At 33.2% G+C, this 72089-nt stretch overlaps 1 protein-coding gene across 3 annotated transcripts; it reads left to right on the top strand.

The window, feature by feature from the left end:
* The first annotated feature begins 42533 nt into the window (after positions 1-42533).
* On the top strand, positions 42534-47741 carry LOC110633967 (organelle RRM domain-containing protein 6, chloroplastic). Of its 3 annotated transcripts, none has more exons than XM_021782827.2 (5): positions 42534-42918; positions 44923-44991; positions 45112-45218; positions 46487-46611; positions 47383-47741. In XM_021782827.2, exons 1-4 carry the CDS (start codon positions 42648-42650, stop codon positions 46514-46516), a joined length of 477 nt encoding a protein of 158 aa, XP_021638519.2. In that variant the 5' UTR covers positions 42534-42647; the 3' UTR covers positions 46517-46611; positions 47383-47741. The 3 variants fall into 3 exon arrangements, with proteins under 3 accessions (XP_021638519.2, XP_057993911.1, XP_021638518.2); XM_021782826.2 differs by having other exon boundaries at positions 42542-42918; positions 46473-46611; XM_058137928.1 differs by lacking the exon at positions 46487-46611.
* The last annotated feature ends 24348 nt before the right edge of the window (positions 47742-72089 follow it).

Raw genomic sequence — 72089 nt, 5'->3', positions numbered from 1 at the left:
AACATGAAAGCAGTAATTTGTATTGAAAATTAAAAAAATTGCTTACAAGAATTGAAATATGTGCAAGGAAAATGAAAATGATCACTTAAACTGAAACTAAAAGACTGATTGCTTGGTTGGAAAAATAAAAGATTGCTTGAAATAAAAAGATTGCTGAACTAGAGATAATTCGAGTTAAGACATTGTATCTGTCAAGTTTTGATTGATTGGTTGTGTCTTCTTGCTTCTGCCCAACATGTCAATTTATATAGAGGCTTTACTTGATAGCCAAGCTAGGTGGTTACCACTTTTTCCACCACTAACCACCTTTTTCTCCCTCTAGCCCGCAACTTGGATAACTTCTATAACCACCAAGTAACTCCCATAACTACTCGCTGCACCACTTATTCACTTGCCCACTATTCCACTACCATTTTTATTTTTAGTAGATATTTTTAAACACTGAATAAATAATACCCACTTGTACGAATAATTATTTAATTGGTCTGGCTCTATGCAATTAATATCCATTGACTATTGGTTTTAAGCCACCTTGAGCTATGAGCTTGATAACATTAAATTGGCAATTTAATTTAATATTTCAGACTCATTAATTAAATAGGGTCCAAAAATATTAAAATTAAATTATGATGTAAATAGATGCTCCCCATGTACATAGCTTGAGGATGTAAGTTATACACGTGCAAAGAAGAAATTGAACATCATCTCGATGGTCACTTGATTGTCTTGAACTTGACTTAGAATTCTGTAGTTTCTGTACTACTCTTGTTGTCTTGCTTCCATGGAGAAATTCTTGAAGAATTTAATCCATTGAATAAAAATTGGCAATATTAATAGAGCCAAAATTTTACTCAATAAATTAAATAAGAGAATATTTTAATTCTATTAAATAAATTCAACCAGTGATATCCCAGCTAAAATTTATTTAATAAAATTTTTCCTATGACTAAGCTCATATTTTTCTCTCAACTTTTTATTTCTTTTTTTTTTCCTTTATACACACCACTTTTTTTTTTTTTTTTTTTATCTCACTACCCATGGATCAATTTTCTTATAATCCAAATAGAGCTTGAAAATTAAAACAATATGGTATTTTCTCTCAACTTTTTATTTCTTTTTTTTTCTTTATACACACAACTTTTTTTTTTCGATCTCACTACCCATGGATCAATTTTCTTACAATCCAAATAGAGCTTGAAAATTAAAATAACATGGTATTTTAATTCCTAGAGGTCCGCTCACAATTATTTTTCTCTCACCCAATAACAATGGACCCATCAATTCTCTTACCCATGGATGATAACTCAGTTTCACAATTTCATTAACAATGACTTTCATAAACCCATTAACCCTTTAATAATATCAAGCCCATTCTCTTAATTATGTTATCCACACATATTGGAAAATAATTTTCAAATAGACTGGACCCAATCTCACATCACTCTCACTAATGAGCTTAAAATCTCAATCTTAGCTCACCTAAACATAGGCCCATTAGCTCACATAAGCACCCAAACCTCACAAAAAACCCAAATTGTCAGAAGATCTAGTCTCTCACACACCCTCTCTCTCTCTCTTGGTTGATCTCTCTCTCGGTCGATCTCTCTCTCACTCTTACTACCTCTTGCCATATCTCTCTCTCCCATTGTCTAGTTTCTCTCTTTCACACCTAATCTCATGCCGTCTCTCTCACTCTCCATCAATCTTCTCTCTTTCACTCTCCCAATCTCACAATTTTTCTCTTAATTCTCATCCCAATCACATGCCATTCACACTTTTCTTATAACTTCCCAATGAAAACCACTAAAACCTCTCAATCCTCACAAACCCATATAATTTGAAATTCAAAATTGGCAAACAAGGAGAGGGAAAATCCATTGCCACCACCCACCACCCAAAAGGAGCAAAGGAGGATCAAACGATGGCTAAAGGACCCAACGTGACACGGTGCAAAGGAGGATCAAACGATGGCCAAAGGAGGACCCAACGTGACACGGTGCAAAGGAGAAGGGAAAGGAGTGGCAGCTCCAAGGAGAAAAGGAAGAAAAGGAAAGAAAAGAAAAGAAAAGAAAAAGAAGGAAGAAAAAGGAAGAGAAAGGAAAAGGAAGAGGAAAAAAACACAAAGAAAAGGTATGTTTTCTTGAAATTTCTGATGATTTTGATGTATTAGAAATTTTTCGATAACAAGAAATTACTTAATTTGATGAGAATGATGTGTAATTGCATGATTTTGATTACCAAAAAATTGATGATTGATGAATTGTTGATGAATTTGATAAGATTGTATAAATTATTTTGGGTATCAGAACTTTCAGGTAACAATTAGGCTTAACGCAACTAGCGAATGTAGGTATCAGAATTTTTTGGGTAACGAAAATTGATAGAAATTGATAAACTAAGATACTAAAATTTTTTTTGGGAACAATTTGATGGAAAAGATGAACTTTGACTATAAAAAAAGGGGGTAGCATACGTTTGAATAAACTGATGAATTTTGAGTATTAAAATATTTTTAGGTAACACACCTTTGATAAAACTGATATTGTGCTGCATGGTTCTTGCTTGTACCATATACTTGATGGATGATACTTGCAATTTGAGCTTCTGTGAATTTTTCTAGACCTCTAGATGTTGAGAAAACCTTGATCAATTGTGAACTGTGTGATCTAAAAACTTGCAGACCTTGAATAACATCTTGCTTTGTAATTTATGTCTTGATTGTGACCCTTTACAGTGTTTGAAAAATTTTAGCATAACACTATTATAGAGGAAATGCAATCATATTTCTGTAAAACCCAAATCCACCTTATAACACTAATATTTTTGCCTAGCGCAAACTACATAAATTAACACTTTGCTGTTTCTTTTTGATAAACCCTAAATCAAACTACTTACAACTTGACTTGTGGCACTACTATCAATTTTACTGCTTGCCCAATATGGACAAATTATAAAAAATTTTTGGTACGGCTGTACCAACTTGACTTTCACTTCACATACCATAAATGTCTTTCATTATTTCCCAAATTAACTTGCACCAAATTTTGCACCAACTTAGCATCAAATTTGCACACACTTTAAGCATACTCCATGGCACTAAAATTTAGCCCATCAACATAAATCTCTTACTCCAAACTAGGAATCAAACCACAGTGTAACACCAATTATGCATTCCAGAAGAACCCTCTCTAAAATCCAAGGTTATCCCCAAGAATATTTTAGCAAGGTAACCTCAAGTCACATTACAATTCAACTTAAACTACCCAAATGCACTTCTAGTCATTCAACTTCAACACATAAAGCACACATACTTCAACTAAGAACTCACTCTTAGCATAGCCAAAATTTTTAAATAATGAAACTCTTAGGCAATGAGAAATACCTTTCAAGCTCCATTGATGACTGTGTTTTTCTTCTCACAGCTAGAATTGGGTTGGCATCCCACTCGAAACCTTGACAAACTTCTCTCTACCTAGTGTTGCCAATATGGACAGGCCTTCTTCCACCAAACCCTGTGAATATCATTGTCCATTTTCCACATACCATCCACTCTACTTATCTCTATTGTGTTAACTTTTTCCATGAATATTTAGGTCCCTCTAGCACAGCTATGGGAATGCTGATGTCACCCATCACCACAACTATAAATCTAGGTACCTCCTCAAACTTTCTCCATTTGTAATGAACTTGTTGTGAATTGATTTTGTTTGCAGTGACTCCTTTGTCTACTTTTGCATCTTCTGCTCCAGCTAGGAGGACTTCTTCATTTTTTCAGGTATGACATAAATCTTTTTTTTTTTTTACACAACTAAACTTGTTTATAGGTAGCATATGGTACCAGCTTTTATTCTTAGCACTGCCTACTATTACATCTTCAGTAAGTCCTTTAAGATCATGACTTACTTCTTGCATGCTTTCCTTTTGAACTAACCATTGCTTTTACAGATCACCACGGTGAAACATCCACAGGCTCCTCTAACAATCAAACTAATCCACCATTGGCTATTACTATCATTCCAGACAATCCAGGGTAAGTTTAGTATTTCCACCATCAACCTTTTTTTCCATGCTTAAACTGTAACTTGCTCTTATCTTATTTAAATAGGGTTATCATTGTTACTTCCTTTAATCCCTCTGGTTCTTATCTCGACCCAGTTGCCACTTTTAAAGAAATTACTCTAAGTGTCCTACCCTACCCACTGTCTAATTCATATGAAATCCTTCTAGGAATACAGATTACTTTATGGGGCCTTGGTTTCATGAAATCTTGGCCCCAGCTACATGATGGCTGGATGGAATGGTTTGAACATCTTCGCCCCAAATATGAGCAAACTTAGCAATATATATGCCTAATGAAGCTGATATACTTGAGCTTGATTGATATTATCTATGATGAACCGCTATTGACTGCTATGTTATCATTCTTGTCTCAACACTGCTACTGTTTCATACTCCCACTAGGACCTATGTCTGTCACTTTGAGAGATGTAGCGGCTCTTAATGGTCTACCCATCCATGGAGAAGCTTTACCAGCTCTAGCTGTTGATATGGCATCCACTCAGCCAACTGGAAAATTTGGGACATCCTTTATCAACTTCATCTCACTTAATGCTGGGAAAGATGATATCATCGATGAAGAACATGTCCTTTTTCTATGGGGTCTCATTAGCAAATTCATCTTTTGCCCATCTTTAAGTACACCATCCTTGGAGTTGTTACCTATAGCCAAGGCATTGGCTGATGGCATACCTTTAAATCTTGGTGAGATGTTGTTGGGCCATCTGTACTCCTCTCTGGGCTCACTGATTAGAGATAATGCTACTTCTGGTGATGGACATTGCATTTTGTGGCTACTCTAGCTCTAGGCTTTCTACTACTTTCCAAATATCTAGCCATCCTTTCACACTATCTTGCCACACTACTCCTCATATAGTATGGCCATAGCTAACTATTGGACCACACTTACACCTTCAGACTTGATTCACTTCTTCCAGTCCCTTGACTTAAATTGTTTAGCATATCAGTTTTACCTTTCATGAATCACCTTGACTAGGTTCTATATTATTTGGATATTGATGTCATGAGAGTTATTTATGGCTTAGTTGTTGACACTATTGCTGAGGTATGGGCCAGATTTGTTGTTAGCTAGTAGCTGCATGCTTGAGTTTCTATCAGCCGGCCTCATAATTCTCCTTGGACTATGAGCTGTATTTTCCCTACTTGTTTGCATGTCAGCTAGGGTATGTTCAAGCTATACCTTACCTTCCCATTTTGCTGCCTGGTGGGCTAGCTTTTGCTGAAAGGATGAGATGGATTTCAGCAGATGACATCCGTCATACAACTAATGAGATCCAGAGAGCACTTAAGCATTTTTCTGCTCGTGATATGCCTGCTGGGGCTCTTAGTTGTACTTCTAAGTTCTCTGAATGATGGAAGATTTGAGCAAAGACTTTCCTCACTCCTTGATCAGACATAGCTGAAAACTTTCTATTTTTGGCTTGTTTTCTATTATTGTGTGCTAACCATCTCCTTGCAAGTCAGGCCTCGAACTCTCCACCTTTGAAAAAAGCAAAGCTAATTGTTACTCCATTCGGGGTTAAAATCCACATGCCACAGAGTTTTGCCAAAGTTACCATACCTCCCCAACGATATCTTCGCATTACATGGCATCCACCTCTAGAACTACGTAGCTTATCAGAGACTATAGACATTACTGGCTGTGACAGTCTAGAATACACTACTCAGGCTCCATCAGATATCTCAGTTGTGAAGCCACCAATTGCAACTACTTCTTCTGACTTCGGCCTCTCACAAGCCAGGATAACAGTGTAACAACCCTCGACCAGGAGCGTTACCTATAATTTCCATAACCTGTAATAAGAATTATATCTCAATTTCATATAAATATTCCATCATATATCAAACAAACAAAATACAAACTTTACATATCATATCATTCACTAAGATATAAATTTTTCATCATTAGTTATTTATACAACTTATACAAAATGAATCATTTACAAATAAAGAAAACTAACCCTAATCAATCACTTGACAAAATATTGCTCCTCTAATGTAGACTTTAATGATCTACTCTTTATGAACCCTCAGCTTTAGTATCCACACGAGGTAAAAACCCATCGTGCTAAGCATATAGCTTAGTGGTGCAAGTCTAGCCTAAGATGGCTAATTAATAGTCGTCTGCAACTATATATACTGTAAGCATTTAACAACTAATTAAAATAATTTCAAACAAGTAATAATTTATAACAGCTTTGCAAAAATGTATAAAGCAATTCATTGTAACTATTTAACTGAGATCAACTGATTTTGGTCATGAAATATGTATATGAAAATAAGTTATTTATTAAACAAGGTAAGGTTTAAATTTACAAACCAATGAGCAACTCATTTGACATAAATATTGGTCATTTTATTATTTTCATTTAATAGCCCAATTCCTTCCTAGCATAACTTTCCTTATACTGGATACTGAGATTTTAATGTAACACCTTCTTTCAGATATTGTCTTATATTTCCTCTCTACTACTGCAACATCTTCCTTCGGATGTTGTCTTATATATCCTTTTCACCACTGCAACACTCTCTCAGGTGTCATCTTATGTGCCCTTTTTAGAATCAATACGTACTTTACGACACCATCTTTCATATGCCATCTTTAAATCATCAAAGATATAGGTTTAATTCATTTTGCAGATCTACTAACTTACTTCCCTATTTGGCATGCCAAACTATCCGATTTTAAACTTTAAGCTAGGTGAAATTTTGGGCCTTAATATTCTTATAACATGATCTTAGATAATTCAACCATTCTTACATACATGAAGGATTGTCATTCATCAATTTTAACATCATTTGTCATCATCACATAATTGTGTACATATTTAGAATAAGGACATAATCATGTAACATGTCATTTCATTTAAGCAAAGTAGTGACGCTCACAATATCAATTCTTATCATCATATAATCATTTGCATATTCCCAATAAGAACATAATTATATAACTTATCATTTTATTTGGCAAAGTAGTAGCATCTTATTCTAAAGCATTTAGAATCAATCACATCACTCTCCAATAAGGCAGATTTCCCAACTCATTTTGCAATTACAATTAAACCTAGAGAAAGGCATTTTCAAGATCAGTTTCTTTCATAAAATATGTCAATTTATGTCTTAACTTTCATTAGGAATCAATTTGATCAGCATTTAGACATGTAGAAATTCATTTATAACTCTTTATTCATAAAGTGTTCAAAAGGTAAGTTATCATTTTAGGAGAGAAACCTATTTGGTACCCTGTTTTCTATTAATTTTTTAGGCATCCTAAAGACAGAATTTACTCCTATGGTCTTCGTACAATTTGTAGCCTGGTGTCTTACCTTTCATTTAAATCAAGAATCGCCCCATTTCAAGGTCTAGATCTCAAGTTAAGCTCATTTTTCTACATACTATCTAGTTTCTACCTGACCAGGTCTGGCTACAATCAGAATTCATAGTTCCTATTCATAGGCAAATTTGACCATTTTAAAGACAGATTCCATCAAAGTAGTCTTTATGAGAAATATTCCTACATATTTTAAGTTTCCAATGGTTCAAAAATCACCTAATTTGGAGGCTTATATCATGAGTTATATCTAAATTACCAACTACTATTCACTGATACATTGTCCTAGAAATTCAGGTTTTTAGATTTCCAATTCAGATTTATAGTCAATATTTAAGTACTTTACACCTAGAATTTGTGCAGGATCTTTAAAGTAAAATTTTAGGCCTATGTCTTAGGTTTTCAAAGCATTTTGTATCACCTCAATTGGAGTAGCACGGAGGGAATTATGCCCTCTTTACTACACAAAGGTCACAGGACTAGTTTGCTGGAATTCCAGGAATTCCAATTTTGCAATTTCAAATTTCTCTAAAATTTCAACCACTTTGCCCTAAGAATTAGGTCCAAGTCAAAACATAGAAATTATAGGTCTATGTCTTAAGAAAATTTTTGTTTAGGTTACATCTCAATTAGAGCTCTATAACTCAACTTATAGCCAAATTAGCATAGATTGCTCACTGGATTCACTAATCCTAGCAGTCACAATTCAAGGATGCATAAAGTAATAATTTTGCTAATAAGCTTAGACAAGCACTTACCTCAACTTAGTTCCAGTAATTTACACCCAATTGTAACCACTTTTCATAAAAAATCCCAAACCAAATTAGTGCTTGATCTTAGTTTTTCATACCAATAAATTCTGCCTCTTGAAATCAGCTCGTCAACTCTTGATTCTTCCTTCCCTTTCACTTTGATTTCAAGTGTTGATCATCAATTCCTTCAATTAAAATACAAAACATCATCTTAGATTGTTGAATTAGGGTTTGTATTTGAGATTGGATAAAAAAAAAATGGAGAGCAAGTGAGGGAGATGGGTCGGTTGAAGATGGGAAAGAAGAAGACACCTTTATTTTTATTTTTATATGCCTAGATATTTATCCTTTATTAACATGTGTTGCTTTGTCATTGGTCCCCTTTAATTAGTGATTAATTAAACTCAATTAGATAGTAAGTTAAAAAATTTTAATTTTCCCCTCCAAACTTCATTAATTTTGCAACAAAGTCCATAGGCAGCTTTTTTCAAAATTTTAATTTAACCACTCATTTAATCTAATTTACATACCATATTCAATATTTGATTTCTTCATAAAATATACTAAATATGGTCTATAAATTTAGGGCATTACAATTCTCTCCCTTTTAGGATATTTCGTCCTCGATATTAGAGATTGTACCTTAATTGAATAGTTGGGGATATTGTTGTTTCATCACTTCCTCGCTTTCCCAATTAGCTTTTTTAATTGCATGATTCTTCCGTAGCACTTTAACCAATGGAACTTGCTTGTTCGTCAATGCCTTCACTTCACGAGCTAAAATTGCCATTGGTTCCTCTCCATAAGTTAAATCTAGTTGCACTTCAATTGTCTCTATAGGGATGACATGGGTTGGGTCGGATCTGTATTTACTTAACATTGAAACGTGGAAAACATTGTGAATCTTTGATAGTTCTGGTGGTAAGGCTAGTCTATAAGCTACCGAACCCACACGTTCAGTTATTTCATAAGGACTAATAAACCTAGGACTTAACTTGCCCTTCTTGCCAAATCTCAAAATCTTCTTCCACGGTGAGACCTTTAAGAAGACTTTATCACCCACTTCATATTCTATATCCCTTCTCTTTAAATCAGCAAAAGATTTCTATCTATCCATTGCTACTTTCAGTCTATCCTTTATCATTTTTACTTTATCCTCTGTCTGTTTCACAAGTTTTGGTCCCACTAACTTCTTTTCACCCAATTATGTCTAGCATAAAGGAGTTCTACACTTCCTACCATATAAGGCTTCATAAGGTGCTATATGGATGCTAGACTGATGACTATTATTGTAAGTAAATTCTATCAGTGGGAGGTCTTTATCCCAACTTCCTTCAAATTTAATAATGTAGCTTCTCAACATATCCTTTAGCACTTGTATAACTTTTTTGGATTATCCATCTTTTTGAGGATGAAAGGCTATACTAAAGTGGAGTCGAGTGCCCAAGGCCTTATGCAAACTTTCCCAAAATCTTGATGTAAACCATGGGTCTCTATCTGATATGATAGACATAGGTACTCTATGCAATCTGACTATCTCACTGATGTATAATTCAACAAGCTGATCTAGTGAATTGTCTTGTCTAATAGGAAGAAAATGGGTTGACTTGGTTAATATATCCATAATGACCCATATTAAATCATGCTTTCTCTGTGTATGAGGAAGTCCGATAATAAAGTCCATAGTAATCCTTTCCCATTTCTACTCTGGTATAAGGATTGGTTGTAGTAAACTAGATGGTACTTGATGTTCAACCTTCACTTGCTGACATGTTAGGCATTTAGACACATACTCTGCTATGTCTTTCTTCACACCAGGCCACCAGTAATGTAGCTTCAGATCCTGGTACATCTTGTTACTGTTGGGATGCATAGCATAAGCAGAAGTGTATGTTCTCTAAGGATGCTCTGCTTTAAATTACTTACATTTGGCACACAGAGTCCGTCTTTATAATACAAATAACCATATCTTTTTACCACATATTCACCTTTCTTCTTATTTGACAATTTACTAACTATTGCCATGAACTTCTCATCTGTTTTCTGTGCATTTTGCACTTGCTGAATCAAACTGGATTTAATCCTCAGTTCAGCTATAATCACACCATTAATTGTCAACCTCAGATAAGCATTCATTGCCTTTAAAACTGCCAATGACTTCTAGCTGAGGGCATCAGCTACTATATTGGCTTTTCCTGAATGGTAATCTATAATGCAATCATAATCTTTAAGCAATTCCATCCGCCTCATTTGTCTTAGGTTTAGTTCTTTTTGTGAAGGCAGGTACTTCAGACTTTTATGATTTGTATAAATATAGCATTTTTTTCCCCATATAAGTAATGCCTCCATATTTTCAAAGCAAAAACGATGGCTGCTAGCTCCAGATCATGAGTAGGATAATTTCTTTCATGTGGCTTCAATTGTCTAGAAGCATAAGCTATCACCTTTTCTTCTTGTATTAACACACAGCTAAGTCCATTTAATGAAGCATCACTATAGATCACAAAATCCTTTCCCGATGTAGGCTGTGTTAACATAGGAGCTTCTGTAAGCATAGCTTTTAATTGATCAAAGCTAGCCTGACACTTATTTGTCCATTCAAACTTGATACCTTTATGTAGTAATTAAGTCATTGGTGAAGCTATCATGGAAAACCCCTTTACAAATCTTCAATAGTATCCAACTAATCCTATAAAACTTCTAATGTCTGTCACATTCTTAGGTGGCTTCCATTTGAAAATAGCTTCTATCTTTTTAGGGTCTACTCTTATGCCTTTTGATGATATAATGTGGCCCAGGAAGGAAACTTCATTCAACCAAAATTCACACTTACTTAATTGGCATACAACTGCTTGTTCTTCAGAATCTGTAATGCAATTTTAAGGTGCTGAGCATGTTTTTCTCTTGTCTTGGAATAGACCAATATGTTATCAATGAAAATAACTACAAACTGGCCTAAATAGGGTCTGAAAATTTGGTTCATTAAGTCCATGAAAGTAGCTGAGGCATTGTTTAACCCAAATGGCATCACTAGAAATTCATAGTGGCTATATCTGGTTCTGAATGCAGTTTTAGGAACATTAGGTTCCTTAACCTTTAATTGGTAATACCCAGATCTCAAATCAATTTTGGAGAAAACCCCGACCCCTTTTAACTGATCAAACAAATCATCAATCTAGGGTAAGGGATATTTATTCTTGACTATCACCTTATTCAACTGTCTGTAGTCAATGCACAGCCTAAGAGTGCCATCTTTCTTTTTGACAAACAGTACTGGCACTCCCTAAGGTTACACACTAGGGCGTATAAATCCCTTTTCAAGTAAGTCTTGTAGCTGCAATTTTAACTCCTTCAACTTAGTGGGAGCCACTTTATAGGGTGCTATTGATATTGGTGCAGTACCAGGGAGCACATCAATTGAGAATTCTACCTCCCTGTCCAGTGGTAGCCTAGGTAATTCTTCAGGAAATATATCCTAAAATTCATTGACTATAAGAATATCCTGAATATTCAAACCTTCTTTTCTAGTGTCTTATGACATGTGCTAAAAGTGCCTCACACCTTTTTATAATTAGCTTCCTGACTGTAATAGTCGAGATCATATTTGATAATAAATTCTGTCTCTCACTATAAATAGCCACATCAGAATTATCAGAAGCTTTCAACACAGCCCTTTTCAATTTGTAATCAACCACAGCCTGAAGTTTAGCTAATCAATCCATACTCAGGATAACAACAAATTCATGGAATGACAATTCTATCAAATCAGCAGGAAATTCCCTATCATGCACCCTAACTGTGCAGTCTCTAAACACCTTATTTATAATCACACTATGTCCTATAGGATTAGTTACTAATATATCATGTGACAATAATTCAGCATGTAAACCCTTCTCATTTGGTGTAGTGTGCAGATATAAGAATGTGTCGATCCCGGATTAATCAATGCATACACAACGGTATCAAATAATAGAAATTTACCAACTATCACATCAGGAGCATCTTGTTACTCTCTAGCTTTCATTGCATATGCTCTGGTTGGGGCTCTATTGTCTTGGGGTCTGTTAATTATCTCTGATACCCCTCTCTGACTGGTCCCAGTTGGCTCTAATCTACTTGGCTTCCTGCCTCTATGAGTACCAAGCGTGGATGTCTGTGTCTGAGTCTGTGTTGCATTAGTACCCTTCAACTGTAACACCCCTATGTTCGGTAGTTCGTTTTACTATTTCAATGACCAATGTTTGTTCAGACAGCTAGGATGCCTAGAACTACACTCAAATATTAGTGAGGAGATATGAAATAATGAAATACAATAGGGGGAAATACAAGAAAAATAAAGGAAAAATAATAGCAATGAAATGTAACTAAGTTAAACGAGCCGAAAACCGTAGCGATGGGTGACCGCACGGGGAAGTTATGGCGCAAGAAATAGCCAACCCCAGGACTGCAGGGAACCCTCGAAATTTAGTTTCGAGACATAATTAAAGACTTATTGAAGTATAAATATCATTAGAAATATTAAAGAAAAATTAATTTATTAGTACAAGGAAAAACGAGAAATCGAAAAACCGACAAAACTCGATGTTACCGAAAAATCAGGAAAACAATCTGAATAGGGGCATTGTGGTCAATTGACACCTAGAGTTGCCTTTTGACCTAAATTTTCATTAAAAATAAATGATATTAAACTTTGAAAATGTCATGAAAATTAAAAGAGTGGTACCAAATGTAAATAGTGAAAGAATTGTGTCCTAATTGCAAACAAAGGAAATTGGAAATTAATTAATCATTAAGCTAACTTAGTGCTCCACTAATTTTGTATTAAGTGGCCATATATAATGCCTTAGTGGACAGCTCAACATCATCTTCTTCCTCACAAATTCACTTTGGTTGAATTCAAGCTCCATTCCAAATCACCATTGCCGGCCATGGAAGGACCTCCATGCAACCTTGATCAAGTCACCTTTTTCACAAGGTTCCTTCCCTAAACCTTACCTACACACCTTGGGCAGCAACAAGGGAGCAAGAAAGATAAGTTTTGGTGAGTTTTAAAGAAGCTTCAAAAGAGGTAAGTGGTTATTTTCAATTCTTGTTTCATTAAAAGTGTAACTAAGGTTGTGGTTGTTTGATTTATGAAAGAATTTTTGAGGTTTGATGAATTATTGGTGATGGAGCATTTTGGCAGCCATGGAACTTCATCATGTACAGCTTGTCTTTGCATCTAAATAATTGTTTGAGATGTTAAATTAAGTGTTTAAATGTATTGGAGTTGGTTTTCATGTATAAAGTTTGATTTGTAAGCTTGAAAAGTGAAAATAGAAGTTGATGTGTATGTGTAATTTTTAGATAGCCTCAAAATGGAAATTGGTAATGTTCAAATTCATGAAATGTTGTTGAAGTATTGTACAAAAAAATGGCAGCCTATGTGTGTGGAATAGTAGTGATAGGTATGTAATTTGATAATAGAAGTTTGTGTGATCGCATTTTGTCACACCCTACCCCTCTGTAAGGCATAACATGATCCCGTAGTATACCTAATGAATTACCAACTCCGTCTATTAATAATCCATTAAATACACTACAAGGGATTTTAAAAACTTTTCTTACTTCTTTTATAGTGGTGAGCACTATTTACAGGTGTTAAAAACCTTTTTGAACTGAAGTGATAGAACTAACACATTTGAATTATTTGGAGTTTCTGTAAAAATTTTGGCAGAGTGCCATCTGTATTTTGGATAAAACAGTTCTTCAGAAAACCTGTAAAAAAGCACTTCAATAGATTTCCAAATCTCAACTCCAACATTTTTCTCAACACCACACATTTCTCAACTCAAATCCACAGTGATTTTTCAAAGACTGAGATAAAAGAAATATAATACAATTTTTACAAGCCAAAATAACTCATAATTATTTTACAACTTCAATGTACAATTTTTATTTACAACTGCTCAAAACCAAAAACAATATGTTCATACAGTGGTCATACATTACAGTATAAAATGCAAAATGTTGATATACTCATTATACCCGGTAATCTCTCGCTAGAGGTACTAGCAGCCTAGTCTGCTGCCCTGTCTGTCTGTCTACCTGTGACAGCAATAAAAAGCTATCGCTGAGACAATGTCTCAGTGGTGCACAACATTAATCAAATACAATTTAAATCACAATTCATAAGTCATGTAAATAGTGGATACTTAAAACTGTAGTTAAATCAAGACAATAATGTCATAAGGAATTTAACACAATATTACAATAAATCTCAGTAATCAAAACATAGCTAAATTCAAAAGACAGTGAATGTCAATAAGAATTTAAACTCATTTTACAATCTTACAATATGCATCAATAAATCACACACAGCTTTAATCATGTTCCCAAGTTCAATTCATCCCAAAAGCCGATGGCTAATGAGGTATTCAATTCATCCCAAAAGTCAATGACTAATGAGGAATAACATAGCTAGCTAGCAAAAATATGAGTACTCATTCTATTCGTCCTCAACAGGCACACACCTCAACACTTCAGCCAGAGAGGGAATTCAATTCACCCCACTAGACAAGCTAGCGAGGAATACAATCAATGTACATGATAGCTGTGGTTTCAAACCACCATGCTGCTTTTCAATCAATAAGTATCCATCAAATATCATTCAAACCATTTTTCACAATTTCACAACTTAAAACAATAATATGCAAATAGTCATAATTTATTTCAATTGAAAATAATTCAAAAGAAATAGTTGTTGTGCACAAACCTTTGATAACTGTCTCTCGGTCTGGACTCAGTGTTTTCTTCCCTTTTCCTGAGTCTTTGGTAACTGAGAAACACAATTTGAAGTGTTTCAGTACTAAATTAAACTGTCTCTAACGATAATGTTCGATAAGTAATTCACTGAAGGCTATTATTTGCTCAATCACCTAATATACCGACCCTCGATGCGTTTTAGGTAAATTAGGTTTTAGTGTCATTAATATGTCACATTCGATAGGGTTTTAGGGTTGGTACGTTTTACCAAACTCATTTCCTTGTTTAGTGCATTTTAATGCAACTTGCTGGATTCCGAGATACTAGTTTGACCTAGCCGGACGACCTAGTTCCCTCAGTTTTCGGGTTTCGGTTAAAACTACAAACTTGTAGATCTATATCTTATGGAATGCAGGGCAAAATTTTAGGTCATTCTGAGTTAAGTAGACCAAGTTATGGTCATTATACTATTGCTGGTCAAATGGCATCAAATTAGGTTAATTTTAGGTCAATTTGGTCAACTCTGGTTCGGCCAGTTTTTGGACTCGAGCTTGTGCAAGCTTTTTGACTTGCTTCTGGTCATTTCTGGGCTTTGGTGTCTTCATAAGACTTGTAGGTATGGGTCTTAACTATTCATGGTTAAAATTTCAGGTCAATTGGACCTGTTTTGAGTGAGTTATGGCCTAAACACTAACTTCTGCCCAAATGGTCAATTTTCAGGCTTCACTTGCACTTAATCCGAATTGGTCATTTTTCATATCACCTTGTAAGCAGAATTTTGGTATGTTTTCTCAATGAAAGTTGGCACATTTTGTGCCTAGTTTCACCTTCAATTGGTCTCATACCAATTGAGGTTACACATTTAAAGTTATAGGCTAAAATGCATACTGCCCTTAATTACCTTGCTTAAACATACATCAATGACACATTCACCTTACTATATGTCCACTTTCCTTACCAATTCTGTTTTGGTACATTACCAAAACCATATACCACTTCACTTTAAAGTCACTTTGGGCAGATTACACACATCCTCAATACACCAAATAAACTCAAATTTACAAAGTCTAAGTACAATCACATATACACCTAAACATTACTCATTCTTACATACACTTTACACAACCAATCTATATACATATCCATCAATCCTCAATGTTAATATTCTGCCAATACCTTCATGAACTCATACATTTATCAAACTGTCCCAAGGCTGCCGAAATGTTCTACAATGCCAAAGTGTCCCACAATTCGTCAATCTCTAATTTAAGTGCACAATCACCACATTTTCATGGAAATAACTTACTAGGATATTAAATCCCTCTACTCAACATGAATTTACATCAAATATATGTAATAATAAATCATTAAATACATAACTCCATGGCTGTCCAAAATGGACATATCAATAACTCCTCAAACTTGAAAATTTTCTTCACAAATCCAACAGCCATAACATGTACACAAAGTTTAACAAAGCAATATTCAAAAATGTAAACTTACCTATGGTTGGAACTTGCTAAACCTTGATTAAACTTCTTGATTTTGGTATCAAGCTCTTCCTTATGATGTGTAGACAATCTTTAATGAAGAGCCCTAAATGATTGGAAGTGAAATGAGGAGGTTAGGTGAGCTTGAGAGAAAACGGCAATGGAGGTCTTTTAATTCTTCATTTCGGCAAGGTTTGGTGATTTGGAGAAGATGAAGTTTCTGATGGTGTAATGGAATTACAGCTGCCCCATTTTGCTTTTAGTTTATTCATTAGTGGCCCACTCACACAATTTAATCATTTAATAAGTTAAATTCCCACTTATTCCACATTAAACCCTTAATTCTTGCTATTCACTTTAGGTACCACCAAATTAATTTTTTCATTTTATTTTCTAAGTGTAATATTATTTATTTTTAATGGACATTTAGGTAAAAGGACAATTCGGGATGTCAATTGACCATAATGCCCCTGTTCGGGTTGCATTCCCGATTTTTCGGTAATTCCGGGTTTTGTCTGTTTTTCGATTTCTCACTTTTCCTTGTACTAATAATTTAATTTTTCTTTGATATTTCTAATGATATTCCTACTTCAATTGATGTCTCTTTAAGTCCTAAAAATATTTTCCAGGGTTCCCCGCGGTCCAGGGCTAGTCAACGGTCCACGCCGTGACTTCCCGGTGCGGTCACCCATCGCTAGGGTTCTCGACTTGCTTAACTTGGTTACATTTCTTTGCTATTATTTTTCCTTTGTTTTTCTTGTGTTTTCTTTTCTTGTATTTCATTATTTTATGTCTCCTCGCTCATATCGAAGTGTAGTTCTAGGCATCCTAGCTGTCCGGATAACACTGGTCACCGGAACAGTAGAACGCACTACTGAACATAGGGGTGTTACACATTTGGTGTATTTTGAAGTGGTTATATTCTGTCCAAGTTGACCTATAATGTAGAGAATTGAATAGTTTTGGTTAGTGCCTAATGCAGAGTGTTGTGGGGAAGTGAAGATGTAATTGGTAAAAATGTGTTTGGTTTGGTGTTTGAAAAGCATGTAGAGGGCAGTATGCAAATGGGCCTATAACTCTAAGTGTGTGACTCCAATTGGTATCAATTGGAAGTAAAACTAGGCACAAAATATGCCAACTTTCATGAAGAAAGCCTACCTAAATTCTATCCAGAAAGTGACTTGAAAAGTGACCGAATCCGGATTAGTGACTTGAAAACCTGAAAATTGACCATTTGGGCAGTAGTTAGTGTTTTGGCCATAACTCACTCAAAATAGGTCCAAATGACTTGAAAGTTTTACCATGAATAGATTAGACCTAGAGCTACAACTCTTATGAAGACACCAAAACCCAGAAATGACCATAAGCAAGTCAAATAGCTTGCACAAATTCGGGTATAAAAACTGCCAGAACCAGAAATGACCTAAAAATGACCTAAAGTTGCCATTTTAGTGCAATCTCTTCAGCTTTAGTAAATTAACCATATCTTGGTCTATACAACTCAGAATGACCTGAAATTTTGCCCTAAGTGCAATAAGACATAAAGCTACAATTTTGAATCTTTGACCAGAAACTAAAAACCAAGATAAATAGGACTTTAAGCTAGACCAATTTAGCATACAAAAATTGAGAACTTGACATTTACATACAATGATACTTGAAATAATTTGGCAATGAATGCCAACTTATAAAAATGGTAAGTTGCACTATATTGGTAGCATACTAAAATGCAAAATGTGATATATTGGTAACATTAAACCTAATTCACTTAGAGTGTATCGAGGGTCAACATTTTAGGTTGACTAAGGAAAACAATAGAATTAAATAAATTAATTATTGAACCTTATTGTCAGAGACAGTTTAAATGAGCACTAAACACTTTAAATTGTGTGTTTCAGTTAGCAAGGACTCAGGGAAGGGGAAGGAAACACTGAGTCAGGGCCAAGAGGTTACACTTCAGAGGTTTGTGCACAACAGTTATTTCTTTTGAATTTTCAATTGAAATGAATTATGACAATTTGTCTGTTATTCTTTAAATTGTGAAAATTTGTTTGAATGATATTTGATAGATACTTATTGCTTGAAAAACATTGTAAATGGTTTGAAACCACAGCAATCATGTATATTTGATTGAATTCCTCGCTAGCTTGTCTAGTGGGATGAATTGACTTTGAATTCCCTCTCTGGCTAAAGTGTTGAGGTGTGTGCCTGTTGAGGACGAATAGGATGAGTACTCATATTATTGCTAGCTAGATATGTTATTCCTCACTAGCCATCGGCTTTTGGGATGAATTGGACTATGAGATCATGATTAAGCTGTGTGTATGATTTATTGACATTTATTGTGATATTATGAAATGGAATTTAATTCTTTATAACATTCACTGTCTTTTGAATTCAACTATGATTTTAAGTATCCACTGTTCATATGATTTATGGTTTATGGTTTTAAATTGTATTTTCTTAATGTTGTGCACCACTGAGACATTGGCTCAGTGATAGCTTTTTCATTCTTTGTCGCAGTAGACAGAGACGGACAAAGCAGCATAGTAGGCTGCTTGTGCTACATTTTGAGATTTTACCGGGTATATTGAGTATACCATATTTTGTAGTTTTTGTTGTAATGTATGTGCACTGTATGTATATATTGTACTTGGTCTTGAGCAGTTGTAAACTAAAATTGTAAATTATTTTGGCTTGTAAAAATATTGTGATATAAGTATCTTGTTTCAGCTTTTGGAAACACTGAAAAATTGATTGTTGAACTGAGTTGATAAATATTGAGAAATTTATTGTGTTGAACAAATTTATTAGAGTTTGGGATTGAACAAATTATTAGAAGTGCTTTTTATAGGTTTTTGAAGAACTGTTTTATTCAAAATACAGATGGCACTCTGCCAAAATTTTTACAGAAATTTTTTAATACTTTAAATTTGTTATTTGGTTTCACTTCAGTAAAAGAAAATTTTTAACACCTGTCAATAGTGCTCGCCACTATAAAAAGAAGTAAAAAAATGTTTAAAATCCCTTGTAGTGTATTTAATGGGTTATCAGCAGACGATGTTTGATAATTCATTAGGTATACTACAGGATCATGTTATGCCTTATAGAGGGGTAGGGTGTGACATGTTTAAGTGGTATCAGAGCTAGTTTTTAAATTCTGTTTTGACTTATAATTTGAATATTCTTTCTTCATAGTACAACTGCTCAATGTCATTGTTTGATACATACAGTACATTACATTATAAATATGCACTAACAGGAGGAAATCTCCTTGTGTTATTTATTCAGGAGGTCTAAGATCCTCAAATTGACTATGGAAGAAGGGGATCGTTCAGTTGATCAATCAATAGAGGCTGAGGTACAAGGGGATGCCCTAGCCTTACACAATGTCAGTGGATCAACCGCATCAGCCCCTTTAGTACCGCAGTTCCCTGCTCAGTTCGCTCAGTAGATGGCTGCAATGTTCGAACAGATGGCTGGTAACATGCCTACTCAAGTCCCACTATAAACACTAATGGTACAACCACAGTCTTCAGCTAGGCAGCATGACAAGCCGATTAAATATGGGGCTACTGAGTTCAAGGGGACAGTAGATCCTCTAGAGGCAGAACAATGGTTAGAGAGAATGGATAGGGTGTTCAAGAAACAACATTGTACAGAGGAGCTCAGATTTGAGTATTCAGTGTCACTACTACAGGGAGAGGCATATGACGAGTGGAAAACCATTCCTCATAGTTTGGTGGAACCCCCAGTACTAACCTGGGATGACTTTCTGCGAGAGTTCAGACAAAAATATATCCCAAATGCCTATGTGGACCAGAAGCTATAGGAGTTCTTAAGTCTGAAACAGGGAAGTAGGTCAGTGGTAGAATATGAAAGGGAATTTTCCCGCCTGAGCCACTATGCAAGAAGTCTCCTTGCTACCAGCAGGGAAAGGTGTAAAAGGTTTGAAACTTGCTTGAAGCCCAGTCTCAGACTACAAGTGGTCGGATTTAAACATACTAACTTCTCTGAGCTTATTTCTCAAGCACTGAAATTAGAAAGAATTGAGTTAGAAGTGGCCCCAGAGAAAAAGAAATCTGAGAAGACAGAAAAAGAGAAAGAGGAAAAATCAGTAGATCAGAGTTCCAGTGTTCCTACTGGGAAGAGGAAGAACTTTGGGGGACACAACAACGGTGGTAAGAAGTCCGATAGGGGAAGATTTTCAGGACAGAGACCTTCTCCATCTGGTCAGCAAACTACCAAAAGTTCCTACCCCGCCAATGTGAAACTTGTGGTAGAAACCATGGTGGGGTATGCTATAAGGCCACAGGAGCCTGTTATAACTGTAGAGGCACAGGACACTTTGCTAAGGACTACACCAGTGCCCATAGAGTTGAGCCACCTCCTACTACTGCTGAAGGGTCAGTTCAGAATCCTGTCACCAGAGGTTCACAACCACCTAGCAGAGGTAGAGGCAGGGGTAGAGATAGTCCAGCATGCAGCCAAGGCACAGTGAATTAATCAGAGCAAGGCAGTGCTCCAGTCAGAGTGTACTCAATAAGACAGAGAGAAGAGGCTGAGACATCTGACATTGTGGCTGGTACCTTCTCAACTTTTAATCAAGATGTGTTTGTATTATTTGATCCGGGTTCTACCCATTCCTATGTGAGTACTAGCATCATTGATTGCATTGTTGTTCCGTGTGTGAAAATGGACTTTGAGGTGCTAGTAACAAGTCTGCTAGGACAAGAGGTCAAGGTCAATATAATGTATAGGGATTGTCCTTTGGTGATCCAAGGACACACTTTTCTGTATGATCTCATTGAAATGCCCTTCAGAGATTATGATATCATCTTGGGCATGGATTGGTTAGCCAGGCATTACGCCATGATTGACTGTAGATTGAAGACAGTCACTTTTGGTCTCCCTCAGTACAGTGATGTGGTAATACATGGGGAGAGGCAGCTATTGCCATCAAACATCATTTCGGCTACACTAGGCAGTAAAATGATCAGAAAGGGGTGTGAAGCATACTTGGCACATGTGGTAGACACCCAAGTGGGGAGTTCAGCATTGAGGGACATCCCTACAGTATATGAATTTCCAGATGTGTTTCCTGATGAATTGCTAGGATTACCACCAGAAAGAAAAGTGCAGTTTGAGATTAATGTTATGCCTGGTGTGAATCTAATCTCCATAAGACCGTACAGAATGGCACCAGCAGAGTTGAAGGAGTTGAAGGTACAGTTGCAAGAACTATTTGAAAAGGGCTTCATCCGCCCTAGTGTATCACCTTGGAGAGCACTAGTGTTATTTGTTAAGAAGAAAGATGGCACTTTCCGATTATGTGTTGACTACAGGCAATTGAATAAGGTGACAATAAAGAACAGATATTCATTACCTCGCATTGATGATCTGTTTGATCAGTTGAAGGGTGCAGCTGTGTTCTCCAAAATTGATTTGCGATCTGGTTATTATCAATTAAAAGTGTAAGAGCAGAGTATTCCAAAAACTACTTTCAGAACTCGATATGGCCACTATAAGTTTCTAGTAAGGCCATTCGGGTTAACTAATGCTCCAACTGCTTTTATGGATTTGATGAACACTATCTTCAAACCATATCTCGACCAGTTTGTGCTAGTATTTATTGATGATATTTTGATATATTCGAGGAATGCAAAGGAGCATGACAGACATCTGCAGATTGTACTGCAGACTTTAAGGGAGAAACAGCTATATGCCAAATTATCGAAATGTGAATTTTGGCTGAAAGAAATCTCTTTCTTGGAACATGTTGTGTCGGCTGAAGGGATCAAGGTAGATTCCAGCAAGTTAGAAGCTATCCTTAATTGGAAACCACCCAGGAATATCACAGAAATTCGCAGTTTTCTAGGTTTAGCTAGATATTACCGCCAGTTTGTGAAAGGGTTTTCTATGTTAGCTTCTCCACTGACCAAGCTGCTTCGGAAAGATGTAAAATTTCAGTGGATTGATAAATGCCAGTAGAGTTTTGATGAGTTAAAGATGTGTTTGACTGAAACTCCAGTGCTTACTTTACCTACCCCGGGTAAAGAATACATAGTTTATAGTGATTCTTCTCACAATGGGTTAGGCTGTGTACTGATGCAATATCAGAATGTCATTACTTATGCATCACGTCAGCTGAAACCGCATGAGAGGAACTACCCAACACATGATTTGGAGTTTGCAGCTATTGTTTTTGCTCTGAAGATCTGGAGACACTATTTGTATGGGGAGAAATGCTACATTTACACAAATCACAAGAGCTTGAAGTACTTGGGCACCCAGAAGGAATTGAACTTGAGGCAGAGGAGATGGTTAGAACTGATTAAAGACTATGATTGCTTAATAGACTATCAGCCAGGGAAAGCAAATGTGGTGGTTGACGCCTTAAGTCGCAAGACTATGGCAAGTCTTAGAGTTTCTCCTTTGTCCATGGTACATGAATTGAAAGCACAGCATGCCAGTTTAGAGATTGATGATGAGGGACAGATAATAGTTGCATGGCATATACAGCTAGTGTTGATTGATCAGATCAGAATGGCTACTCAGAATGATGAAAAATATCAGAAGCTACTGAAAGAAGTCTAGCAGGGCAAGAAGCCTGAATTTTCTGTGAGAGATGATAGTTTACTACTATATCAGGGCAGAATGTGCATTCCTAATGATGTGGAATTGAGACAGATCATTATGAAGGAAGCACATGTCACCTTTTGCTATGCACCCTAGTGGAACTAAAATGTATAGAGCGCTGAAAGAGCATTACTGGTGGATGGGTATGAAGAGGGATGTAGCTTATTTTGTCTCCAAATGCCTAACTTGTCAGCAAGTAAAGGCAGAACATCAAGTTCCAGCTGGTTTGTTACATCCATTACCAGTACCAGAGTGGAAATGGGAACGGATAACTATGGATTTTGTGATGGGACCTCCAAGGACACAGAATAGTCATGATGCAGTATGGGTTATAGTTGATAGACTAACCAAGTCTGCTCACTTTTTACCAGTCCGGATGGACTATAGTTTGGAGAGATTAGCCAGATTGTACATAAATGAGATTGTAAGACTGCATGGAGTGCCAGTATCGATTGTATCAGACAGAGATCCTAGGTTCACTTCTAGATTCTTGGGTAGTCTTTAGAGAGCCCTACGAACTATATTGAACTTCAGCACGGCATTCCACCCACAGACAGATGACCAGTCTGAGAGGGTAATTCAGATATTGAAGGATATGCTACGGGCTTGTGTGATTGAGTTTAAAGGTAGTTGGGATACACACTTGCCTTTGATTGAGTTTGCTTATAACAACAGCTACCAATCAATTATTGGGATGCCTCCATATGAATTTTTGTATGGCAAGAAGTGCAGAACTCCCCTATGTTGGGATGAAATAGGTGAAAAAAAGATGATTGGGCCAGAAATTGTTCAGCAGACAAAGGAAAAGATCAGATTGATCAGAGATCGACTCAAGGCTGCATCAGACCGTCAGAAGTCCTATACTGATCTGAAGAGAAGAGATATTGAATATGCAGTGGGTGATAAGGTATTCCTCAAAGTTTCTCCTTGGAAGAGGATTATGAGATTCGGCAGAAAGGGAAAACTAAGTCTTCGTTTCATCGGACCATATGAGGTTCTGGAAAGAATGGGTCCTTTGGCATATCAGTTAGCATTACCTCTAGAGCTAGAAAGGATGCACAGTGTCTTCTATGTGTCCATGTTAAGGAGGAACAGATCTGAGCCATCTCATATTCTATCAGCTGAAGAGATTGAGGTAAATCCAGACCTCTCATATAAGGAAGAACCTATAGAGATTCTGGCATATGAGGTGAAACAGTTGAGGAATAAACAGATACCCTAGGTAAAAGTGCTGTGGAACCATCATACAGGCCAGGAAGCTACTTGGGAACGTGAAGAGGACATGAGGAGACAGCACCCACAGCTATTCAGAAACTGATGCCAGATAAAATTTCGAGAAAAAATTTATTTTAAGGGGGGGGGGGGGAATTGTAACACCCCTATATTCGGTAGTGCGTTCTACTGTTCCAGTTACCAGTGTTTGTCCAGATAGCTAGGATGCCTAGAACTATACTTAAATATTGGTGAGGAGATATGAAATAATGAAATACAATAGGAGGAAATACAAGAAAAACAAAGGAAAAATAATAGCAATGAAATGTAACCAAGTTAAACGAGCCGAAAACCGTAACGATGGGTGACCGCACGGGAAAGTTACGGCGCAGGCAATAGCCGACCCTAGGACTGCAGGAAACCCTCAGAATTTAGTTTTGAGACATTATTAAAGACTTATTGAAGTATAAATGTCATTAGAAATATCAAAGAAAAATTAATTTATTAGTACAAGGAAAAATGAGAAATCAAGAAACTGACAAAACTCGGTATTACCGAAAAATCGGAAATACAACTCGAATAGGGGCATTGTGGTTAATTGACACCTATAGTTTCCTTTTGACCTAAATGTCCATTGAAAATAAATGATATTAAACTTTGAAAATTTCATGAAAATTAAAAGAGTGGTACCTAATATAAATAGTGAAAGAATTGTGTCCTAATTGCAAATGAAGGAAATTTGAAATTAATTAATCATTAAGCTAACTTAGTGCTCCAATAATTTTGTATTAAGTGGCCATATATAATGCCTTAGTGGACAGCTCAACATCATCTTCTTCCTCACAAATTCACTTTGGCTGAATTCAAGCTCCATTCCAAATCACCATTGCCGGCCATGGAAGGACCTCGATGAAACCTTGATCAAGTCATCTTTTTCACTAGGTTCCTTCACTAAACCTTACCTACACATTTGGGCAGCAATAAGGAAGCAAGAAAGATAAGTTTTGGTGAGTTTTAAAGAAGCTTCAAAAGAGGTAAGTGGTTATTTTCAATTCTTGTTTCATTAAAAGTGTAACTAAGGTTGTGGTTGTTTGATTTATGGAAGAATTTTTGAGGTTTGATGAATTATTGGTGATGGAGCATTTCGGCAGCCATGGAACTTCATCATGTACAACTTCTCTTTGCATCTAAATAGTTGTTTGAGATGTTAAATTAAGTGTTTAAATGTATTTGAGCTGGTTTTCATGTATAAAGTTTGATTTGTAAGCTTGAAAAGTGAAAATAGAAGTTGATGTGTATGTGTAATTTTTAGATAGCCTCAAAATGGAAATTGGTAATGTTCAAATTCATGAAATGTTGTTGAAGTATTGTACAAAAAAATGGCAGCCTATGTGTGTGGAATAGTAGTGATAGGTATGTAATTTGATAATAGAAGTTTGTGTGATAATTAGAAGTATTTATGTATATATATTGTTGGGTTTGAACTTTGTAAATTGTGACTGCATTTGGTGTATTTTGAAGTGGTTATATTCTGTCCAAGTTGACTTATAATGTAGAGAATTGAATGGTTTTGGTTAGTGCCAAATGCAGAATGTTGTGGGGAAGTGAAGATGTAATTGGTAAACATGTGTTTGGTTTGGTGTTTGAAAAGCATGTAAAGGGCAGTATACAAATGGGCCTACAACCCTAAGTGTGTGACTCCAATTGATATGAGGCCAATTGGAGGTAAAACTAGGCACAAAATGTGACAACTTTCATGAAGAAAGACTACCTAAATTCTGTCCAGAAAGTGACTTGAAAAGTGACCAAATCCATATTAGTGACTTGAAAACCTGAAAATTAACAATTTGGGCAGTAGTTAGTGTTTTGGTCATAACTCACTCAAAACAGGTCCAAATGACCTAAAAGTTTTACCATGAATAGATTAGACCTAGGGCTACAACTTTTATGGAGGCACCAAAACCTAGAAACGACCATAAGCAAGTCAAATAGCTTGAACAAGTTCGGGTATAAAAACTGCCAAAACCAGAAATGACCTAAAAATGAGCTAAAGTTGCCATTTTAGTGCAATCTGTCCAGCTTTAGTAAATTGACCATATCTTGGTCTATACAACTCAAAATGACCTAAAATTTTGCTCCGAGTGCAATAAGACATAGAGCTACAATTTTAATTCTTTGACCAGAAGGTAAAAACCAAAATAAATAGGACTTTAAGCTGGACCAATTTAGAACACAAAAATTGAGAACTTGACATTTACATACAATGATACTTGAAATAATTTGGCAATGAATGCCAACTTGTAAAAATGGTAAGTCACACTATATTGGTAGCATATTGAAATGCAAAATGTGACATATTGGTAACATTAAACCTAATTCACCTAGAGTGCATCGAGGGTCAACATTTTAGGTTGACTAAGAAAAATAATAGAATTAAATAAATTAATTATTGAACCTTATTGTCAGAGACAGTTTAAATGAGTACTAAAACACTTCAAATTGTGTGTTTCAGTTAGCAAAGACTCAGGGAAGGGGAAGGAAATACTGAGTTAAGGCCAAGAGGTTACACTTCAGAGGTTTGTGCACAACAGTTATTTCTTTTGAATTTTCAATTGAAATGAATTATGACAATTTGTCTGTTATTGTTCAAATTGTGAAAATTTATTCGAATGATATTTGATGGATACTTATTGCTTAAAAAACATTGTAAATGGTTTGAAACCACAACTATCATGTATATTTGATTGAATTCCTCGCTAGCTTGTCTAGTGGGATGAATTGACTTTGAATTCCCTCTCTGGCTAAAGTGTTGAGGTGTGTGCCTGTTGAGGACGAATAGGATGAGTACTCATATTATTGCTAGCTAGATATGTTATTCCTCACTAGCCATCGGCTTTTGGGATGAATTGGACTATGAGATCATGATTAAGCTGTGTGTATGATTTATTGACATTTATTGTGATATTATGAAATGGAGTTTACTTCTTTATAACATTCACTGTCTTTTGAATTCAACTATGATTTTAAGTATCCACTGTTCATATGATTTATGGTTTATGGTTTTAAATTGTATTTTCTTAATGTTGTGCACCACTGAGACATTGGCTCAGTGATAGCTTTTTCATTGCTGTCGCAGGTAGACAGACGGACAAAGCAGCATAGTAGGCTGCTTGTGCTACATTTTGAGATTTTACCGGGTATATTGAGTATACCATATTTTGTAGTTTTTATTGTAATGTATGTGCACTGTATGTATATATTGTACTTGGTCTTGAGCAGTTATAAACTAAAATTGTAAATTATTTTGGCTTGTAAAAATATTGTGATATAAGTATCTTGTTTCAGCTTTTGGAAACACTGAAAAATTGATTGTTGAACTGAGTTGATAAATGTTAAGAAATTTATTGTGTTGAACAAATTTATTAGAGTTTGGGATTGAACAAATTATTAGAAGTGCTTTTTATAGGTTTTTGAAGAACTGTTTTATTCAAAATACAGATGGCACTCTGCCAAAATTTTTACAGAAATTTTTTAATACTTTAAATTTGTTATTTGGTTTCACTTCAGTAAAAGAAAATTTTTAACACCTGTCAATAGTGCTCACCACTATAAAAAGAAGTAAGAAAAGGTTTAAAATCCCTTATAGTGTATTTAATGGGTTATCAGCAGACGAAGTTTGATAATTCATTAGGTATACTACGGGATCATGTTATGCCTTACAGAGGGGTAGGGTGTGACATCAACTGAGGACAATCCTTCTTGAAATGATCAGTGGCCCCACATTTGAAATAGGCTCTCATCATTTTCTGTAAGTGCTTAGGTGGGGATGGTTACAATGTTCACACTATACTAATGCTGATCTCCTGGAGGAAGCAACTAGTGAACTAGTGGTGGAACCCTGTTGTTGTGGGCCATGCCTAAATGGGGTTCCCTGCATAGTACTGTGAGCTGCTGTCTGACTTTGAGGTCCCCTCATCTTCTTATTATTGGAGGAGATGTTGCTCGGTTGTCCCCTCTTTTGATCTCTATTCTTTCTGCTTTGTTCTTCTGCCTTAACTCTTTTAATATTTAAGGCAGCTGACACCAATATGGAAAAGTCATCTATCTGCATCCTAGTGAGCTAGAGTCTAAGATAATCATTCAAGCCATCCTCAAACCTCCTGCATATGATCTCCTTAGTGACAACTATCTCTCCAGCATATCTACTAAGTTTGATAAATTCTCTCTCATACTCAGTGACTGATAATTGTCTCTGCCTCAACTGAATGAACTCCCTCCTCTTACTTTCCAAATACTGTCGAATGATGTATTTCTTTCTGAATTCAGTCAAGAAAAGATCCCAAGTAATGCCCCGTGGAGGCTGCACTTTTTCTGCATGATCAATCATTATCAACCACCACTAGTATGCCTCTTCTTAGAACAGAGATACTACACACTCTAAACTCTGATCTGGTGTGCAGTGGAGCTGATGTAGAACTTTTTGTCCTTTCTAACTAAAATTTAGTAGTGGAGGGATCATCGTCCTTCTAGCCATAAAAATCTACTACCCCATACTTCCAAAGTTTTTCTAGATGACTTCTCTATGGAGCCTATGGGATAGCACTTGTCATATGTAAAGAAGTCTGTCTTTTATTGAAATAAGGCATTCTGGCCTTGATTAGATGGGCTAATCGAGGCTTGTGGAGGAGCATTTTCTGGGTTTCTGATGCCTATAATGATGGTGCTGTTACTTTCTATAGCCTCATCTGTGGCTCGTTATGAGGCGGGATCCATACCTAATCCCTACAATAAACAAGAGAGTAAATCTGCATCAGAGTTGCACAAATCCTATTTATTATACCCTACGTGACTTATTAACATTTCCTTAATCTAGTTCCAGAACTCCCTAAACCTAGGCTATGATACCAAAAATTGTAACAACCCCTAATATGGAAGTATAACAGCTAAACCGGGAGCGTTACCTGTAATTTCCATAACCTGTAATAAGAATTATGTCAATTTCATATGAATATTTCATCATATATCACATAAATAAAATACAAACTTTACATATCATATCATTCACTTAGATGTAAATTTTTCATCATTAGTTTTTTATACAACTTATACAAAATGAATCATTTACAAATGAAGAAAACCAACCCTAATTAATCTCTTGACAAAATATTGCTCTTCTGATGCAGACTTTAATGATCTACTCTTTGTAAACCCTCAGCTTCAGTACCCGCACGAGGTGAAGACCCATCGTGCTAAGCATATAGCTTAGTGGTGCAAGTCTAGCATAAGACGGCTAATTAATAGTCGTCTGTACCTATATATGCTGTAGGCATTTAACAACTAATTAAAATAATTTTAAACAAGTAACAATTTATAACAACTTTACAAAAATGTATAAAGTAATTCATTGTAACTATTTAATTGAGATCAACTGATTTTGCTCATGAAATATGTATATGGAAACAAGTTATTCATTAACCAAAGCAAGGTCCAAATTTACAAACCAATGAGGAACTCATTTGACATAAATATTAATCATTTTATTATTTCCTTTTAATAGTCCAATTCCTTCCTAGCATAACTTTCCTTATACTGGATACTAAGATTTTAATGCGACACCTTCTTTCATATATCATCTTATATTTACTTTTTACTACTGTAACATCTTCCTTTAGATGTTGTCTTACGTATACTTTTCACAACTATAACACCTTCTCTCAGGTATCATCTTACATGCCTTTTTTAGAATTAGTACATACATTGCGATGCCATTTTTCAGATGCCATCTTTAAATCATCGAAGATATAGGTTCAATTCTTTTTGCAGATCTGCTAACTTACTTCCCTATTTGGCATGCCAAACTATCTGGTTTCAAACTTTAGGCTAAGTGGAATTTTAGGCCTTAATATACTTATAACATGATCTTAGATAATTCAACCATTCTTACATCCACGAAGGATTGTCATTCATCAATTTTAACATTATTTATCATCATCACATAATTGTGTACATATTCAAAATAAGGACATAACCATGTAACATGTCATTTCATTTAAGCAAAGTAGTGACTCTCACAACATCAATTCTTATTATCACATAATCATTTGCATATTTTCAATAAGAACATAATTATATAACTTATCATTTCATTTGACAAAGTAGTAGCATCTTATTCCATAGCATTTAGAATCAATCACATCACTCTCCAATAAGGTAGATTTCCTAACTCATTTTGCAATCACAATTAAACCTAGAGAAAGGCATTTTCAAGATCTATTTCTTTCATAAAACATGTCAATTTATGTCTTAACTTACATTAGGAATTAATTTAATCAGCATTTAGATATGTAGAAATTCATTTATAACTCTTTATTCACAAAGTGTTTAAAAGGTGAGTTATCATTTTAGAAGGGACACCTATTTGGTACCTTATTTTTAATTAATTCTTTAGGCACCCTAAAGATAGAATTTGCTCCTATGGTCTTCATCCAATTTGTAGGCTGGTGTTTTACCTTTCATTTAAATCAAAAATCACCCCATTTCAAGATCTAGATCTTAAGTTATGCTCATTTTTCTACATACTATTTAGTTTCTACCTGACTAGATCTGGTTACAATAAGAATTCATGGTTCTTGTTCATAGGCTAATTTGACCATTTTAAAGACAGATTCCATCAAAATAGTCTTCATAAGAAATGTTCCTACATGTTTTAAGTTTCCAATGGTTCAAGAATTACCTAATTTGGAGGCCTATATCATGAGTTATAGCTAATTACCAACTACTGTTCACGGATGCATTGTCCTGGAAATTCCAGGTTTTCAGATTTCCAATTCAGATTTGCACTCAACATTCAAGTACTTTGCACCCAGAATTTGTACAAGGTCTCTAAAGCAAAATTTTAGGCCTATGTCTTAGGGTTTTAAAGCATCTTGTATCACCTCAATTGGAGTTACACGAAGGGAGTTATGCTTTGTTGACTACACAAAGGTCACAGGACTAGTTTGCTAGAATTTCAGGAATTCCAATTTTACAATTCCAACTTGCTCTAAAATTTTAACCACTTTGCCTTAAAATTAGGTCCAGGTCAAAACATAGAAACTATAGGTCTATGTCTTAAGAAAATTTTGGTTTAAGTTACATCTCAATTGTAGCTCTATAACTCAACTTATAACCAAATTAGTATAGACTGCTCACTGGATTCACTAATCCTGGCAGTCACCATTCAAGGATGCATAAAGGAATAATTTTGCTAATAAGCTTAGACAAGCATGAACCTTAACTTAGTTCTAGTAATTTAACTCCAATTGCAACCACTTTTCATAAAAAATCCCAAGCTAAATTAGTGCTTGTTCTTGGTTTTTCACACCAACAAATTTTGCCTCTTGAAATCAGCTCATCAACTCTTAATTCTTCCTTCCCTTTCACTTTGATTTCAAGTGTTGATCATCAATTCTATTAATTCCAACACAAAACATCATTTTAGATTGTTGAATTAGGGTTTGTTTTTGAGATTGGATGAAAGAAAATGGAGAGGAAGTGAGGGAGATGGGTCGGCTGAAGATGGGAAGGAAGAAGACACTTTTTTTTTTTATATGCCTAGATATTTATCATTTATTAACATGTGTTGCTTTGCCATTGGTCCCCTTTAATTAGTGATTAATTAACTTAATTAATCACCCTTAATGATCTTAATTAAACTTAATTAGATGCTAAGTTGGAAAATTTTAATTTCCCCTCCCCCCCCCCCCAAATTTTATTAATTTTGTAACAAAGTCCATAGGTGCTTTTTTTCAAATTTTTAATTTAACCCCTTATTTAATCCAACTTACATACCATATTTAATATTTGGTTTCTCATTAAAATATACTAAATACGGTTTATAAATTTGGGGCATCACAGACAGCCTGATGAAGTTTGTGGGGGAAATCCATGCTATGTTCTAGGCTAAAGGATTGGTATCTGATTCCACATCCATTGAGAAGGATCTTACAGAGCCAACTTATGAATCCAACAAAAGTTCTAAAAAGGAATCTTCTAGCTTTATAGCAGCTACCTCCCAGGTATCTTCTTCACTTTACTAGTTAATCACTTAACAATCAGCTTGCTAGCTCTACTTTTGTTTGTCACAGGCCTCGATGATGACTTTTTTTCCACAGTCCACTTTTAGGTTACCAGAGTTACCTAAGTTTGAGAGTCCACTGGCTAGACTAGATCTCTCATTCTTGTCTACCTCGATAATTACTTCACTATCTTCAGATCCTGAGCTTGATTTGGTTAAGGTTCAAGAAGCTCAGTAGAAACTCCATTATTTTCTAGCTCAGACCTTGGACCGATTGTCTGCTAATGATCTTACTCATGTTGATGGCTCAATTGCACTTCTACTATGGACCCTTTTATCTGAAGGTGATCAAGTTTATTTGTGCACCCTCCGTATAGATCTAGCACATCCCTTTAAGAGTTATCAAGGAGTCACTTCTATGGATAGCTCCTCGGAACAACAGTTGAAAGAGTTCCAAGAATGCCAGGCAAAGGCTAAACTGGTAGAAGCTACCATCCTTACTTATAGTGATGTAGCCACCCAACTTAGAACTGAATCTAAGCTAGAGAATAAAAGATAGCAGAGCTCAATACAACAGGAATATAATAAAGCTCATGACGCCATGGCCAATCTGGTTCACATCTCCAGACTCCTATCAGAAGGAGAAACTCATCTATAGGACTTAGTTGCATCTCTGAGTTCCAATTGCTAGCAAGCCAAGGAGTGGCCCTCATAGAAGTAGCATCTAGTCAGGCAGAAGAGAAAGCATACTAAGTGTTGGGACCGCCTTCGATCTTTTTTGAATGTCAGCTTCCTGTGATTATTTTGAGGTCTACCTTTTTGCCATGTTTTTTTCTGCTTCTCCATCTTTTTTAAGACTTGTATAACTGTGTGATCGACTTTTAGATTTTGGCTTGATTTTTTTGATGGAATGGGTTGAGCCCTGTTTATTCTTTTGCCATGAACTATTGAGTAAGGTTGAGCTCTCTACTTGTGATTTGCTGATTGTTGACTAAGGCTGAGCCCTTTGATATGCCACTGTCACCCACTTCACTGTATATCAACTATTTTCCAGTAAGTACTCAATAGGCTGTAAAGCCCTTCTGCATGCTTTGTCTGATTTTTCTGTGCATAATAGTAACAGTAGAATTGCTTCCTAAAAACTCTTGCCACTTTACTATTGTCTTGATTTTGATGATGCCACATACCTGGAGACCTTGAGGCTAGCCCCATGTTAGCTAACTTAATGGCCTTGTGCCATTTCTTATTGAGATTTAGATTGTGCGATCTCTAAGATACAAGGGTAGTACCTCTTGAGATAACGTCCATTGATGCACTTTTTATGGGGAACTCCATCTAGGCTAGCTAGTCAATATGCATCATGTTTTAAAACTGTGTGCACCTTGAATGGTCCTTCCTAGTTGGGTGACCATTTGCCACATTCCGTGTCTTTGTCCCTGGAGGCAAGATGACCTTCCATAAAGCTTTTCTTCCTCATCCTTTTGTGTAAGGACAAGCCACTTTCTTTTTCTAGGCTGCCATTTTATTAAAAGCATCCATTCTAGTCTCATCCAAATCCTCTAGCTCCATAGCCATAGCCTCATTATACTCATTTGGAGTTAAACTATGCAGTCTTGCTACTTTCAAGGACAACACTACCACATCCATAGGCAAGTTAGCATCATGACCATAAACCAAAAAAAAAAAGGACTCACTCTAGTGCTTGACCTCTTAGGTGTCCTATAAACCCATAAAGTTTCTGAAAGAATGTGGTGCCAATTCCTTGGATTATTCTCCAACATCAGCTCTAAAATGCCAATAATGATATTACTAGATAACTCAGCTTGCCCATTTGCTTAGGCATAGTATGGTGAAGATCGCAACATCTTGATCCTATAGTCTTTTGCAAATCCCTGACCATACTTCCAGTAAACATAGTTCCATGATCTATAGTGATTGTCTCAGGAATTCCAAATCGATGGATTAAGTTTTTTTTAATGAATTTGATAACATCTGTCTCATTTGCCTTGTCTAGAGGAACTGCTTCTACCTACTTTGAAAAATAGTTTGTATCCACTAGAATCCAACTATGTCCCTTTAATGAAGCTGGATGAATCTTGCCAATGAGATCAATGGCCCATCCTCTGAATGACCATGGCTTCATAATAGGATGAAAGTCCAATGCTAGGACTCTCTGAATAGCTTTATATTTTTGGCAAGCTTGGCATCCTCTAGCATAGCTAATATAGTCTCTTAGGATAAATGGCCAAAAGTAACTGTGTCTCTAGCCATCTCATCTTAATCCCAGCCTGATGAGCTCCACAAATTCTTTCACGAACTTGGCAAGTACTCTAATAGATTCTCTAATTCCCAAGCATCTTAGCAATAACCCATCAAAGCCTTTTCTAAACAAATCATCCTCTAAGAGAAAATAATGCAAAGCCTATACCTTTAGTCTATGGGGAACCTTGAAGTTAGGCTCAATAAGGTATTTAATTTCAGGGTACCCTCCAATTATCCAGTTTTTCATTTATGAGTACTTATGCTAATATCTCTTTTTCATGAATAGATGGATGTCACCTTTCTGAATTACCAACACCTGGTAGGCTAGATCTTCTAAAATCCTTAAGCCACCAGCAGCCTGAATTAGCTCATTTGCCTCCTAATTGCTCTCTCGAGGTAAATGTTTAAACTATGTCTCCTTGAAACTTTCCAATAGCTGAGTAGCCACTGTAAAATAAGGTGCCAGGGCAATACTATTGCAGTTGTATTCCCCTTACAGTTGTCTAAGCACCAGCTGAGAATCTCCCATAACTTTGACTTGCTTTGCTCCTAACTCCAGCAAGATCTCAAGGCTACTCAACTCCTCATACTCTGCCTGATTATTTGTGCATTCAAAATTCAAACTGAAAGATAAGGTTGTCTTAGTTCCTGTAGTAGGCTCAATAAAAATTCTAGCTCTAGCTGGTGTCTCTGTGCTTAAACTATCAAACTTTAAAACCCATGGACTGATCTTGATCTCATTCACATCCAGACCACTTTTAATCCCTGTCACATCCAAAAAAGGGTGGTTTACTAAGAAATCTACTAATGCTTGACCTTTGACTGCCTTCTGAGGATGGTAGGCCAGAGAGAACTCTGTAAGTGCTAAAGGCCACTTTCCAATGAGTGGCCTTGACAACATATACTTGATCATATTTGTCTGGGACATCATAAACACTCAGTGCTTGATTAAGTAATGTTTCAGCTTGGTATAAGGAAAGCAAAGAGCCAGACACATTTTTTCAATTATTGAATATCTTGTCTCAATTACTAAAAGAACTCTGCTTAGGTAGTAGACCGCTTGCTCAAAACCCTGACCATTGTTTTGGGCTAGGAAATAACCCATTGACTCTTCTACAGTTGAAATGTAGAGCTTGAGCAGTATGCCTTCAACTAGAGGCATAAGCACAGGAGACTTGGTGAGATATTGCTTAATTCTTTCAAAAGCGGATTAATACTTATCTAGCCAGACAAACTCATCCTCCTTCTTCAACTTCAGCAGGCATCTGAACTCCTTGACTTTGCCTACCAGGTTTGAGATGAACCTTCTAAGATAGTTCACTTATCTAAGGAAACATTGTAATTCCTTTTCATTTATTAGCGGCTTAACTCCAATGATAACTCTGGCTTTATTATGATCCACCTCCATGCCTCATTGGTATACTAGAAATCCAAGAAAATTCCTTGCTTTCTCCCCACAGGCACATTTCAATGGATTCATTTTTAGCTGGAATGGTCTCATCCTTTTCAAGACCTTCCTTAGGTAGTTTAGATGATCCGTCACCTTTTTTTATTTAACCATCACATCATCAATGTACACTTCCATATAATGACCAATCATATCATGAAATATGGTATTCATTGCCTGTTGGTAAGTAGCCCCTACATTTTCAGTCCAAAGGGCATCACCAACCACTCAAAAGTGCTAATCGCCCCTAAGCATTTGAACACTATTTTTAAAACATCATCTTTTGCATTCAGAATCTGGTTGTAGCTGGAGAACATGTTCATGAATGATAGTAACTCATGTCCAATTATTCCATCAATTAGCATATTGGCCATTCCCATATACATCTTTTGGAATGGTAGCAATGATGTGTTTGAAGTCCACATAGACACACAACTTTACATTCTTCTTCATCAAAGGTATAATATTAAAAAGCCACTCTGCATATCTAGTAGGCTTGAAGAAGCCTACTTTGAGTAGCTTCTCCATCTCCTCTTTGACTTTAAGCTGAATCTCTATAGACATTTTCCTTAGAGGCTGCTTGAACAGCTTGTACCCCTCTTTGATTGGTAACCTGTGCTCAACGACCTTCCTTCTTAGTCGAGGCATCTTATCATAGCTCCAAGTAAAGCAATCCCTAAACTCCTTTAAAAGCATAATTAATTGCTTTTTTAGGACTTCATCCAAAGAGGCATTGATGTAGGTGAACCTCGGGTCCTCCATAGTGCCCAAATTCACTTCTTCCAAAGGATCCTAAACTTCAGCCCTTCCATCATCTAACTTTAGTGGTGCTTTCTGAAGATCTTCTACTTGTAACTCTTGATCTGATTCTTACTCCTCCTCAGAGCATTCATCATTATAAATCATTCCTGAGTTAAAAACATCCATCTCTTCTGAAATCAGCTTGTCAAACACTGCTTCCAACTGGAACTTAGCAATGGTAGTAGCCACCATTGCCTCCTCTTCTTCAAAAAGCTTAATCATGGATCTCCTTAATGATTGGAATGCTCATTAGCCTATATGGCAGAATAGCATTGACTTTTAAGAGTTCTAAAGCTTCCTCTTAAGGAATTTCCATTGATCTTTGATAATATCTTTGTTGGAACATTTCTAACCCTTAGCCTGATTCAAAATTTGAATTGGGCCAAAATCTATGTCATAATATGTGGCGTCCACATTATTGCTGGAGATTGCAAATGGTTTGCGGTCTGCCCAGACTATCTCCACATTATCTCCATTCCAGAATAATACCATTTGAAATAGGGAAGAAATGAGAGAGATTAGAATGGATCTAGTCTCTCCCTAGAAATAAATGATAGTTTGCCTTAGAATTCACCATGAAGAAAGTGGCAAGGATGGTCTTGCTACCGACTGTGACCTCTATTAGGATGACTCCAATTGTTTTAGTTATTTCTCCTGTGAAACCAAACATTGTTACTTTTGTGTGCACTAGGTCCTCTTTTGACTTGCCCAAAGCCTAAATTATTATTAACAACATCACATTTATTGTAGAACCATTGTCCATTAGGATCCTTAAAATTGGCTTGCCATTAACATGGGCCTTGATGTACAATGACCTCAAATGTTTGGCAAATTATGCATCCGACTTCTCTAAAATGACTATGTTTGGATTGCCTCCTCCCATTTTTTAAACTGTAATTATGCTCATACATCCATTTGGCTTATTTTTCACTGTCTCTCTAACCAACTTTGCCTGTTTATTTTATGCCCCCCGAGTCTTTGAATTGTTCCTTTTAGGTATTTGAAATGATATATTCAGCATAATTGAAATAGCTGAATAGGCAAATGGTACTGGGATCTCACCAACCATGAAGCAATCCTTTCCTTACATCTGTTGATCTGGCTAAGTGTCAGATGGATCATCATCATCACCCCATCTTATAGGTTGGATTGATTCAAGTGGTATGTTAGCCGAGGGTGGTTTGGAGTATTTGACATAGAAGTCAAACTTGCCTGATGGTTGACCAAGCAAATTACTCTCATGAACTAATGGTAACCAATGCTTTTCTTTGTCTTGATTCTGATTTTTGGTGTTATCCTTGGTACCAAAGTCCCTCCTATGGCACTGTTTGGCTCTCAGCCACCATAACCTTCTTTTTTTATGTCCTGGTTAGCGACTTAAGAAACTTCTTATGCCGAACCAACTTCCATTTGCCAACAGTTGTGTCTCTAGATGGTACTACGAACCAAACCTTTCTTTCTATTGTATTTGGCTTCTGATGCCTAGGTCTTGTGGTCTGTCCCATAGATGCAACCTTCCTTGTTGGTCTTATCTACTGTCTACTTGGAACCTTGTAGATATACTATTTAGGAACCCAGGTTAGCCTCAACTTTGGTCCATAATTCTTCTATGTTAGATGTATAACTTTCCTTATCACCAAATGTGCCTCCAAATCAATATTATTAATATTGGCCATTGCCATTCTCTAGAAATTTGAGAACACCTTTGTTGATCTTGTCTTGGATCAAATTTCTGAAAGCCCAATAGTAGTTGGTATGATGAGTCCAAACATCATGATATTTGCAGTAGTCTTTGCCCTTTAGCTCTTCTTTATATGGCATCTTGTGTCCCTAAGGAAGAGTCAAAAAATTTTCCTACAAAAGAAAATAAAAAATCTCCTCCAACCTTATTATGCCAAAAGAATACTATTGCTTGAGGGGCAGAGGGTTAGAATAGGCTTTTCTCCATGGTTCTGGAGGTTTTACTAGTTTAGATAAAATAGGACAAACACAACTTTCCATAGTAATGAAATCAGTAATATCCACATCATGAAAGGTTTCCTGAAAATATGTGCCCATGGAGGTTTTTCTTTTTTAGTTTTCTTCCCTAAGCAATTCCTCATAGCTTGCTACTTTCGCAGCAAGCTTAAAGAAGTCCCTAAACTCTATGCCTTGAAACTTCTTCCTAAGTTCAATATCTAGACCACCTTAGGCTAACTCGATAAACTCACATTTTGGTAGAAATATTTTGTACTTATTATGCATATTCTTGAACCTAGCAATGTATAAGTCTATAGATTCTTCTGACCTTTGGTAAATCTTAGACAACTCATCAATAGACACCTCATGTTCAGGTTTGTTTAATTGTGTCTGAAATAAGTGCTTTATGTCTTGCCAAGTGTGCATAGATTCTTTAGGTAAAGAAGCATGGTAAGAAAAAGCAACTGCAGTTAGGGAATTAGGAAATAGTCTTAACTTAAACATGTCAAAATTATCATAATTAGCAAGCTCAACACATTGAACAGAAAACCTACCAATATGTTTTAAAGTAGATTGTATCCCGTCTCTTGAGAACAAAGTGAACTCATGTATCTTATAACCCCTAAAGTAAGGATTATTCCTATCCACCTACGTGGGATAGGGTTTATGAAACTCAAGGTGACCTACCTATCAAAAAACTAGGTTCATACAACTCTTAGACTACGGTCCTAAGGGCTTCATAGTCAACATAAGGTTCTAAGTGATGAACTATGGGTGTTTGTATAGGTGGTGGTGGTGGTGTTACATGATTAATCCTAGCATTCTCTGCATTATTGGTTGCATTATTTAGGATAGTATTTACATGTGCAGCATTATATACATATGGGTGAGTGGTAGGATTAGTGTTAGCAGATAGATTATCTCCTTGATGACCAATGAATGACCTCCCTGCTTAAGTAGGTGTAGACATTGGAGTTGCTTCTCTCTTATAAGGTGGTTAGCAGTGTGGCTCCTCCTGGTTTAGAGTTATTTGCGCCTCATTGGATTCAGATCAGTTAGCCAATGGTTGGCTACCCGAATTTGATGTCGGCCCCCCGAGTGGTCTAGCGACCCTTTGCTAACTCATTCCAGTTAGACAGATAGGGATTTGAAACCAGCTTCAAAAGTAGCCTTGATATTGGCTCCAATTTGATTAGTGACTTGTTGAATAATTTGAGCACCAATGCTAGCTATGTCGAATGTGATTGGAGCCACCTCTTGTGCTGGGAGTGACTCATTGTCAGGATCTTGTTGTTCATTCTCATTGAGATTGAGATCAGCTTCATCAGTTACTCTTTCAGGGTCATACACTATGGCTTCTTTTTAATAAAAACTTATTGTTTTGGGCATGATGACCAAAACACTTGTGTGTAAACTGCGAACTGAGAGTGTGAATAAAGTGTGTAGAAATGGGATCCCACTGAGCTTTCCAAATCATTGTTTTCCTGTGAAATTGATTTTACTCAATTTAAACGTGTCAAAAACATGTATGGTCTTTCCTCACATGTGAACTGGATTGCAGGCGTGCTAGGGACGCATATGATCCCAATGTGAAATAAATGTGTGCCAATCTAACTTCTGAACAGGACGATTGACGGGAAAGAAATGACCTAATCTTCCCCAACTCCACTAGGATGTGCTTTGTTAGGATTTCTACTCGTTTAACTTTTGTGAAATTGAGAAAGGACTTGATCGCTTGAGAAAACTTGAATGAAAGTTTGTGTATTGAAAAATAAAATTGTGCATGAAAGTAAATTAATCAGTGCAAAAAATGTAAAGATTGCATTAGAAAAGTAAATTGTATGCTTGACTGAAAATTAAATCTGTATATTTGAAAAGTAAATTGATCACTTTATAGAAAAAATAAATTTTATCATTGAAAACATAAATTGATTGCTTTGCATAAAAGTAAATTAATTGTTTGGAAAAGAAAATCTGTGCATAAAAAAGTAAATGATTACCTAGCAGAAAATTAAATCATTGCTTGAAAAGTAAATTGAATATTGAAAATTAAATGGGTTGATTGCTTGAAAGGAAATATGAATAGGAAAGTAGTAATTTGTATTGAAAATTGAAAAGATTACTTATAGGAATTGAAATATGTGCAGGAAAAATGTAAATTATCGTTTAAACTAAAAATAAAAGACTAATTGCTTGGTTGAAAAAATTAGACTCCTTAAAATATAAAGATTGTTGAACTAGAGATAATTTGAGCTAAGACATTGTGTCTCTAAGATATTGATTGATTGGTTGTGTCTTCTTACTTCTGCTTAGCACGTTAATTTATAGAGAGACTTTGGTTGGTGGCCAAGCCAAGCGGTTACTACTTTTTCCACCACTAGTAGCTTTTTTCTCCCACTACCTCACTACTTGCATAACTTCAATAACCACTAAGTAACTCCCATAACCATCCATTACACTACTCCACTTGCCCACTACTCCACTTTCATGCTTATCTTTAGTAGATATTTTTAAATACTAAATAAATAACACTCATTTATGCGGGTAATTATTTAATTAGTCTGACTCCTTGCAATTAATACTCATTAACTATTGATCTTACATCAGCTTGAGCTATGGACTTAATAACATTAAATTGGTAATTTTATTTAATATTACAGACCCATTAATTAATTAGGATCTAAGATTATTAAAATTAAATTGTAGTATAAACAGCTGGACATACTTTAAGTGAGGAAAGTAAGAGGCGTTCTTCTTTTTGGTAGCTTATTATTTTGGTGTAATCGGAGGTCGTTGATTTTTGCTTCTTTGTCAAGTCCATACCATGGAGATCACTGTAAATTCTAGGTACACTTAAATTGTGGTTTAATTAGTTCTTGATTATTTTTAACATGATTAAAGTTAGACCACGTTATAAAAGTTGAAGCATAGAGTTTATATGCATGTATATTTCTCGATCTTGACATGTTTAATTTCCGACATATTTAATATTAATTTGTAAATTATATAAAATATAATTATAATTATATATTAATTAATAAAATAATTATGAATAATATATATTATTAATAAAATTATAATTAATATTTACTAATAAAAATTTAAATATTCTAATTATTGAGTTACTATTTTAAAATAAATAACATAAAATAAAATTTTTAAAATTATTAACCACAATTAATTAATAATTAACTTATTTTTTTATTAAAATAATCAAACTTGATTCATTCAATTTAATATTTTATTCTAATTTTTTTTAAGACAAAATGTTTATTTTAATCATTAAAGTATGAGCAATAATTATATAACTCCTTACTATTAGAGATAAAATATAGTTTAATTTTTTTAATTTATTTTTAATATTTTATTTATTTTATAGAAAATATAAAAAATATTTTTCTAAAAATTTTTTTTAGTATTTAGGACAAAAAAAAATTAATTAATGAAAAAATATTTTATTAATAAAAAAAAATTAAATTATTTAAAAAAATATTTCTTTTTTATAAAAAAAAAATTAATTTTTATTTTTTAAATTTTAATAATTTTATTAAAATTTAAAAATACTTATACATTATATTCATTAATTTAATATTATATATAAAATAGATATATATTATTAATTTAATATTATAATTAAATAACAAAAAATATTTTTACAAAAAAGTAATTTTTTCAAATTTTATTTTATATATAAATTATTTCCTATAAATCAAACATAATTTACACGAATAGATATTTAAAACCAGAATTATTTTAAAGAGTTATGTACCGTAACTTTGAGGCCTATCTTGCTTTTGCCTTTTTTACAAAGATAATAATACCAAGGCATCCGAAGAAGAATTTGCAGATATAAAGAAGCTGATAGGCAGCTTATTCTATGGACATAAATGAAATGGCAGCAACAGCGAGTGTTCTTTCCACTCTAATTTCTGCTCATTCGACTCCTTCCTTTTTTGTTGCTTTCTCATCTTTTCCATTATCCGGTAACAACCACCGCACCGGCGGCATTACGATTAGGAGGCAATTGCCTTGCTTACGTCTTGGAACACCGGCGACCAACGGTGGTGCCCGTGTGTTGGCGTGTCTTCCATCTCCGTCATCTTCTGCTTCCCTTCCCCAAACCCCTAAAACCAGGCTCTACATCAGTGGTTAGTTTTCTCTTTAAATTGTCACTTCTCTTACTTTGTTTCTGCTTTTGGTTTTTTCTTTTGAAATTTGCTGCTCTTCTAAGGTTGATGGGGAAATGGTGAAATTGTGTGGATTATGCCATTTGTTCACATCACTTTAGCATGGCTGGAAACGTATGTTCTATACATGTTCCATAGAAAATTTCATAATTGTTTTTGTCTATAACTTCGAATATGAGCCAACAGGATGTTAGACGTGAGATGCTTAAAATCTTGTGTCTGTTTCTTGATTTTGGAAACAATTTTTTAACTTCAAAATTGATATTAGTTACATCAAACCCTAGAATTTGTTTCTCCACTCTTTCTGTGTTAGTTGGTGTTAGGGTTAAGGATCCTGCTAATTTATTGCAATTAGTTATGTGAATATTAATGGACATATGTGAGACTGAATTTTAAAGTGGAATCTCTTTAGCAAGATTTTAGAGGCATAAAGAAAGAACTGAGTGATAAGAGTTTGCTAAAAGCACAATTTGAGGCCAAGTTTGATGAGATGCTTGAGAAGTTGTCAGGGAAATTTTTCTGATGCCCTACAGCACTAGGCAACTTAATTATGACATGGAAGAAGCAATGCTTCCTAAACAACATGTTGAGAAAGTAACCTAGTAAGGATTACAAGTAGGAATGCCACATGGCAATAATAAATGTCTAAGTACTAAAGCTCCTAAACACCAAGAACTTCTAAACATCTGGAGATAGACAATCAATTTTTATTTTTGCCTGTCACACAAAAAAAAAAAAAAAAAAACCAAAAACTCCTAAACATCATGTAGCATAAGCAGAACACCAAATGGATATTGACTAGAACATAACTGTTTGGATCTTGGATGAAAAATAATTTCAGCATATGTAAAGAAGTATGGGTTGAAAGCATATTGAAGAAAAAAAAAATCAGTTCAGAGATGATTGGTGTGTGGTGTTGGTTAAGAGAATGTCAGGCTACTGTAAAAAGTCTCCAAGGTTGCTAAAGATACAATTGGAATAAATATCGACATAACAATCAGAAGTCTGCTTGTATAATAAGGACCACACTTGCAGACATATGTTAACATAGGGTTCAATATTCCACATAAGTTCAAGAGCAAGATTGAGAAGGATTCTAGATGTTATTGTTTTCATTCTACCTGTGACAGCAAAATTGCATAAAATCAGTTACTGATTTTCCATATTGGAGACACATCTTAGTGAATTGGAAGTTTTGTTACTTGGGGCCTATTCCAGACATTTCAGTATATGTAGTAAGATTTGAATAATTTATGTTTATGAGCTACTGGTTCATTGTATTTCTGTTTTTCTTTGCTTTTACAAGTCATGGTATTTTTTTTTTTTTAATTTCTAGATTTGCTAGAAATAGGCCAAAACAGGATTTCAAGTTTCTTATTTGAATTTGAGCATCTTATTACTCACTAATCAGGTTTTATTTTTGTTTTCCCTACTTACTAGTGAACCTATTGTTTTCCTATTTAGGAGCTTAAGTGATGATGATGACTTAGGAGCACTTGATTTTTAGGGCTAGGGTTTGTAAAATTCGAAATTCAAGAATTAGGGGATTAAATTAAGTTGGCAAATCTTTTCATCTTCAGATTACAAAGAAAAAAAAAAATACTAGCCTCACACAAGTAGGATTTAGGATTTACTTCTATAGCACACTTTCTAAGGTTAGAATTGCATCTCACAACCCAAATTAAAAGCATAAATTGCTGGGATTTTAATGAATGAAATACCATTACAATCATTGTTATTTATAGACACAAAAGTAATCCTAAACATTTACTTGGGCTCCAACTCCATATGGAGCTTGAACTTCTAAGTGAAGACAGCTCCTTCATTTAATACCAATTCCATATTATTATTATTTTTTAAATGTTGCAGTAGAGTAACAATATGACTCAGCTAGGAATTAGGATTGTTAACATCTTTCACTATCCAATCTATGATAACGGAATCCTTTGTGTGCATTTAATGCAGGGCTATCTTTTCGTACCACTGAAGAGAGTTTACGAAATGCTTTTGAAAATTATGGCCAACTGGTTGAAGGTGAGATGAATGGATGTTACAGATTTCTGTTCATTGAGCTGTTTAATTTTCTATGATAGTATTCCCTCCTTTTTATTATGCATTTTTGGGTTTCTGAATGATTGCTTCTTTACCTTACAGTCAATCTGGTGATGGATAAAATAGCAAATAGACCCAGAGGGTTTGCTTTCCTCCGTTATGCAACTGAGGAGGAATCTCAGAAAGCTATTGAGGGAATGCATGGCAAGGTATGGTCTTGTTAATAGAAAATTACATCCATGCGACCTTTGGTGTTTGCAGAGCCAATTGTAATTTTTTTTTATCAATATCATATAATAATACTTCAAAGGCATCTTCTATATAATGAATTTGTGACATAATTATAACCACAATGAGTTGGAGACAGAGTTACTAAAGCAGAGAATCTATTGACAAAGTTTTATTTAAAGACAATATGTTTAATTTAGCAAATCTTTCTTCTATTTGAGATAATCATAAGAGGCTTATTGAGCTTAGGGTGCACGAAGGGAGGTAATTTGATAGAGTTAGGAACAGAAGAAAAAAGTTTTGTGAAAGAAGAAGGAAACTTTCATTAAGATAATCAAATTGCAATTACAATGGAACTGCTATAATCACAATGTTTACAATGCAAGCTTCTACTCTTTCACTCCCTAATTTAATAAGAACAGCAACAACAATAACAATACTAGAAACCAGGAGAGTCCTCCTGAGCAAGCTGATAGCCTTGCCCCAAACTATACTGCTGAATTGAATAATCGTTTCCCCCCTTACTTGGGGCAGGCTGCCTCTATTTATAAACGCCTTTCTGCTCTTTTCTATTAGCATCTCCAGGTGGCATTGTCTCTGACTCTCTCTGATTCCCTCCACCGGATGGGTTCTCCTCTGCCATTTTGTAATTGCATGTTTCCTGAATCTTCTCAACTTCTTTCTTCTGATTGCTTGTTGCCAGATTATTCTATTCTCTTTCTTTTTTCTTCTATACTCTGAGCTGTCCTGGCCTTTACTCTTTTCTTCCTGGGCTTTTAACTGTATCCCTAACATAATTCTCCTCTGCTTCATAAGCCATCTCATCACAAATTTAACCATTGGGGCATTTGAATGGAGAAAAAATATGTGTCTATGCGACACGAGTCAGTGAGAAGAATTGTTCATTGCCTCTCTTTATTGATAAATTTCAGAAAATATTAGGAAATTTATTTAGGCCTAGTGTTATTTGATTTTATTTTAAGACACCTGGGGGCAGTGCATGTGTCTTAATGATTATGGTAATCCTTAATCCTTTCAACTTAAAATCTGTATAGAGGGTTGGAAAGTTGTCAGGCTTAAATGCTATGTGGAGTAATTTATTGCATATAGTATTGGTTGATATTTCTTTGGAAGCAGTTCTCAATTGGGATAATGGCTTTCTTGTAAAATTCACAACTTCATGTTGCTTGAGGTGCCATAGATTTCTGAAAAAAGTGTAAAACTATTTTCTCCAGTTTTTGGATGGCAGGGTAATATTCGTGGAATTTGCAAAATCTAGAACAGAGCTTCGACAAGGCCTTAAGAATAGACGACTTTGAGGAGATCGTTTTGTAGCTTCACCAAGGCCTTGAGCACAGCCAATTTTTTGAAGAGGTAGTTCCAGCCCTCCATCATGGGTTTTAGTATTTTGAGTACATAATGCCAAAATTCTCCATTGTCATTCTAGAAGCAAAAAGAAAGAAAGAAAGAGAAAGAATTTACTTATTTTCCCTTTCCTAAGTTCCACAAAGTTGTGAATTTATGCACACGCGTTTGTTGGAATAATTGAGATCCTTGGAATCTTTGGAGTCTATTTTGCTGAGGAACATCATCAGTTCCAAGTCTGCTAATTGGTGTTGTTGTGGTATAAATACGTAACTCAAAAATTTCTAATTCTGATCCAACTTGTTTAATTAATGTGTTACAATTTTTAATCATAGTTAAGAACCTTTGGTATCAGGAAGCATGAAAGCCAAATATCTTGCACACATGTAAATTTTAACACACGTGAACAAAATGAGAAAGTAATATCACATTCCATGAAAGCATAGGATTGAGATAAATTCATGAATAAGTAGAAGCTTGTTGCACCATCATGTTATTGCCTTAGTTCAATGATGCATTTGAAAGTTTCACCCTTTGTCTAGTTTTTGGCTGCCAATTGATTCTGTAAAGAAAATCACACATATCTCAGCATGCTTAATCTTTGCTTTGAGTGCTAAAAGTTCTCTTCTTTTTTTTATTATTTATTTATTTTTTTTAATTTCCATTGATTTCTTTTGTATAAGCTGCAATAAGTTGAAAATATTAGTAAAATGAAAAATATGAACCCATATTTTTTTATTGAATCATATTATTGCTAATTTGCATTGATTTTCTCTTCAGAGCAACATTAGTAGTAGCTTCCTTCCTTGTGCATTTAAGCTGTTCGATCCCTTGAAGAAGTTCCCTTGGCCAACCTCCATCTTCCTTGTAGCATCATCTATGATGAAACGAATCTATATGCTCTCAAAACATCACAGAATCTGTCTGCCCCGGACAAATTAACTCTGTAAGTTAATTCAAGTGCAGCTAATTTGTTTTTCAAACATGAATCAGTGGCTTCATGTTGTTGACTTAGGTAGATTTCTCTTAAGAACTGTTCCTCTTCAGCTAGACTGTTGGTTCCACGTAGCATTCGGAAGTGCAAACTTTAATAGAGCCAACAAATCCAAAAATTAGACAAAATCAGATTATCTTTTTTATTTTTTAGTTGATTGGATTCCTATTAGGATTTGAACTTGAAATTTTATAATCCTAAAGACTATTCTAACATTATTGAGTCAAACTATTTGTAGAAACTGAGGAAAAATTGTAAAGTAAACCATGCAAAGACTTAGTAAGCTTGCATACTTGACCTGGTAAAGCCTTATTATAACCTTTTGGAGGAACCATGTATAACTCTTCTTCAATAAAAGCTGACATGTTGAGCAGGAAAAAAAAATCTTCTAACAAACTCACAGCTCATTCCAGCTTACACCAAAAAACAACTCTCTATTTACAATTGATTCCCGCAACTGCACTACAAAAGTTACATATTTACACTATTGGTCCATGCAACATCGGAAACAAGGCAATTGCACTGCTCGCCAACATCCTTTACAGCAAAAAATAGTATGGCAGTCTATCATCATGATTGGTTGGTGATGGACAATGGCACCTGCAAATTTCTTTAGCTTCACGCGTAAATTTTCCCCAGCATTTTCATTTAACCTTTAAGTGTAATTAGCTTTAGAGGGTGTTTGACGAAGATTATAAGCTGGTCAAAATTTAATTTTAAATTTACCATTTATTTGAAAGATTCTTAGAGCTTATAAAGAAAAAAGAATGGAGGAGAGGAGCGTTTCATTCTGGTCCTTATAAAAGCTATACTTGTAATTTAGTTTGATTAAATAATTTATCATGTTATCCTCATTTAATTTTAAAATTTCACTATATATCCATATTTCATTTTAAAAAAAAAAACTTAGTACATTTTTAGTCATTTTAATGATAGTTGTGTTGACAAGTTACTTTTTGTCAAACATATTTATTGCTTATCAATCATTTTAAAGTATAACTACTTAAAATTTTAACCGCTTATAAATTCAATTTAGTTTATGAGCACCTAATGCTTATGAGTATTAAGTGTTTATAAACTAATTTTCATTAGTTAAGGGTGCCTTCTATGGTTATTTGGTTTCATACAAACAGTGTTGTTAAAGTCAAAGAAAGGCGTCGGGGGAGGCGAGACGAGCCCCATGTGACTCGCTCGGCCAAGGTGAGGCATTTGAGATGAGTTGGCTGCTCCATACCAGCAAAGCGAGAGGTGCTGGGGCATTGAGGCGCCGCCTCTTCAAATTGACGACAATTTTGTTTTTTTTATTTTTTCTTAAAAGCATAAAATAAAAAGAAGCCCCAAACTGTCTCACTTTAATGCCACAGACAACATATTACAAAGCAACAAGTATTTCTTCCTTTCTCTCTCTCTCTCTCTCTCATCTTTACATTCTTTCCCCCTCTCTCTTCTACTCTTCTTCTAACTATTCTCCTCTCACTCTCACGTTGTGCCACTGCGATCTAGATTCAGTGATTTTCTTTTTGTTTTTAATTTTTTTCTTCTTTTGTCTCCTCTTCTTATGTTGAATCTTTTCACGGCATCATCACGCTGCGCAACCTATTACTGCTAGTCCAGAACTTTTTTTTTTTTTTTTAAATTTGTTAAATATTTAGTGTGATATGCGTTTATTATTAAATGTGTACTGTGAATCTGTAATTGTGATATGCTTTTGTTATTAAATGGGTATTGTTGTTATTATTTTTTTATTAAATGGGTATTGTGATTGTGATATGTTTTTATGAAATGGGTATTGTGAATTTGTGATTGTGATATGCTTTTGTTATTAAATGGATATTGTTGTGATATGCTTTTTTGATGCCCTCTCTATGATGTGTAAATTGTAATTGAGCAAATTATTGAAAAAAAATGTGGTTGAATACTTTTACTTTTTTATTTACTTGAATTGGGAGTTTGGGGTTCTTGCTTTAATTAATTAATTTGTAATTTTCTTTTATATGTTGCATTTTCTTCTTTTGTAAGTAATTTTCTTTTACATGTTGCATTTTCTTTATATATATATATATATATATATATATAATTTAGGCAATTTAGACTACGGCATTTTGCTTCAAAAAGGTTTTATCTCGCCTCTCACTTTTCGCCTAAGGTCATAGGGTTCATTATTGCCTTAGTGTCGTCATTTGCCTTAATAACACTGAATACAAAGTATAATTACTTTGTTATCAAAAAATAAGATAATTTCATATAAATTTGCAACTTATATTAAAAAATTTTTGCAAAATAATTATTTTTTCTATAAAGTAATTAATTATAAAAATTTTATTAATTTAATGAAAAAAATAAAGCTTCTTCATATGAAAAAGCACATATAATATTTTTTAAACAATTTTAAAAATATTATATGTTTTTTTTACACGAAGAAATTTTTTTTCGTTAATAAAATTTTTTTAATTAAATATTTTATGAAAAAAAATATTATTTTATAAAAATTTCATAAGTTATAAATTTATGTGACGCTACTTTATTTTTCATAATAAAATAATTATACTTTATATGAAATCAAATATGAAATCAAATAGCAATATAATTTCCTTTAGTTAAGTCCAATATCTTTTACATCACTCTCTTTCCCTCCTTCCCTCCCTCTAGCCCCGCCCGGCCTGCAATTATATATATATATATATATATATATAAGCAACATATTAAAAGACTTAATAAACTTAAGAAAAATAATGAAAGTAATTTATTAATCAACGTATGATTATTTAACAAATAAAATTTAATTTAGTCATACAATTATGTAAAATTTTAATACAAATTTAAATTGTATTTAAAATAATTAATTAAAAATTTTAAATTTTTTTTAAAAATAAAATATAAAAAATAAATATAAAATTATGTTGTTAAAAAAATAAAAAGAAATAATTCGCGCAAGTGTATCATTTCAACTTCAAGTGTGCCGTATCTGCGTTACATAGTAGAGAAGGAGACCATTCGGGTAGAAGTTCGAACAACCACACCATAGCCCATAGTGCCAGGCGAAGAACTGAAATGCAGCATCTACGTTAAGCTTAGAAATGGAGAAACAACAGTGCCTCCCACTACAGTTGGTTGCTCCTGTACCTCAATTGAAACAACTTAAGAGGGAGTACAGTCATTACAAAATTGCAGCAATTCAGTCAAAACCACCCCGGCTGGTTCACGAGGCTGGAGATCTATCACCGGCCAGTTTGTTTCATTCTCACCATACACACCATATAGTGATCATTGCCATAGCATATCTTCCATCTGAAGATTGCGGTAGAGAGATGAGAGCCAATCGGTCATGAAAGACTCAATCATTTCATGTACACGTAAACCTAAAGGAGACAGCCCAATTACAGTAGTCTGTTCATTGTGCATCCATTAATATAAAAAAATAAATATTAAATTTATATTATGTAATTGATAATCTTTTATACATTGATATTATAATTTTTTTAATATTGATGCACTAATATTAAATTAAATATTAATATTATCTTAATAAATATAATCCTTTATAAATTAATTTTAGTATTTTACTTATATATTAGATATATATCATTTTAATATTTAATCAATTCGTGTGATTTTATATATATATATTTTAAGTTTTTAAAAGTGAATCAAAACATTAATAATTTTCTCTAGGCAGTGAAAATCACTACAAAATTGATAAGAACTGTTATGCACCACAAGTTGCTAAAGTTGAAGCATGTGAGGAACATGCCATCTAAGTAGAACTTACCCTTTAAAAACTGGCTTGTAAGGGATGACTTTTAAAGACTTATTAATCTCTCACCAAGGCTAATCCTCAGCAATGTGGGATTATAACAATAGCCCATGCTTGGAGAACTAACATTCTTGTTGGTCATAGCCATGTTGGTCATGATCATGTTGGTCATGGCTAGCATCCTACATATTGGACCGCCTATCCTTATGGGATGGGCCTAGGCCACCACTCCGAGTGTCAAACTAGTTGATTAGAATTTTCCTAAATTAATTTCATATAAAGTCAATTTACATATTAAAAGACAAATAAGACATGCTCATACAAAGAACAAAGCATAATAGAGCTATTTTATTTATCACTAATGCATAAAAGATCCTAAGGATGCCATGGTCTCTAATTATGCATATTTAGGTCTTTTAATTATCAAATTTCTCTATATGCCTTGTTGCTAAGTCATATTCAATACATAAGCAATTATAAAAATAATTAAACCGATTCTAAAGAAAATGAGGGAGGAGAAAAGAATTAAAATCCCAAAACTAATTATAAAGGCTCTTTGCAAGATAAAATTGTAACGCCCCTCTTGGAATTGAATAGTATTGTCCACTTTGGCCCATTGGACCTCACGGTTTTGTCCTTTGGACCCCTTCTTTGAGGCCCAAAAGCGCGCTATCCAGGTTAGAGGTTTGCCACCTTATAAGGCCCTTCACCTTTCCCTCCCTTTTCGATGTGGGACTCGGTTCATTCCTGCCTCCCATTTGGACAAGGTCACCAACGAGCCATGTCCTCCTAAAGGATCGCTCTCAGTTGAGATCTTCCTTTCCACACGAGATGTTACAGGCTTATCAACTTTCGCTTGGTTCATCCCCGAACCACACCGTACTGAGGGAGGTCGACTCTGATACCAATTGTGAGCTACTTTGAATTTTGCACTTCTAGGTTCTATACCTTGACAACTGTGCTCACTAATATAGTCCTATTCTGGTTCCCTAATCTTACTTGCTCATTAATCCATCTCTTTCTATGTTACCGAGAATAAAATTTTAATTACTCTAATTCTTTAACTCTGTTCTTTTTCCTATCCTAACAGTTATACTAGAGGACTATACCTTTCCGTGTCTCTGCCAGATCATTTGCACCTCTGAGATATTCAGACTTAGTCTTTGAACCACTACGACTAGCATTTCCATTGGCATTCAACCTATCTCTTCTGTTGCATTTAGACCTAATTACACTAACTCTTATTTCTACACTTCTTCTATCTATTGGTATTCTATAACATGTCTCCGCTAATTTGTTGCCCTTATCCTTTTCTCTGCTTCAAGTATACTTTGGTCTTAAGTAGTAAAAAACTGAGAAAGAACTTGGGAAACAGTAGCCATGCATTCATTGCATGATTTTTGTTCTTGTCTGTGAGAGTATAGACTACCCTCTACTACCTCGAGGAGGGGGATCTGTAGGGTTCCCTTCTTCCATTGCTACTTATTCAGTTGAACTTAAGGTACTGAGTGTCTAATTCCCATCACTAAGCTAAAAAGAACTACATCCGTCTTGATTTAATCACTTATAATTCCTACAGTGGAGCTTGTACCCTCCCTAAGGTATCTGAGCCAACAACTCTCTACCACACTCTATAGTCCTATTTGGGGACACTATTCCATAGGTCACCATTACCAGTAGTAATCTTCTGTCTCTCCTGAAAGGATAAGACCACTCTACATCACACTGACTGCAAAAGATGTACTGTATTTGCCAACTAACCACAACCATGTCAAGCTATCTACTCTCTTGTCATACTACAAACTTCCTAAACATCATTTCATAAGCTATAAACATTATTCATAGCATCTGGTCTCCTTTAGAGAGCAAAGTTGTATTCCGCGCCTTGCTGCCGCACAAAAGGGATACTATTCTCACCAAACTTTAGGCAAAACATCTGTCTTAATGCCAAAACTATCCAAGACCCCGTACTGGAGACCAGGTGGTCCCACTTTGTAGGTGCTACCTTTACTTTGTGACTATATTAAAACTTCTAGTTTTATGGTAACTCCTGATATAACTCTAGTTTATGGTAGGGTAAACGAGCAACTGATTCTAGTTACTGCCCAACTGTGACCTTTGATATTCTAGCTCAAGGGTTTAAGTCCCTAACTAGGAGTTCCAAACTCTTCTGTAGATATAGAACTCTGTTTTGGCATAATTGTACCAAAACAGAGGTTGTCCGCAAACACCCTCATCATGGTGCACCACGGGAAACTATGCAGCTCTATATAATAATCTCATATCGGTACTGTAATCTACAGCTTACAGCACAAATATCAAGAACATTGCATAGTTCACTACGGTACGTCCCAATAGACTATGTTTCCCAATCTCTTATCTCTCTCGAATCCATTGATATTGTAAACTTACTTTGATTGGGCTATTCACTGATGATTGCCAGTAGTAGTATTGGGAAACACATAGCCCCATACTGATAAAAACACATCAAACCTTAACACGTCTACTAACTCTAGTTTACATCACCATGTAAACCATGAAAATTGAGACACTAAATTGAAGCACTCTTACACTACCCAAAGAATAACACAGAATCTAGAAACAAGAAATTACAGAAGAAGATGAAACATGATCCTATACTCCACATGTGGCTCCTAATAAAACTCCTTTTACATTCCCAAATACATTCTTCCCCAAGAATCTTGAGCCTAAACTCTAGTACGAATTGTAACACTCCTCTTGAAACTGGATAGTATTGTCCGCTTTGGCCCACTGGACCTCACGGCTTTGTCCTTTGGACCCCCTTTTTTGAGGCCCAAAAGCGCGCTATCCATGTTAGAGGTTTGCCACCTTATAAGACCCTTCACCTTTCCCTCCCTTTTTGATGTGGGACTCGGTTCATTCCTGTCCCCCATTTGGACAAGGTCACTAGCAAGCCATGTCCTCCCAAAGGATCGCTCTCAGCCGAGATCTTCCTTTTCACATGGGATGTTACAAAAATAAAATGAAAGATTATTCTATTACAAGGCATTTGGCCCATTAACCTCATGCAAGAAGCCTTATATATTCAAAGTGGGTCTTGATCCATCGTTTGTATAGATTATGTCCTCCATGAGCTTTTATTTGCTTCATGTGTGGGCCTTAATGCTCTTTTATGGACTTGGGCTCATTTTATTTATTTACATAATTTAAAAAAACTTAAAATAATTAACTAATTAATTAGGATAATTAAAAAAATAAAGATAATATAAAATTAAATAATAGAAATTAAATCAAACAAAAATATAGAATATAATTTAAACTAAGACTCTAAATGAGGTGAAATTTTGTGAAGGGTGTAACCCTAGAAATCTTACTTCATTTAGCATTATTGCACCAAAATAAAAGTCATTAGACTTATACAAAACAGAAAAGTAAAAGTTAGTACTAGATCTAAACAAATAAAATCAAAATTAAACATAAAATTAGCATAAAAAAAAAACCAAAATTCACTGTACGGGCAGCAAATTTACATTAATAATTAAAAATAGCAAACCACCTAGAAAAATTATGAAATTTTATGATGCTAAAATTCAGAAAAATAAACCATGCAAAACATGCAAAATCATGTATGCAATAAGCAATGAAATTGACATATGCAATTTTATGACTTAATTTGACCTATGAATACAAAACGGCACATTCATATGAAACTAGAAAGGCAATAAAAAATCTAAAAATATGGCAAAAACTGACATCCTAAAATGCAATTTAGGCTCAAGAATCACTTAAAAAGATCAAATATAGACCAAGTTATTACCTTTTCAAAATCAAGTTTGTATAGTGGTGTGCTTACTCAGGTATAAACTTAAAAAAATCATAATTAAAAATCTTTGCTAGGTGATTCAAAAAATCAAATCATATGTAAAAAATGAAAATAATTTATTAAAAATAATATCAAAGGCAACATAAGTCATTTTCAAAAGGTAAAACAGAACATAAGCAAAAAAGACCTAAGTATGCATATAAAGTGATTTCGGTGCCTAATAAGATGTACCTTATTTAAATCCTTCGATTCTGGGATTAGAAGCTTTTTAGGACTCCTAAGAACACTTTTAAATGATGAAAATTAGATCTGGAGCAATGGAGATGCAATTGGAGGTTAAAAGGGCACCAAAAGTGAACCTAATGCACTAATCGACTAGGGTTAGTTTTTGCTGAAGGATGATAGCCCAATGGTGGCTACAATAGGACTTTATGGAGTGTTATAATTAATTTAGAATCTTCTCCAAAATACTCTAGCAAATTAAAAGTCCATTTTAGATCATGTCGGATGAGTATTTATAGGAAAACGTAGGGTTAACGTGATAAGATTAAGTTGATCATGTTTAATTGAAAATTAAATTACTCTCTCCCTATCCTTATCTCTGTATTTCACTTAGCCTAAAATAATGGTTGACCAAAATTATTTTATTTATCTTGTTAATTAATTTTGAAGATAATAAAGCCTAATTTAATCAAAATCCATTTCCTAATTTAACTATCATATTTGAATTGAGCTTGGAAGTGAGGCCTAGTGTGCTTGGTTATTAATCAAACCTAGTCCATTGCTTACTTGGCCCTTTAGGAGCCTTGGAGACATCGGTCCATTGCTTGATCAAATGGCTTAGACTCTAAGTCTTGGTCAAAGTCAATTTTCTTTTTATTTTTAAAGCACTTTAACCATATTTTCCACTCTATTAATTCTTAAATAATTTTCAACTATTTTAAATGTCCTTGAAGTGTCCCAGAATGCCTCTGAATTCTTCAATTCATCATCATAGGGCTTTTCACTGCCTCTATATAATATGCGTTTAAAGCGATTAACAAGTAAGTGTCTATAGCTATAATTGTAAAAATTTGAAAAATTAACTTTTTAAGTCTAACACAATATTATTTATTATTAATAAAATTGTTTGTGAATTAAGATATTTATAAGAAGATTAAAATTTTAATATATTAATTACTATTTATTGCAAATTAAAATTTTATATGAATAATTTGATTAGTTAATATAAAATCTCCTATTCATACTTTCGTATTAATTAATTACTAAACAAGAATGTAAGACTAATCGTAAAGATTGGTTAATGTTTGGATGGATTTTACAATTTTTATCTCTATATATATGCACAATTTAATAAATAGAGATATGTATAAAAAAATATATCGTAAGCATATTAATGAAAACTTAAATTATATAATTTAAACATATATTGTTTTATTATATATTAATTTTATTATTTAATATTACTTTAAATACCTATTTATTTGAATAATTAGATAATAATATAAAACTTATTTAAATAAATAAAATTTTGAAATGAAAGGGCATTTAAATTATAATGTTTTATTATAATTTAATATAAAAATAAAATTTATTTTTATTTTGAATAATTTCTAATCTAAATAAAGTCTAAATGATTTTTATTCATGGGCTAAAATATTTTGTTGAAGTCAAAATTTATTTGAAAAATTAATAAAAAAAACACTAAGCTTTTCTTTTCAATTTTATTTTAATTATTTTATTTAAAATTTTAATTTGCTTAGTCTTATTATGATTGTAAAATTATTGTTAGTTTTATTCCATTTATCTAAATTAGTCAAAATTTAAATAAAATTCTAATATATTTATTAATGTTTTCAACAAACTTTTTTTTCATTTATTATATTTGATAATAACTTTTTATTTTTAATAAAAGAATGAAAATTATATATATATATATATATATATATATATATATATATATATATATATTTTAAGTTTGGTTAAAACTATATTTTTATCAATATTTTTTTTTTAAAATAGCAATAAGTTATACTTGAATTGAAAAAAAAAATCTCAATTTTGATATTTATATAAAGCTTATCCATCACTAATATTTAAAAAATGTTATAAATTTATAATAAAGAAAATAGTTGTTATTTAATAAGATTAGAATTTCACATCTATTAATATGGTACAAATTTTTATTTAATTAAATAGTTGGTTTTTTTAATAATAATTTTATTATTATTATGCTAATTAGAACGTTAAGCTTTTAATAGTAATTTTATAATTTAATGTTATAAATTTGTAAATATTTAAAATAATTAAAAAAATATATTAGTTAAAATGAGATTTCGATGTCTAAGTTTTTTTTATTAATTTTATTGTAATAGACTAAATAATTTTAATAAATTAATAACACTTTTAGGATTAAGAATATAAAATTACAATAGAATTTTTTATATAAATGGATTACTATGAGAATAATATTAAAATTAATTTATATTAATCATAGTAATATTAGAAATTAAAACTATATATGGATTTAGCAATGGATATGTTGTCGCTAAACTATATTATTAGCAAGGAATACATACATTCGTCGCTATAGATACACTTTTACTATTGATATTTGTATAAATAATATTAATTATGAAGGATATTTTTGGTGAACCAATTGTTCCTCCTCCTTCCCACTTTTATATATGCTAGTACTAGTATTTTTTCACATGCATTGCATGTTGTTTAAATTTATTGTACGTATTTATGAATTAATTTTGGGCAATTTACAATCAAGTTTCTAAAATTTAGCAAAACTGATAGATTAGTCCCTGTTTTAAGTTTGGGCAACAATTTAGTCTTCAAATTTGACTTTTATTCCTTATGTTAACATGAAGCTAAAATTGTTGTTAATTATTTATAAAATGTCAAGATTGTCCTTTGTGAAAGACCTAGTTTCAAGCATCGCCATTCTTCAAGAATTTGGGCTCCTTGTTAGTTCGAACCAACATAACCGCTTTTGAAGTCCTTGACAGCAACATTCTTAATAATGAACGCAACATTGTCACCTTAGGGGGCTTTTGGAGAGCTTCATAGTGCGTCTCAACAGATTTAACTTCAATGTTAAGTTCAGAGGAACCATAGGTAACAATCATACCAGGTTTCATGACACCAGTCTCAGCACGCACAACAGGGACAATTCCAATGCCACCAATCTTGTAAACTTCTTAAAGTGGGAGACGTCCAAGGACCTTTTGGGGCTCATTGATCAAGTCAAAGGCCTCATGAGATCCTTCTATTTTGCTCTTCATGGTGACAAACTCTTAACTAGCAAATATAGGAATGTTCTCTAGATTCAAACTAGCCATTCTGGATTTTTTATTTTTTTTTTGTATAACATGTGGATGAACCGTTCCTTATCCAGGCACTATGAATGCCACTCTTATATTGCACTTAATTATTATTAATAATATGTACTTAGCTAAAGAATAATACATATAGTATTGGTGAAGGCCATCAAGAGATATTTTATGGTCATCAAGTAATCGATTACTTAGTTGGCATTCATCAAATGTATAGAACTTTAGAGGTTAAGAGCAATAAAAACTGTACTTTAATCATCTCATATTTGAAACTGGAAGAGTAGTGCATTATACATAGAAGCTAATGAAATCCTCCCAGAAGTCACGGTAAACAACCATCCTAAGAAATACCAGTAGCTTCAAAACCACTAGTGGTGGAGTTAATAGTGAGTACAGCGCAGTTAGCTTGAGAGGCAACAATGATCATATTCTTGATAAAGCCATAATGTCCATAAGCATCAATCACAATGCAGCAATATTTGGTGTTTTCAAACTTCCAAAGATTTCTCCATGCACTAACACTAGCATAATGGTGTGACGTTGGGGAGGCTGTGGAGATGGCATTCTTTGAGGTTGGGTCTGAGTGTGGGGCGTGGGGCAGGTGTAGAAGAGAGGACTCTTATTTTTTATTTTTATAAAAGGGGCACTCTTTGACATTTTATAAATAATTAATGGTAAATTGAGCCTAATTTTAATTGAAGTACCAATTTGTTATATAAGTAAAATTTGAGGACTAATTGTTACCCAAACTTAAAATAGTGACTAACTGTATTTTTGCTAAACTTTAAGGACTTTACTGTAAATTACCCTAAAAAAATTTTCTCTTGATTTTTTAGTATGACATTGGTTTTTCTCTTGTATTGGTTTATTTATTTACTAATATCCAAAAGAGATCAAAATCATTACATTCACAGTAACATTGTCAATAGCTTCGATTCAAGTGGTTTGATTCCTTCATGAAGTTGCTAAATCCACTCTCGAACTCCTGCAAAATCCAATAAGAAAAAGTATGGTAGAAAACAATGCCTGCTGAGGGAACTCATGATATGCATTTTAAATAGATATTTCAAGTTTACCATTTGCTGCCATATCAATGAACTCTAATTTTATAATATAAGAAAAATTCCTTCCTTTTCCAATTATAAAAACTGAATTCTCCATCCTTCTCATCATTTTCTCTTCTCCTTTTTTTTTTTTTTTTCTTTTTAGGTAATTATCGATGAGTGTTTTTCATTAATGGTGTTAGCAATTATGCTTTGATGCCACTTATTAGTTAAATTAAAATATATAGATAGATAGATAGATAGGCATAGATAGAAGGGAAGGGAAGGAGAGGAATAAGATAGATAATATAGCAAAATCATAACGATTCACTTCATTTCGAAAACTTTCATTTCATACCCATAACCATTTCAATTCCCTTTTTTTGTAAGGTACATATACATAACATCCCCATATATATGAATAATTATCTAATCATCTTTATTCTTGTACTTAACTTTTTATTATTCTAGGTACATGAATTTAACTTATCTTAATTATTAATTATAGTAATTATCTAGCAACATCTTACGTTTCTTAACAGGGGCAATCCCTTCCCTTCCTTTTCTTTTTTTTTTTTCTTTTTTCTAATAACTTTCATATATATATATATATATATGTATATTTGAAATAAATTCTGGGTATATCTCTTTGAATCAATTATTGTTAATAGATTTTCGGTGAATAAATTTTTAGATATGTCCTTATTGGCAAATCTTAAGTGTATATGTTATATACTTTGTGGGGTTTTGTTGTGATTTTCTCGTTCAATGGAGTTATTCCTCCTTGTTGAGAAGTTTTTATTTGTGTTTGTTAGTAGGTTATTTTGTTTTTTTTTTAGAAAAAATGCTTTATGAGATGCAAATTATTTTGTTTTTTTGGAAAAAGTGTTTTACGAGATGCTGATACTTTCTTTACCAAGAGATCTAAATTTATAGGTATTCTGATGAACTCATAAAAAATTCATGCAATTGAAAAGTAGAGCACACAATCACCTATTAGGTAACCTATATGCTCTGTCAACACTATTGAATTTTTCAAATCCTTTATATTATTTTTTTTCATATAAGTAGTTAATTTCATTTATGTAAAAATACAATATGTTAGTTTATTCTTCACTTTTGTATTCTATTTTTAGTTAATGAAATATCTTTTATTTTCCATAAAAGAAAAATAAATGCTACTATGTAAGGATATACATCGTATTTATCCTATTTATCTTTTTTCTTATTATTTCTTATTTATAGTTGTGTCTTTGTTATATACACTTACTATATATACCTTATTTATATTTTTGCAATATTTAAAATTTAACTAATAGACATACTCAAATTTTTATATGGTGTCAAAGTTATGAATAACCATACATGTCAGATCTCTCCTTTCTCCTTCTTCTTCTTCTTTCTCTACCGCACATAGAATCTTTTCGGTTAGGCTAACTTCCAAAAATTACCTGGCATAAAAACTCAATTTCCTCTCATTCTAAACTACCAAAACCCTATCGACTATGTCTATGAAACCAATTCCATACTATCAAAAATTACCATTGATACTTTTACTCTCCCATAATCATTCCTAATCTTGCATATACCGCACGATTTAAAAAAAAAAAAAAAAAAAAAAAAATCTTTCATGGAATGAGATTCAATGTGCCCCCTTCATTTTGGCAACAAAATTTAATTTAATATAAAATATAAAAGTTTGGTCAATTAGACCTTCAAATTGGCAAAATGGATTAATTTGCTACAAATGCACAGCAAGTGCACAAGAGACAAAAATTTGAATGATAAATTACATTATAAATATTAGATAATTATTACTTAGTCCTCATAAATTTATAAAAAGTAATGTAATTATAATTTTTTAATTTAAAAAAAAAACATTTTTGTTGTTGAAATTGACAATTATTTTTAAGATTTGTTTATTTTGATTTTTAATTTTCAAGTGAGATTGAGAAAAATAAAAATAAATTAATTAAATTTTTATTTTAATTTTTAACTAAATTTTATTTTTTTTTTTTATCATCATTATGGGTTTTTTTAGGGAAAACATATAGAATGAGGGTAATGAAGACTGAATATGGAGCATATAAAGCACAAAGAGGCAAGGATCAATTTATAACTTTTATAAACCTTATGGAATAAATCGTAAAATGTAAAAAATTTCATTTTAATTTTGCAATGTGTGTATTGTACATGCCTGAATTGGGGACATATTGGCCCAATTTGCTTATTTCGGATCTAATTGACCCACCTTTTGCATTTAATTGAACCTTGCTATTAAGATGAGGTGGCAAAATCCCTTTGTCACTTTTTACATGGATCCTCTAATGGCTGCTTAAGGAGCTTTTTTTTTTTTAATATTTTGATTAAAATATTCACAAAATAATTATAAAAATAATTAAACCTATTCTAAAGAAAAGAGGAAGGAGAAAATAATTAAAATCTTAGAACTAATTATAAAGGTCCTTTGCAAGATGAAATGAAATGAAAGAGCATACTATTACAAGGTGTATGACCCATTGACCTAATGTAAGAGGCCCTAAATATCTAAAGTAGGCCTTGATCCACCATTTATATATACTACATCCTTTATAGGCTTTTATTTGCTTTATGTGTGGGCCTTGTGCTCTTTTATGGACTTGAACTCATTTTATTTATTTACACAATTTAAAAAAATTAAAAAAATTAAATAATTAATTACAATAATTAAAAAAATAAAGGTAAAATAAAATTAAAGAATAGAATTTAAATCAAACTAAAATATAGAATACAATTTAAACTAGGACTCCTAAATGAGGTTAAATTTGGCCAAGGGTGTAACCCTAGAAATCTTACTCTATTCAGCCATTATTGCACCAAAATAATCTTTATGTAGAATTTAAATCACATTTATTTAAAAATTGGATTGAACATGAGAATTAAATACAAAATATGAATTATGAGATTTTAATCCAAATAAGTTCATTTCGAAGTATCAAAACACATTTCATAAAACCCACAGTTATATCATGCTATTCGAAACAAATATAATCTCAATAGCCAAAGGCTAAGGAGAAGTCACATCACAAGGCTAGCTAGCTCAAATATATGGATATCCATTCAATTTCTTCTTCTACTGGCACACACCTCAACACTTCAGTCAGAGAAGGAATCAAATTCGAAACTGATTACCCCCACTAGTCATGCTAGTGAGGTGTTCAAATATATGGTCATGACATTGTGGTTTTAAAACTTATCTTAATAATTTACTAAACATTACCATTTCAAATATACACAAATAACTTTCAACAATTTAAATCAAAAACATCATAAATACTTCATCATAATAATGTCACAATTCAATATTTCAAATTATTCAAAATAATATGCAGAAGATAATTTACAAAAATTATACGTTGTGCACAAACCTTAAGCGAGTCGCCTCTTGGCCTTGACTCGATTCCTCGGGTTCTTTCCCGATGTTCTTTTCCACTGAAACACACAGTTTCACAGTGTTTCAATATCATAACTTAGCATAAATCCAAAAATAAATTTAAATTCACTTTTACTTAGCTCTAATGTGCTAATCTTGACGTTTTTTAAATTTTTGTTTCGGGGTTACTATTCACTACACTATTCAAGTCAATTTGTTGACTTTCTAAGGCTTAATAGGTAAGGGAATTCCAACTTCACCCACATACTACATTTTGGTCACCAAATTTGTTAGTTTTGGTTGTTTACTCAAATTCTAAGTCTTTTAGGCAAATTTGCAAATTTTTAGTTTTAGTGTCTTAAGTTGTACTGTTCCATTGGTTATTTTTCTGTTAGAATTTGGTAAAACTTCCTTCATAGAAAATGTTCCCTATTGTCTTAACTTTATTCTCTTTTTTGAATCACTCCAATTGGAGTTTTGTAGCTCAAGTTATAGCCATTTGAATCATGGCTGCCAGATTGGACTTAACCCATATTTTCTGGGCAAATTTTGGTTCTAGCAGTTTTAGGTCACCAACTTTGGGTGGCCAAATGACTTGGTTAATGGCATAATTTGGGTTTGTGCCCTTCATGAAAGTTTTAGTTCTATATCTCAACTATCCACTGGTAAAATTTCAGATCATTTAGACTTACCTAGCTCAAGTTATGGCCAAATAAACAAATACTATTCATTTGGTCATTTTTGTACAGGTCAGACTGAAAAAATCCGGATTTGATCAATTTGTTCACTAGGTGTTAGTCACTTTTTGGGCATTGTTCCTAAATGAAAATTGTGTCATTTTGTGTCTATTTTCATTCCCAATTGGTCTCATACCAATTGGACTTGTAAATTTACAGTTTTGGTCCCTCAAAGGGACCTTGGTCCTGCTGCCAGCAGCATAACTACATTGAATCCGAATTTAAACTCAACTCCAACACTTCCAACACACTTCATTTGGTCACAAATGACCATTTCTCACCTCAAACTAGGTCAAACACATCATTTCACCATTTTTCCAAATTTTGTCTTCTAAACCCTAAGTGTCCAAAACCCTAGTTCACCAATTTATTGCATTTAGCTAATTCAAAGCATTTAACCATAATCATTCAACCCAATCAAGCTCACATACACTTTTAAATCCACCAAATTCATGCATACATATATCAAAATCCTAGTTGATCGAAATTCAATTTGGTCCTTCACAATTATTTTTATTTCATTTCTTTAATTTCTAAGCTCATTTAAGTAACTAAACATGCATTTAAATAGAAAATTGAAAGTTAGAATACTAACCTTAGGTGAAGTCTTTGATCTTCACTTTTTCCTTCAATTTCTCATTTTTTCTCTCCTCAATTCTTCCTTTCTAGGGTAATTTAGAAGTTTTCTAGGGTTCAAGGTTAAAATTTAATGGAGAGATTCAAGTTATTCAAGCTTGAATAACTCATCAATGGTGGAAACTATGGAGTTTAGAGAGAGGGGGGAGTTTGGCCAGCTTGAAGAGAGAAGAAGGAAAATGAATTTTGTTTCTTTATTTTGTATATTTATCTTCTAATTGACTTAGTCAAATTATCAAGTAAATAAAAATTATTTATGACCTCATGTATGATGTCACCATGATGATGTCATAATCCTTCATTAAATTTATTTTCTTTTCCTTTTGTTTTTCCATAACTTCTTCAATTTAATTATACATTTCAAAATTTTCTTTTCTCTAATTTTATTTGACAGTTAGGTCAGGAGTCAGCTCTTAGGGTCAATTGACCAAAATTGCCCCTCGCCGGTTCAACCCAGTTTGCAAATAATTCAATATTTCTTCCGGCTCCCTGACCTAATTATTTGATTAACTTAACAACATTTTTCCGTGATTTTCTCTTTTCCACTGTATTTGTAATAGTCTTAAGGACCGCAGCGTCACATTTTACGGTTCGAAATTTGAGTTTAAATTGACTTCACAATCCTTCCCAAAAAGGTCACCTATCGCTGTGACTCTCGGCTCATTTAACTTCTTATGTTCTGTTTTTCTTATTTATACTTAACTAATTGGCAATTACTAATTATTTGTGTTCAGGGCTTATCTAGTTGTCTTAAGTATGGTTTTAATCCCCTTAATTGTCCGGACCGACACCGGTCACCGAAATAGTAAAATATACTAGGCTATGCAAATAGGGGTATTACAACTACTCTTAAATCACAACTTAATGCAATAGGCTTAACATGCTTGATATTATGCAAGAATAAAAAAAATTAGCTAGTACATGATAGTATAAGCTAGAATATTGATTAAACCCTCAGACAAAACTGAAATCAAAGATAAATTTAAAGAAATTTCTCTAAACCCTAGGTTAAGATTTCGGGCAGTAAGTATTTAAAGACAGAATGAAAATCAAATACTCTAAGGATGCTAAGATAGGTTTCGGTCATAAGAACAAGCATGGAAGATGAAGAAAAAAACCAAAACCATAGAAATGTCTTTGGCTGAATGCCTTAAAAGCTTAAACCAAACAGAAAAATCAACTTAAGGAAGATAAAAAATGAAGGATACTTACTTGATTTAGTGCCCTAATACTCTGATAGGCGCCCATGTAACAAAGCTCATAGATGCAAACCTTTAATGGTAGCTAAGGATCAACACATCAACCAAGCACTCTTTGAACAAAATATGATGCAAACTAAAAAGAAAGAAAGCACCAGAAATATATTCAAAGAAAAGATCAAGTGTTGACATAATAAACAAACTTGTGGGAGATTATATTGATCATCAAGTAAAATAGGCAAGTGATCAAGTTGCCTAAGTTCTAGTTCTCTTAGAAACTAGCAAGAATAAGTTCAAATACTCTCTCTAATGGAGGCTCTCATTTTCGGCAGAAATGGGCTAAAGGAAGAAGATGATGTTTTCTTCATTTTATGCCTAGGGCTAAAATATAAGCTTAAAATGTCAAGACAAGGTCTACACATAATTATGCCATGTTAGCAACCCTAAACAAGAATAGTAAGTGTATTAATTACAAAGACAAAAAGGTGGTAGCAGCATTAATTACAAAGACAGAACGTGGCAGCAGCTTGTTCTCCTTTATGGCAAAAAATGGGGCTCACAATGTCAAAAGGTTACCTCTTTTACACTATGGCCAAATGGCATGAAGACACTTGGCATAAAGGAAGCTCTTCCAAATTCAAATGGTCCAATTGTGGCCCTCCATGTGGCGTGAGCTATGGGGACTTCAAGGTGCCTGCCACATGTGCTCCATGGTGGTGTGAGGAATGTCCAATATGGCTGGTGACATGGCTAGTGATGTGGCAATGGTGGCGGGTGATGTGGCAGTGGTGGCTCCACCTTGGCACACGGTGATCCATTTGGATTCTTGGAGCAAACAAACTAGGCCTTCTTTATGCACCTCCTTTCCTAAGCCAAAAGCCCTTTTATGGTCCATGAGCATGTTTTGAAGTTGCTTGGCTCTTGTCCTAGTGATTGCCCCTTTGAAGGGTGGTGGTGCTCCATGATGACCCTCATCACAACATAAACATGTTTCAAGTCCTTGACAGTAGCAACATTCTTAACAATGGACCAACATTGTCACCTTAAGGACCTCTTAGAGACCGTCATGGTGCATCTCAACAGATTTAACTTCAGTGTTAAGTCTACAGGGATCAAAGGTAATAATAACACCAAGTTTCAAAACACTAGTCTCAACACTTCCAACAACGATAGTTCCAATGCCACCAATCTTGTAAACATCTTAAAGAGTGAGATAAAAGGGCTTGTTTAAAGGCTTCTTAGAGCTCATTAATCAAGTCAAGGGGCTCATGAGATCCTTCTATTTTGTTCTTTAAGCCCTTGCATGGTGACAAACTCTTAATTAGCAAATATGGGAATGTTCTCTAAATTCAAACTAGCCATTTTAGATTTGTTTTTTTCCTTTTTTTTTTGTATAATATGTGGATGAATGGGTTCCTCATCCATGCATTATGAACACCACTCTTATATTGGCGCTTAATTAGTATTGATATGTATTTAGCTAAAGAATAATATATAAAGTATTTGTGAAAGACATTAAGAGATATTTATGGTCATTAAGTCATATCGAATACTTAATTGCATACATAAAACAAAGTATAAAACTTTAGGGATTAGAGCAATGAAAAGTGTACTGTAATCATCTCATATTTGAAATTGGAAGTGTAGTGCATTGTACATAGAAGTTAATGGAATCCACTTAGATGTCATGGGTTTAACCATCCTCAGAAATACTAATAGCTTCAAAACCACCAATAGAGGAATCAATAATGAGTACACGCAATTAGCTTGAGAGGTAACAATGATCATATTCTTGATAAAGTCATGATGTCCATAAGCATCAATCACAGTGCAGTAATATTTGGTGTTTTCAAGCCTCCAAAGATTTCTCATTTAAGTAAACAAGATATATTCTTATTTATTAATAATATCTTTCATTTTATCTAAATACGATTCAAAACATCCGTCTGATTAGGTTAATACTTTCTACCTTCAATTTTTTTTTATTAATCATAATTTTTAAAAAAAAATTAAATTAATCTTGATAATAAAAATTTTTCTATTAATTTTTTTAGTATTACATTGATTTTTCTCTTATATTGGTTTATCTATTTATTTATTAATATCCGAAAGAGATCAAAATCATTGCATTCATAGTAGCATTGTCAATAACTTACATTTAAGTGGTTTGATTCCTTGATGAAGTTGCTAGAGTCGCCCTCCAATTCCCACAAAATCTAGTTAGAATTGATGATACACATTTTAAATAGATATTTCAAGTATACCATTTGTTGCTATTTCAAAAAACTCTAATGTTATAATAAAAGAAAAATTCCTCTCTTTTTCACTTATAAAAATCGAATTCTCCATCCTTCTCATCGTTTTCTCTTCTCCGTCATCATTTTTTCCTTTTGGTTTTCTTTTTGGGTGACCATCGATGAGCTTTTTTTCATTAATGGTGCTAGCAATTATGCTTTGATACCACTTATAGCTACATCAAAATAGATAGATAGATAGATAGATAGATAGATAAATAGATATAGATGGAAGGGAAGGGAAAGGGAAGAATAAAATAGATAAGATAGCAATCATAACTATTCACTTCATTTCTTAACCTCTTATTTCACATCAATAACCACTCCAATTCCCTTATATATATATATATATATATATATATATATATATATATATATATATATATATATATATATATATATATATATATATATTTACATAATTTAATCAATACCTTGCGCACATCCATAGATACATTAATCATTATCTAATCATTTTTATTCATGTACTTAATTTTTCATTTCCCTAGGTACATAAAATTTAAATTATCTTATCTTAATTATTAATTATAATAATTATCAAGAAAAATCTTACATTTCTTAATAGCTGGCAACCCCTCCCCTTCCTTTTCTACAATTTTTTTTTTGTTTTTTCTAATAACTTCCTAATATGTGTATGAAACAAATTCTAGGCATATCTCTTCAAATTTATTATTATTGATAGATCTTGAGTGAATAAATTTTTAGATATGTCCTTATTGGTAGATCTTAAGTGTATGTTTTATATACTCGTTGGGGTTTTGTTGTGATTTTCTACTTTATGTGTGTTTTGCCGGGGAGGGGGGGGGGGAGAATTGGGAAATTGCTTTATGAGATGTAGATACTTCCTTTATTAAGAGATATAAATTTAGAGGTATTCTAATGGGTTTCAAAAAAAAAATCATGGAATTGAAGATTAGAGCATGCAACCCACTTATTGAGTAATCTACATAGTGTGTCAACATCATCGAATTTTTCAAATCCTTTGTATTATTCTTTTATATAAGTGGTTAATTTTATTTATGCAAAAATATAATATGTTGATTTATACTTCACTTTTGTATCCTATATTTAGTTAACGAAAAGTAATGTAATTATAATTGTTTAATTTTTTTAAAAAAATATTTTTGTTGTTGAATTTGTCGAATATTTTTAAGATTTGTTTATTTTGATTTTTAATTTTGAAGTGAGATTGAGAAAAATTAAAATAAATTAATCATATTTTTATTTTTATTTTCAATTAAATTTTATTTTCTAACGTCATTAGGGTTTTTTTAAGAAAAACATACAAAGGGAGAGCAAAGAAAATAGAATATGAAGCATAAAGAGCACAAAGAGGCAAAGATCAATTTATAACTTTAATAAACCTTAAGGAATAAATTGTAAAATGTCAAAAATATCATTTTAATCTTGCAATGTGTGAACTGCACATGAGTGAATTGGGATAAATTTCCCCAATTTGCTAATTTTGGGTCTAATTGATCCAAATTTTGTATTTAATTGAACCTTGTTATTAAGTTGAGGTAGCAAAATCACTTTGTCACCTTTTTACATGATCCTCTATTGGCCACTTAAGGAGTTTTTTTTTTTTTTTTTTAATTTTTTTTTACTTTAATCCTGTGAAGTATTTCATGCTCACTCCAGTGCATTTGTTAAGCTTAACCAGTGGTTTTATGCTGCTTTATTTTTTATTTTAATATCTTAATTTAATATTTATTTTTTATATTTTATATTTTAAAATCATTTTAAAATTTCGTTAAACATTCATTCATTATAATATTTTTTGCAATATAATTGCATTTAAAAAATGCCACGTATTGTTAGAAAGAATTTTATGAATAATAATCAATATAATAATAAGTATGCTTAAAGATAAAATTTTAAATATTATACTAGTATTTAAGAATAACTAATAATAATAAAACTAAACGTCAAAATAATTTTTTAATTTTTGATCTTTATTTTTTTTTTCTTTTCCTGTTGATTTTTTTTAGGTCTTCGATTTGCTTTTTCAAAATTAAATCTTTTATATTTCTTAGTAATTGCAAATTTTTATTATTTTCTTACACAATATTTTGTATTTTTTAAAGTCACATTAATTTAACTATATAGATCATTAAAAAATTATACAGTAATAACATACCTCTTTAGTTTATCTTTTATATGAACATTTAATTGTTGAAGTATAGCCTATTAAGATATACACAAATAGAAATGATTTGAAAAATTGGTTATCATTATGAATATAAATATAATAGATTTAAAAAATAAAACATAATAAATAATTAAAAATATTAATATGTAAATTTAAAAATAGGGATTAATTAAATTATTAAAATAAGCAATGAAAAAGAGAGAGATTTTAATAATTTGAAAGAATTTTAACTTAAAATTTTTAAAAACACATGTATAATTTACAATGATTTCATCTCAACTTTAGGTAGGGTGGAACACATCCAAGCCGTTGTATGAATTAATGAGCATGGTTCAAATTACAATGGAAAAAAAATTTCACTCCATCCAAGCCGTTGTATGAAGCAGAGAGAAGATTAATGAGAAATGGGGTCCACTAATCTAAATTTTTTTCCCTTAGGCAGCGGAGAACACATAATAGAAGTTGCACGGAGGAAACATCAAAAAGAGGAACAAAGTTAGGAGTTAGTCATTTGCTTTTTGTTCATTCAATACCCAATTTTCTCCACTTGCAACATATCAATCACGAATGTCGCTTGCCAAACAAACATCTTATACTCTCTCATTCTTCAATATATATTCCCTTTTTTTTTTTAATGTAAAAATTTTATTTTACCACAATATTTTTGTATTTCTTTAAATATATAAAGATTTCATTCAACATATTCACTAATACAAATAATTCAGAAGGATAGGATTCCTTTTCTAAAAATCAGACTTTGAACATGTTATCATAACACAATGAATTTTGCTAATCTTACATGAAATCATATCTAAAATAAACAACTGGATCATGAGTTAAATAAAATAGGTAAATTGGTGACACAATTATTTGAATGTTCCGTACTTAACCTGAAAATCAAGAAACTGATTGCATATGACAAACACAAAAACATGAATAAAAAGTTTCACTAAAAGAAACAAGTTACGCTGCCAAATTATTATAGCAAGTTTAGCACAATGCACATCAATCCAATAAAATGGAAATCAAACACTCCACATTAGATGGAAACGACATTAAACAACAAAATAGAAATCATAAAAAAAAATAATGAGCATTAACTTTGTATTATTAAATTCATTTTCAAAGTTATGAGATTTTAAATTAAATTTTTATCGAAGCCAATTGTGCTAAAAAAATCCATAATCAAAATAACTTCAAATACTATAAATAATTCAAACTGCTTGAGGGCTATTCGGAATATTTTTTAATTAAAACTTATTTAAATTTATATGTTTTGTTGCACAATACTTGATTTATAGTCGTATTAATTTATAAATTTAAAATTAATTCATAATTATGTATATTAACAAATGATGGATGTAGTTAAGGAAATGGGTCAATTGACCCCTCATTTTCTTGAAAATTCTTTTATATATATATTATTGAACCTCTTTTTGAAAAAAATATAAAATTAATTGAAATAAAAAAAAAAATATACTGCCTATTTAAAAAGTTAATGTATTTTAAAAATTTACTGTAATTTTTTTAATAATAAATTTTATCAAAACAAAAATGATATAATAACACGTGTTATAAATTGAAAAATGACTTTTAGTTATTTACTAATTTTTTTGTGGCATGTGCATTGCATATGCGACTTATCTTGTTTAATATGTTTTTAAATTTTAGTTTTTTTATTTAAAAAGTTATTTTTAATTTATTCAAATATAATCTAATTGTGGAAATAATAAATAATAAAATTTAAATAATTAATTACAAACCAACTTAAAATGAGAAATATTACCACACAAACTATATGGTTAATATATTATATTCAACATAAAAACATATATAATTTATAGCAAAATAGTATAAAATAATTTATAATACTTTATTTTGAAACAAATAAAATGTAATACTTAAACAACACATAATGTGGTTTATTACTTGATTATTAAAGAAAAAAAGTTTTTATTTTTACATGTTGTCACAATTTTTTTTTATTTCAATTAGTGTTATTTTCGTGTTATTACTCTTATATATATATATATATATATATATATATATATATATATATATATATATATATAAAAGGGTAGAATCACTCTTTTTTT

Source organism: Hevea brasiliensis, chromosome 16 (assembly GCF_030052815.1).
Source record: "Hevea brasiliensis isolate MT/VB/25A 57/8 chromosome 16, ASM3005281v1, whole genome shotgun sequence".
Lineage (NCBI taxonomy): Eukaryota > Viridiplantae > Streptophyta > Magnoliopsida > Malpighiales > Euphorbiaceae > Hevea > Hevea brasiliensis.
The sequence above is the reverse complement of the archived record's forward strand: the minus strand, read 5'-3'. Positions and strand labels throughout refer to the sequence as shown.

Excerpts from the sequence above, each read along its gene's own strand:
- LOC110633967 (XM_058137928.1), top strand. The coding sequence starts at position 42,648 with ATGGACATAAATGAAATGGCAGCAACAGCGAGTGTTCTTTCCACTCTA. Across the intron at positions 44,992-45,111 it reads TTATGGCCAACTGGTTGAAG|TCAATCTGGTGATGGATAAA; the intron begins GTGAGATGAATG and ends TTTACCTTACAG. Across the intron at positions 45,219-47,382 it reads TTGAGGGAATGCATGGCAAG|AGCAACATTAGTAGTAGCTT; the intron begins GTATGGTCTTGT and ends TTTTCTCTTCAG.